The sequence below is a fragment of the Haemaphysalis longicornis genome, unplaced genomic scaffold (genome assembly GCF_048455015.1).
Source record: "Haemaphysalis longicornis isolate Haplotype H1 unplaced genomic scaffold, Haemaphysalis longicornis Haplotype H1 scaffold_7, whole genome shotgun sequence".
NCBI lineage: Eukaryota > Metazoa > Arthropoda > Arachnida > Ixodida > Ixodidae > Haemaphysalis > Haemaphysalis longicornis.
The window spans coordinates 195,399,210-195,465,541 of NW_027526422.1; the positions used below are offsets into that span (position 1 = coordinate 195,399,210).

Here is a 66,332-nt window from a genome sequence, read left to right on the forward strand (position 1 = left end):
TTGCGACATCTGCTGATAGTGGCTGGGTTGGAGATAGCTTGCCATTGCACATGCGTAGATCTCGGACAGGCTCGGGTCGGTCGTCTTATAGCATGGGCCTCCCAAACTTAGAGACGCCCCACCCCACAAGGGACGCTTTTATTCTGAAGTGCCAATCGTAGGCGGTGACACGGGGTAAGCGTGTAATTTGACGCCATGCATTATCAGTGCAGCCGTTAATTAATCGCACAAAAGTTTTGACAGAAAGCGCTGCAGTGCGTTCTTGTTGCGTGCTTTTCGTTTGCTAAAAATGAGATCCAGAAGAGTAGCGGAGGTCGCTTTCTAGCATTGCGTAACCACCTGATGAGTTATTGCACCGCGTCGAACGACGCGTCTATCTGGCCTGTCAACGCTCCCGGCTGCCACTGTGAAAGACAATCGCCCCTCGAGGGTGGTGGCATCTGCAAATTCGAGCGGCACTTGCGAAACGAAGACCGGCCTGACCCTGTCCGAGATCGGCGCACGCGCAATGGCAAGCTATCTCTAACCCAGCCGCTATCAGCAGATGTCGCCCGCACGCTCCCAAGCCACGCACTCGCTTGCCCTAGACAAGCCTGACGGGCACTGTACAGTGGTGATCTCGCTAAGGGTGAACACGGGAGCACGTGACCGCCGGTACTATCAGAGCAGTCTAGCGTGCCCAGCGCGAACCATCACGCATGCGCTGTGCGGGCCGAGCGATATTTTGCTTTCAGCGCGCGCATCGCGTCATCGGAGCGTCTGCTCGTCGTCTGCTATGCTGCGTCTCGTCTGCTAATAGTACCTTGCTTTGATCCGCGATTCCTTGATTCTTGCATCAAAACGGCCTAATATAAAAAGGTAAACAATGATAGTTTTCTCCCGTATATTGAATGAAGGTCGTAGCGCCTGCGCCCCCTTTGAGTGAACACCTTCGAAGCATTGAATTGCGTGCTTCTATGTGCATTAAAAACCCTTTTTGTAAGCACTTGCAAAAATAAAGGGCTGTTAAAATCTGCGTGATCTTTTGATTGAGTCTGAAACTCATGGGCGAGTTACGCTGCTGTGCCGAAACCATTGTATTGGAGCTAAAGAACGAATTACCGCTCACACGGAAACATTCTTTATGTGGATTCTAGTTTCCACTCATTCATACAGTGGCTGATAGCTCCACCTTTACACGCGCGATAAACATAACAGACGACGCGCAGACGCTCCGATGACGCAGTGCGCGCGCTGAAAGCATAGCCTGGCCAGGCACGCACAGCGACTGCGTGATTGTTCGCGCTGGGCACGGTAGGCTGCTCTGATAGTACCGCCGGCCACGCGCTCCCGTGTTCACCCTTAGCGAGATCACCACTGTACGCCCTTGAAGATGGCTCACGGCAGAGAGGAGTTCGCACTGGTCGGATATTCGGAAGACCTTGAAAGGAAGCCCCTGAAGTTCGTGGATCCCATTCCTTCGTCCAGAATCTGCAGTGCGTGTTGCAACGTTCCGAGACTGATGCTTATGCTTGTGTGTGGCAACAACTTCTGCGAGTCCTGCTACAACAGCTGCTCGACCATTTCGGAGTGTGTCTGTCCAATGGACGGCGATTCGTGTGCCATCGCGGACATCAGCAGCAAGGAGTACCCGGCTGAGCAGCTACTGAGGCGAACGGTGAGGCTTTGGGGGCGGATTTACGACTGATAGGCATGCCTTGATTATTCACGTGCAAACAGTTTTGGACTAGCGTCTGAGGGTTAATTTGGTGGCATCGATGGGGAACGTACTGACAATCTCGTGGGTTCTAGAACACAATCATTTCCACGATTTTCCAATTATTATACTATTATACTGGTTCGTCCTTGGGACGCGTTGTGGGGGCAGCTGGCCGGCATACGGTAATGCGGACAGTCTTAGAATGGAAGCGTTTACGCAAAGATTGTCATTCTGTCGTAAATAATAAGCAGAAATACTGATTTTTCGCATGTATTTAGGGAAAATAAAAAATTTTCTAACTGAATTTTCAGAAGATTTTAAGCTTGCGTTAAGTCTTAACCAAGTGATAATTTTGCTTTGGGAATCTATTTGCTTCCCAGCGGTTGGCATTCACAGAAAACATGTGCAGCTTTCCCGCTCATGGCAGTCTTTTCAACAGTGATTACTCTGTAGTTATTTAGGGAAATGTAAAGTTTTTTTCTCGCAGCTAATATTGGGGGTGAAAACTTGCTTCGTGCACAGTTTCAAGTCTCGCACTTTGCGCGACTAAGTTCCTGAGCCATGGAAGCTATCCCATAGAAATGCATGGGGAGTAAGGTTCACCTTTCTCGTTGACTTCTTGCTTTATGCCAAATATAACTTTCCTAAAGTGGTTTTGCTAAGTTCCTGAGGGGTCAGAATTTTGAGCGAGAAAGCTGGGTATGAATAGGCCGCTGGAACTAAAGGACTGGAGAAAGCGAATGAATGCGACGCTGGAGGACTTCTGTGCGTTGAAGGGTTGGAGGGGTAGAAATGAATACGTACAGTCGGCAGGAAAAAAATTGCGGGATGTGCAGTGGGGGGTGGAGCGGCGGAAAACCAGAGCCGTAATCTTTGCGCAAAACTGCATTGCTACACCATCATCCGCCACAGACGACCGGATCGAGGCTCACCGAACTTTCTCGGCAAGCGCGCTTTGCGCATGCCTGTCCTTTCTTTTTCATCGGCCGGCTGGGCTCCCTCGCTTCCCCGCGGCGCTACGTGCTTGCAATAGCCGCGGAAGCCGCTGTGGCCATAGAGAAAGAAATACTAGTAAGAGAGGACACTCCGATCGAGCCCTGCAGCCGAATTGACTGTAGTGTAGAGTAGACCGCCGAGCGGGCAGACAAACTACTAACTCTTCACTTTCGGTTAGGGGACACTCATTTTAGCGGGTATTTTGAATTGCTCGAAAACGCTGCTCACGGCGACGGGCATCGGTACGGTATTCGGACGCTTTAATGCATTAATTAGTGTTTATTTGAATATACCATTATCAGGCTTGGTGCCCGCATGCTTTTAAAAGAAAAAAATTTTGAGATGAGAAATTGCACTACCATTTTTTCACAGATGGTTAAGAAATCTATTGTGTGTTCACATCTTGTCAAGCCACACAGGCCTCATTAATGAATTATTTATTGCATGACAGTAAACTGAACAACAAGTTCAAATTGTCATCATTCTTTGCAATACATATATAATAATAAATAGTGCGTAATACACCAAAACAGAGACACTACACAGCAGTGAGTGGAAAACACGTTTCCAGAAATGAAAAAAAAATACACAAGTAAAAGTACCACAACCACACAAAGAATTCTCCATGGTAATTGAAAACGCAGGAAATGCAGAAGAATCAGCCATGCAGTTTTGCTTGTATCTACGACACCCTCAGACTGTGTGCGCTGTTGAAGTCGTACAAAAATATCACCCATAGCAAAATCTAGACACTGGGATACTTGCAAGTGTTTACGACCACAATCTCCGCAGATAATTTTTTTATTCTGGCAATTTCTCCAGTTAGGATGTGAAAGAAGGGAAACAGTTGCGCCCAGTTTGATGGCCTTGATGGCTTTGCAAGAGCTTGATGGTTCACCAAATAAGCAAGGCTTTGATGGCCTTGCTTATTTGATGAACTCCAATGAGGTCTATTGCCTCTGGGCAACTTCAGATCAGTAGCAGTAATTGAACAGAAATCACATTTGTGTGGACATGCACACGCAAAAACGTTAAGAAAAAAAAAACTACTTCCTATTGGTTCTTTGCAAGGCTCCATTTTCCCAAGAAACCGGGTTACCTTCCGAAAGCGTCGCCTTTACTGTAAAGGCAAAGGGCCAGGTGGGGATATTTTAGGTACGTGTACGTAGTCAAACGACAGGTTCCTGGTACGATTAAGGCACACAAATTCACGTCTTCCGCTGTAAATATGAACAGTCTAATATAATGAACACTGAAGTAGTTTATGCTTTTTGTGTATGAGACAATGGCGACACATTACAGAGTCTTATCAGGTAACGCGACAATGTTTGTGGGACCGGGTGCCACATTTTTGCCATTTCGAACACGCAATCGAGCACAATTTCAACAGTGCCGTGCACAAATGCACAACTTAACTTGACATTACTATGCTTTTCATCTTAAAACCAGGCAGTGAGGAATGCTACTACAGTACACTTTACATCGGACATGTTTCGCAATCCACCATGTGCTATGAGAGAGGCAAAAATGTCTGTGCCGCCTACATGCTCGCGGATTACACCATATATGTGCATTCAGCATGGCATTATACATTTTATCTGCCTGTTTTCAACAAGAATTACAGCGCAATGTGATTTACGAGGCAGATCATGGGAGCACTGCGTATATTTGCAAGCTGTGCCTTACCTGAAAACAGAGTCCGGAAAAGGACCACTGCACTACACAGTCGGAGTACACTGCACTTACAACAGGTGCATCTATTCACCACTATGCGAGTACACAATTCGCCAGAAAAAAAAAACACTCGACTAAAGTTTTCCCTGTTGAGGGCTTACACCAAGTTCTTACATACTTCTGAGGAGCTGCAAGAGAGCCATCATTTGGAGCGCAACAAAAAACACGAACAAAGAAACAAAGAACAAAGACAGGCGCTGGAAACTATTCACCAACAAGCCCAGCAAGAAGTTCTTTTCAGCTGAGACAGGCATCCTTACTGATCACGTTATGAGCGGATTGGAAAACGTAGGTCCCAACATGGTTATCTTCTTCTCTTCATCTAGGTCACCCCAACAACACGCGGCACGTACGGTGACAAACGACATTTAGCATGACCTCTTACCCCGGCAGTCTTCATATTGTAAAAAAGGTTTTCGTGGATGTACTCTTTCACAATATTAGTGCTAGAAGCAACAATAATTTGCGAGTGGAGTTTCGAGACTGGATGCTGTTGTGAGTGGTTTTAATGAGATGAGGCACGTCGGAGATAAGAAACAGTTTGTTCCTTGTCTATACAATAAGCTCTTCAGTTGTCACGCCTTTTTGGATAGTCCAGAGTTGCGTTCGATTTCCGGGTGCTAATGGCAAGGTTCAATAGATGGAATACAGTTGCGGTACCCATCAGGAGCATCAATAAGGCAGCAAGAAACAATGCATGCAGTCAACAATAGAACTGAATAACTCTAGGAGAACAGTTGGCACGGCCAACTGTTGAGTCGTGTGAGGGCAGGACCCATGAAGTGCTCACACCATGTCTGGTATGACGAATGCAGCTGGCTGGTTGGCTCTGTATTGATGGCACCTGTAGAGCTGCACAGGTGATAGAAGATATAGTACATAAACTGTTTGCAATGACAGATGACCTGCCAACAGTCTGCAAATTTCAGTGCAACTAGTACTCAAGTATTGCCTCTAGTGCATGTTGCCTATTTAAAACATAAGTTATTTTATACTGTTCAGCAATCATGCGGTCAAACTTTTAGCAACACTAAAGATATGGGTCTTTGTAAAGTTGGCAACACTGGTTAGGCACCTTCTTAATGCAATTCAGCTATTGTTTGGTTTAACAAAAAATGATAATGGTGGTCACATCGCCTGAATCCCTACGGCTTTTTTTGTAAAATCAGGATGAACAGCGACAGTGAAATGAACGTAATATAAAGCCCAAACACACCTCAAGCCCCACGGGCCGCGAAAGAAACGTATCCCGAGAACGGGCACCTGGCGAAGGTACAGTTGAAAGCTTTATGACAGTAAACACGGGTGCGCGTCTCGCTCAGTGCATGCAGAGCTGTTTAACAATGGGATGGCGAACTGTCGTAGTTCGTACATTTGGCGGAACCACTCCCTGGCAATGGTTGATTGCGCTTTTGCCTGCTGCGATAGCTACGTTATATATCTGGAAACAATTCCAGAGAATACATGTGTGGATGATGGGCTTTTCATCAAGCGCGAAACGGAGCAAACTCATTAAAACTTTTGCTGTTTTCTGCCTGATTGGGTGATAACAAATGTGTTAACCTCCATGACGCAACTAATGCAGCAGGCAACCGCGCGATAAAGCGCTTTCAGGGAGTGCGCCCGCCATGCGCACAAACTGCGAGAGCCCGCCAACCTCTCACCAGAGAGCTCTGCGTGCATTGAGCGACACGTGTTCCCGTGTTTACTGTCATAAAGCTTTCGACTGTACATTTGGCCACTCTGTGGACACCATGGCAAGCAGCAGTGAGCATCGTACTGATGACGCTGAGAGGCCATGGACTGAGAAACATCACAAGAACGCACACATCTCCGACTGAATAGGTGCAATCTGCGCAATACGTGTTTTATGAAACTATCGAAAATATGTGTGGAGAAAAGAGCAAACGCTTGAAGAAACGGCAAGTGGGGAACAGTTCTATGGAATGCCTGCGATACCGGACGTGATATACGGTGTAGAACGAAGACCAAATTTGAAGTTTTCAATTCACTGCGCACTCACCCCGCCTCGAGCAAAGCTGTTATCTGCCGATTAAACACGTGTTTTCACCGCACCTGACGCGCCAAAGCGAAGTGATGCGTGCGCGTCTTTGGCGTCGGCAAGTGGGTTCACTTGGTACGCAGGCAGCTCGGTATGCAAGCACGTGTACAACTTTACGATGAGTGTACGGCTGCTGGTTACGCCCAGATAAGCTAAATAATGCAGATACGGCTACTTCGTCGCGTACGTTCGCCGGGACGGCTCTGCAGTGCATCACGGCCATAATAAATAATAACATTAACAGTTGCCCAAGCTAGCAATGGCTAGCTAGTGTATAATACAACGCAGCGTGTGGCTCACGTAATTCAGTGCAGCGACAGTGCACAACGCCTGCTTCGCCTACGGACCCCCGGCCGGCCGATCACTTCCGCAACTAACCGCCGTCGTTTGCGGCACTTAAACGCTACGTGCGACGACGGGCGCGTACCGCTGACATACCTCAGCGCTTGAGAAAACGGCCCAACCTACCTCAAATATCGTTACGTCCGGCTACGAAATTGGTGTCTTACGCGTTTCCGGGCCTTTCCAAAGTCCTATCCTAAAGACGCAGAACCAGCTATGCCTGATTTCACTGAGGCAATGCAGTGCTCTCAGTGTTTGCAGTACAAGGAAACGTAACTATGATACGCCACACCAGTACTTCACAAAAAACAGTCTCACCTTTCGTTCAGGTTGCAAAACCGATTCGCGAAGAAAGCGCTAGGCGTTTTCTTCTCCTTAACCGAGATTAGCTCGAGGTTGCACAAACGCACGTGCAAATGCGGTCATAAGAGCCAAATGGCGGCTTGACCAGGCTTGTCTTCATATCGTGCACAAAGCAACGGAAATTTACATTCACAGCAATTCAACTTGCTACATAAATGAGTGTGTAGTCTGATGTGTAACATAATTTTAAAAGTATAATATAGTGTGTTAGCTTAATTTTAAATAGGTATTTTTTACCACTTGGGCCAACTTCCGGACGAACCAAGAGTCAGGCCATTGGGCTGCGTTAAGCCCGAGAGTCCTCTCACCACATTTTTTTATTTATCTATGCATTGGCACCTCGTGACCATCGCCGCGGGTCTGCCTTCTCTGGTGCAACACGCCGCGTAGCTTGCAGACGTCTTTTACCCGGGGATCAACATTGCCAAAATTGATGCGATCTACCAAGCGGTGCGCTGGTCGAACATTGAAGTTATAGAGCTGTCGTAAGCTAGGTTTTGGCGAAAATTACGTGCGTTGACAGAGTGTGCTGAAAAGCTGCGTGTCGCGAAATTCATTGTTGCGGCACACCAACTTTCTGGTGAATACTCTGTGGCTCCAAATTTAATGTAGATATCTTGGAAAAAGTCATACTATAATTGGCCGCTAGAATGACTGTGTTGTCACGCCAAGTGTCAAGTGTCAACTACTTGTCTTAATCCATTAGTTCACAGTGAAGATGTAGACGTTACAGAATCCCCGTCTGCTATGAATGCATAGACATCTACACACAGTGTATGGTTACAGAAAACATCCGTAACCCATGTTTTATTGTAACTCTCCAAAAACAACCTATACCACATTTAAGCGCAAAAACGACTGGAACATTACGCGAAGTTCACACTTATTTTTAAATGCAGAGCATTTCTTAAACTCACAATGTCACCCGTCCGTTGGCGATCGGCGTCCGCAGCCTGCAGCCAGCACGTGTGCCCCTCCCCCACTCCTCCTCGCTCTCAACAACAGGTGCGGGCGCGCATGCGCGTGCTCCGGCGCTGAAAGAGGCGTTGCAGCAGCAGGTGCTACCTCCTCTCCCTCTACTGCGCGCGCTACGAATATAAAGCGGGTATCAGCGCGGCTCACTCCATTCTACTCCTGCGCTCTGTTCTGCTTACTCTCGAGTTTGGTCGTCGTCGAAGTTCATAAGGGATGGAAGCATCACCTTCAACCAGTACCGCGACGCGAGCCAACGTCAGCGTTGCAGTACCAGTTCAAAACATCGTGCCATCCTCTTCATCGACGGCGGCAGAAGACAAGGCGGTGAGACGGCGCGCTGCCGACGCTGAACTTCGTGCACGATAATACGTTCCGTACTTACGTCTCCCGTCTCTCTCTCTCTCTCTCTCTCTCTCGTCTCGCAACCCAACTACCCAACCCCTACGACAACAACTACAACTACCACCGCCAACTACCACAACCTACGCCACGTAACCACCCCCAATGCTCTGCATTTACTCGTGTCCCTCGCGCGGGGGCATGCAACGGAGGTGTTTTATCATTACGTAGTTCACACTGAAAACTCCTCGCTAAGGCGACTGTATAACATTAAGCCGGGCTTCCTTGACTTTTCACATAATCGCGCATTTCACAGTGTACTGGCAAATATTACGCAATTGCCATGTGCTGTCAATACATGAGATTCTCTAGACATCCTTCGCTATGTATGTCCGCTAGAATGAAATTCTATTCCGTGATGGCTTTACTCAGCTGCTCGTCCAGAAGTACGCTCAATCGAAATTTAAAAACAACGTGTATGTTTCATGCAGTTCTTGGACTGCGCTCAGCTCCGGTGCATGGTCATCGCTTTCCGCAGTAAGGAAGGGCACTGATTTTATTTATTTCTTTTCAACTAAGTTTAAGAAGTGTGTGTTCCTCTATTTACAACGCGATCACATTCTCGTTATCACAGGAAAAACCTTACATGCGAACAGGGATATTTGCTGTACATGTAAGAGTTTCCAGATTCCCTTCGATTAAGCGGAGGCTGGTTGAAGCGGTTCGTAGTGATTATTCAGTAACTTATACCCTTTTGTCATTCTAGCGGCCAGTTTGAGCTTGACTTTTTTCCAAGATATCTACATTAAATTTTGAGCCGCAGAGCTTTCGCCAGTGTTGCATACGGGCAGGCGTCCCCGAGCCGAGCTCCGTCTCCTCCGACATGCTTGTGGTAGCGTAGTGAAGTGAACGGCCAGTAAGTAGGGTGCCTCGATGACAGTGCCGTCGTACGGCGGACGCGGGAATCCAGGCACCCTAAACGGCCAGCAAATGTTGCTGCCTTGAGGATGACAAGAAGCCGAAGCAAACCTAACTGGTCAACTGCATGGCGAGAGATGGGCCGAAGCAAGATGAGAACAAGAACCCTGTCCCGACGGGCGAGGTTGCAGTTCAGGACTCGAGCAGAAGGACAGAATTAATTCACTGCTCCAATAGGAATTCGCTTCTGTACTCTGGGGGCTCTTATTTATACCGAAAGCGCTAACGGTCAAACAAGCGTTAACTTTTGTTTTTGTACAAAGCGCGAAATGTACACACACGCAACGCTCCTTCCAGAGTTCGTGACGGGCGGGTAGTATTGGCGCACGCTTACTCCGAGAGAGGGGAGAGAGGATATCTCCGCAAGGGAGTCCGCGTCCTTCGGGCATGTATTCACACGTTGTGCTTGCCGACGCCGAAGTTTGAAAACCACGCAGACAGCAAGGCGCCAGCAATCCGGACTTGCGGAGGCATGTCGTGGCTTGTTGGGGCCCGTTGGTTGTCGCCGCTAGCCTGAGTCACCGACACAGGCGCCCACTCGAAAGGTTCACGAAAGGCTCCCCAACAAAGCAGCATAGCGCTGCAGGAAACTTGAAGCACCTCGGCGAGCTGATTTGTAGCACCAGAAAGATTGGTTTGCCCGAAAAAATAATTTCGCGACGCGACTACTAACGTGATAGGGTTATTAGGCTCATTTTTCGATTCCCGCGTTCTCCAAGCCGTCCGCTATCAGGCGTGCTCATCAGGCATCCATGGAAGTAAGTAACCGCTGCCACCCGGAAGCTACTAGTAAGGAAGCAAGTGTTGAGGGATCCGCTGAATCGCAATGTGGCGCAACGGCAACTGAAGATTGGAAAGGAGGACAGTGGTATAATGGCAGATGCGAAAGAAAGGACACGCGTTTTCAGCAGATCTTTTCAGCAGGACACGCGTTTTTCGTGCCCTTCAGACAAGATCATCGAAAAGAGAAGAAACGCTGTGACTGATGCAGCTACAGAACTTTAGAAGAATATTGCAAAGCCTAGCGCACCACAAATTCACCTACTCCAAATAAATGGAAAGAAACACCATCATCAGGACAGCATACGAGGCAGTATCATCCTTGCAATTTTGTTCGTCCCACAAACTAACAACGCCTGGACCACCAGGGTTATAGACTGGACATGCATGGATGGGCCTGGAAGAAGGGAAGGGCCATTAACTCGATGCAGGGACAAAATAAAAATATTCGTAGCACACATTGGACTCAGGAATCGCAGGACACGACCAGGTGGAGGTCAATAAAAAGGAATTTACCCTGAAAACGTCCTCAATGTGGTGTTGGTGATAATGGCGAGGAATACGTTATCTACTTTTGCCTTCCTAACGCATTTGAAGAAATCAGAGAAACCCTTTTCTGGCACCGAGAGAGCGGATGGAAAAACGAAATCAGGAGGGGCCATGTTATAGGGACCGGAACCTGGAGTTTGCCGCGCGACACTAGCGCCATTTTTTTGCCGTAGTGGCGGAAAACGAAAGTTGTGGACGACGATGATGATGATGAATAAACTTTATAGGAGACCAGGTGCTGATGTTAGGGCACCCGCCCGGTGGGAGGCTTCCTTAGTCCGGGATGCCTTGGGCTATGCTGGCCATCCGTGCCCTCTCCACCAATCGTCGTTGGTGTGGAAGGTCGGAGCTGGTCAGCAGCTCCACCCACTGCTCATAGGTAGGGTTAGGATTAGGGGTGAGGGAAGGGGATTGCTGGCACTCCCATACAATGTGGTACAGGGTGCCTGGGTGGGGGCAGGATTTGCATGTGGCAGGGTATTGGGTGGGATACATGGCATGCAGCAGGGTGTTATGTGGGTAGGAGTTTGTCTGTAGGCGCCGGAAGGTAGTAGCTTCATCGCGAGAGAGGTTCGGGTGGGGGAATGGGTATTTGCGACGCTCGTTCCTGTAGTGGGCGAGTATTTCGGAGTATGTTTGCAGCGGGGTGGGCTTAACTGTTGCTTCCGATGGGGGTTCGTGGCCCTCGTGGGAAACAGCCCGGTGTGAGTGAGCGAGGGGCAGCGGCGTGCACTCTAAAAAAAGGGTAGAAAAAGGGAGCATCTTTTGGCGTTACTCCCCATCTCCGCTCAGTTGCGCCCTTCCCCCGGACGGTTCGTCCCTTTCCGCCAGTTTCTGTGCTACGCCCCCTGTCGGGACGTAGGAAGGGAGTAACGTTTCTCCCCCGCTGCTCCGTGGCTTCGCGGCATCGTTCAAACGCGGCCCCGGCGGGTAGCGCCTGGCTACGCCTCGCGTGCGTTGCGTGATTTTCGAGCGGAACCTTAGATCTAAGTATCCACGGACAATTAAAGTGCTGGAAAAGCTGGGATGGCGCTTACCGCGTCACGGAACGAATGTCTGTGACGTCTGTAAGGGCTTTAAAAGTGGGAAACGCATTTTTACCTAACCAGAGGCGGATATAAATTGACCTCTTCAAGAAGGGACGGGGGTGAGGGTGCCTAGGCGCATGGCCAGAATGTGGGAATGAAGCAAGCTTTGGTGGCGAGCGATTGCCCTCCTCCTGGATCTGCCACAGGGGCGCATGCGCGGCGCCTGTATCTCTGTAGGCCTGTTCATATAATATTGAGAATAATCTTAATTGCAACCAATTATTGCATTCAGGTATTAGTAAGTTGCCTATGTAGATTTAGCTCATTGAGGGTACATTTCCTGAACTGCTGTACTTGATGTCCTTCCCTAATCGTAAAAAAATAAGTAAAACTAACATCGCGATGTTAGTTTTACTTATTTTATTGTTATTATTATTATTATTATTATATTATTAGTTTTACTTATTTTATTATTACTTACTTACTTACAAATCTGGAAAAAAAGTGCGTGATCGCGATCACGCACTTTTTTTTTAGATTTGTTTTGTTAACATCGCCTCACTAATTCCTCTCACGGGTCTGGTATAAATCTGTAATATCCACATAAATAAACTCATTCTTTGTGAAAAAAATGGCACCTGAGCACATGCAGTGCATTTCAAAATAATTTAGCAACAAATTTACATGAAGCATATAGTTTGACTGACTTCTTACAAATATCAAATGACACATTAATCAATATCATCATTACACCACTGGGAGTCATCATAACATGACTATACATGCAGCAAAGGCTGCATTCAGTGATGCAACTTCTTAGCAATAGATGTATAAAGTCAAGAAAAATAAATGCCTTGAACTCTAGTCATGATGCCATTTGCAACTGAGAAACATGCAATTGCAACTGGAGCACCAGGTTGAAATTGCTCAAGTAGGGCAAGGACGTGAAGAAAAAGCAAGACGGCTGATCAGTGCAGGTTGTTTGTCAAGCCGGCATGGTGGCTCAGTGGCTAGGGTGTTGCGCTGCTGAGCCTAATTGAGTACACAGGTTTGATTCCCTGACGCAGTGGTCACTTTTCTGATAGGGTCGGAAAGCGAAAGCACCCGTCCGTTCAAGATTTTGCCGCACGTTACAGATCCCCAGGTGCTGAAATACTGAGCCCTCCACTGCGGCTTGCCTCATAGCCCCATATCCCATTTGTAGCTTCGGCGCATTAAACCCAATAATCAATCAATAAAGGCTGTTTCTTTGGAGTCAACATGCCCACTTTCTTTTCACTGCTCCAGAGCTTGGCAAATTACTCCTTTCCCCTTTTAGCACTCAGCCATTATGATCATCCTTTAATCAAGCCCAGCAAACCTGCCCTTGTGTGATGGCCTTGTATATGTGAACTATCACACAAAAATCACGTGAAATGAAGTTCTGTTCAGACTCAAAACAACTGCAGTTTACAAATAACCACCAGTACATGTGAACAGTTGTCTAGCTAACCCTTCACAAGGATCGCTTTGAAAGATTCTTGCACAACTCTTGAAAGTTTCTTCTTTTTTGTCCCCACTACCTTTAAACTGCATTTCACATATCAAGCTTCACTACAGGAAGTTCTCGCTTACACCTTTACTTAAAACAGGTTATTTTATCAGTGGTTTTTAAATTTATCAAATGTCTACAGCTAAAGAATTAGTGATAAATTATTTAGCACAAACAAAAATTGGCTCCAATCCACGCTGTGAAGGTGGTTGGAAAGCAAAGCTGTAAATGACACCCATAACTATTGGCCATGCGACATCACTTGAATTCACACACGTGGCTCCAGAAAGAGTGAAACCAGAGATTCTGCCAGCTGTTACCTAGAATTCACAGCGGCGGTGTCCTGAACGCAAAAGCGTCGGCCACGGCTGGGCTATAGAGCGGCAGACGCCGCCGCTGTAACCCGGACGTGTGTCGGCAGAAAGAGAACGGCGAGGAGCGTCATTCAAAGGGTGAGACAGCGGAACCTAACCATCCTGATGTGCTAGCTCGGGGCTACATCACCATGCGACACAAGCGTGGACACCAAAACAATTGGGCATGTGAGCTGAGTGATTCCCATTGATACCAATTTAAACTAGCAAGTTTAGTAAGTTTGAGAAATGCGAGAAAGCTGAGGGAACTCATACAATCGCTATTTATTAGAACCAGTTGCTCCTTTTGCCTTTTGTAATAATACCTGTTAAAACACAACCGAATTGGTATTCACCAATTTAGAAAACGGAGTCCCATTCGTGGCAAGAAGTGCGCAAAAGGTACTGTTTGTTTAGCGGCCAGATGTCTGTATGTGGTCTCTACAATGTGTTTTCTCTCTCGGCAAACCAATCTTTAACGCATCTACCACTTTATTCTGTCATGTCCGGGTTACCCATGAGGTGCTGTCAAACAAATTAATCACTCCGTGCAAAGGAAGCGTGTAATGGACGCGAAGCTGTGCCTAAACAGGCCAAAAACATCCGTTGCTAAAGCACACGACAAAGCCGAGTCACACCGGTGCGTCCGCTGGCGTGAGTGCACGGGGAACGCTGGGTAAATTCGCCGTTTAATCTACACTGTGCTGAGTGAAAAACACCCTTCCCTCCGCAGCCGCATTGGGAGTTTCTTGTCCCACACGCCACGAAAGGACCGTTGGCTGGTAGAGGTAGAAAGCTTTGCTTTAAAAGAAAAAGTGTGGAAACAGTTGACTCTGCTTAGTGAGTTCATAGCAAAATCTGTCTGGAAAAGCCCATTAGGTACCAAATTGTGAAAAGCACAATACGCACACTGTTGTTCGTAGTTAAGCAGGTGATACAGCTTATTTCAAGGTACACTGCCAGCCTTTGGACTGGGACCCAATGGCCCTGTTTAATTCTTGAGGCTTTGGTATTTTGAAAGTTATTGATGGACAATTGTCACAAATCTAACACTGCTAAATCATGTTACCCTAACAAAGCCAAATTATAAATCAGCATTTCTGCCTCTCTGTGGTCACTTCAAAATGATACTCCAACATATATCATTCATAACAGAAAAAATAGCTATCGTAGAAGTGCACGGAAACAAACAGCACGCAGTTGCCTACGGCACCTAGCATTGTCAACATTGTAAAATTCTTTCTTGAGCTCACAGGTGTAGGGGTTTGGAAGCTCTTTATGAACCAGTTTTTTAACATTGCTTCACTCTAATATTTCTAGCAATGTCTGGCCAGGTGACTTCAGAGAGGTCCTTAAGAAAATCTGTGCACTCCTTTTAACAGCTGTGTCACACCAGCCAAACAAAATGTGCAACTCAAATGAAAGGCGACCAGCAAGCATTTCAAATTATCAGTAGTATCTAAACAATTTTTCTTGTTGGACCTCCTTCATTCGCATCTATTTAAAACCTTGCTCACTGCTTGCACATCGTTAGTGTTGCTCAATCCGTCTTTTCATTTAATGCACACCTGACTCAATGTAAGAGTGCAAACTAGGTGTGCCAGTTGCACTAAATAAAGTGGGCTGTCCTACTTTTTTCACGTTTCCACCATTTCATAGCATGTAACAAACTCCAAAATGGCGAAGAGGGGCTGTTTCAATTTACATGTTTGAAATTTAAAGCAGCAATGCAATAAAAGTTGAAATAAGTATGAGAGTGGACTACAGACAACATTTAGCAAAGGCTTTGTTTGCTGGAACAAACTATTTTTATTTCTGTCACTCTAACACACAGGTCTGCAGAAGGGGCTATGACTTGACTCACAATGTAGCATAGAACACATATTTACAGGAACACTCACACCAACCCAACCACATTCACACACAAACAATAAAGTGAAGCCATGTGAAAAATACAACATAAGCAGAACATAAGCAGGAAGTGGCAGAACGTCTAGTCTAAGAAGCAATGAGAAACAAAAATTAAAACGCAACTACAACATTTGGAGACTCACTCTATGGTTGTATGTAAAAACTGCTAAAAACCCTCCTATAAAGTTCACATCACAGCTCACGCGCTTCTATTACACAAAAAATCCCCCAGAATCTTAGTAGTGGGCAAAAAGGTATAAAGTAAGCGGATACTCTCATAACATGCCTTCACTGAGTGGTTGCTACAGGCACTGTGGAAAGCTGCACTTAGAACATTATTAGTGGGCTGCAGGCTGTACACAATAACGCACACACGAAGAAAGAAAAAAAAACATGGGATAGATATCATTACGTAAAACGGCAAAAAAAGAAGCGCGCAGAATAGGAAGTGAAACAGTGCAGAGTCGCTGACAAAATGACTACAAAATGTACGATAACTGCAGCATTAAACATTTTTAGGCATAGTTAAAAAATTGCATAATGGGGAACCACTTCATACTCATCCCCATAATGGTAAAGGTCAAGGGGATAAAAGTCAGCCACACTGTCCAGCATTACAACAACTTTCTCATCACAAGCCTGTACTATGCACGAACATCTGTGCTCATCACAACGCAGTGTGGAAAGCCGCTGGCTGAGCAGCATTAGTGAGTTGCAGACCACAAATATTCTTATGATCTTCAAGAACTGTGGGACATCATGTTGCACACCATGCACAAACACGTCACCAACACGATAGTGACAACTGTCGAGACTTGCTGTTTTTACTGAGGAAAACATTGCCTCTTGTGTTGCTTTGGCAATGGCTGCCTGCTCCTCTTCGGGAAGTTCGGTTTTGTGCACCGTCTTTTCTTCGGTCACTTCAAGAGGACAATGAAACACATTTCCTGACGATTCGTATGCTTGCAGCAGTTGATGACGTGTAGCCAGCGAGAAGCAAATGTTGCAGAAATTTCTCACCTTCAGTGCGATGTTCTTGAAGTACGAATGTTTCGCTTCAAAACGCATTCCCTAGAAGCGACGAGCCGGTCCATACTTTAGCAGGTATTTTGGATAATGAATTAGGTAGTGGAGCTTGGGTGTCACGACTGCATTGGGATATTGCGTGGTGTACAACTCAAAGAACTCCTCAACCTTCACTTGCAGATAAGGAATGCAGTCTTTTGGAATTTTCACAGCCAGGATTATGTCCACAACATGACGGTACGCCAAGTATACTTCCCAGTGCCTATTTCTTTCAGGAACGACATCACCAAAAATCTGCGGGAGTAGCCTGAAGAGGCACCACTTCTGGCTGGCTGTTCCTCTCGAACAAGCTTTACCAGTCACGAAAGTGTCCTTTACTGTAACTGGGGTTGCTTTCTTGTCATGGTGGCCATACCTGAAACTTGTTACTCATTCAAGGTCCTCCTTTGTCAGTACCTTGTCCTCAGTTAAGCCGCACAAAACACGCCGAAGTACGACAGCAGCACCACCTTCGAGGATGTCATGCATGGCATCAGGTGGTAGCTGCTCCATGACTTCGAAGTTGCTCACGCCATTTAAAGGTGAAACACTGGTTATACAATAGAGGGGTCCATTTCTTGCAGGGTCAATGGCAAGTGCCTCAAGGTGGCTTCTGTGTGCCCGAGTCGTCCTCTCCACACAGTCATCCACTGAATGCAGCAGCTTGAGATGTTTGTGCCGGGCCAAGCATAAACGGCAGACCTGGCCCCCACTGAAGCCGCACTGTAGGCCTGCTAGACGATGCATGGAAAGGTTGTCTCCAGTAAAGGCTACTGTCACCACACTGAAGTGCAAACTTTTTAAGTCCAGGCCGCTTTCGTGTACCCGGTTCAGATCCTGCACCAAAGGTTCCAGCACTTTTTTCATGCCATGTCATTGCACCGCAGAGTAAACAACCAGGAGCAAGAGGTAAATGTCGCTGAGCTTTGATCGGCGTTTTGGGTGGATGTTCAAAATTGAGAAGTACACCGCCAGAATTTTGTGCTGTCCAGCAGCACTGCCAAGTGGATTTGTCACTAGCTCGTCTGTATACAAAAGCAGGAATATAGTGCTGCGAGCTCCATCTTGCACGACGTCATGGCGCTGTGAAAGGAACTCTCCATCACCAAAGTCTGAAAGTACATCTGTTGACGTTGGTGCAGGCTGCATTAAACACTCCAATATATCTTGAGAGTGCAAGAAGTTGGTCAGACCTTTGTGGACTGGCACGTAACTCATGGTGTCCACAAAGTTTGCGGTCCGCAGTTGCACCCGAGTAACATCTGTATGCAAAAAATTTTCTGCAACAAATTTCTTTCTCAGGTGTGTGCTTTCCAGTCCAGCAAACATGTCTTGCACAATGTCTTCATTCAGATGGGACGACAGCTTGCCTCTCGCAAACGAAGCTACACCTATTTGTTCGAGGAACTTGAGTGTTCTATGCGTGTGCCCCTCCAAAACTTGCTGGATGAGAGACCTCATCACACTGAAGATTTCATCGGCTGTTGAGAATGGCAACCGCAGTTTTTCCGTTATTTTAAGGTAAAACAGAATAAGCTGCTTCTGCATTTCTCTTGTGCTGTACCCACCACTCGGCGACGTCTCATTTACATCGTCACCATCGTCGCTGCAGTTTAGATCGCTTCCGGACGAATGCATTTCGACGACGTCATCCTCACCGTTCCTTGCAGCGTCATCACCCGATGCTGCGGCAACTACACCTGCAGCCTTCCTAGGCGAACGGTACGCATGCTGCTTATACACAAAGTAATGGCGATACGACGCCGTACAGCGGTGTATACCACAAATCACATGAAAGTCTGGCTCGCAGCGGTGTATTGCCATGTGGTGCACCACTCGCTTGACGGATGACGCGATAAAGACTCACCTCGGGCAGTGTAAAACAGGCATCACGGTGGGGTTGAGGCGCCGTACGACGCGTAGCGCACGCTTCATACTTCAAAGGGCGTCGTACGCAAACGCCACACTTGCACAACGTTAATGAAAGACAAAAAGTAGCTGCACAAAAGAAAGGCGCGAAAGACATCCATGGAGGAAAGAACGGAAAGAATGCGAAGAATGCATCACTGCCCGTCATTAGTTTCTCTGTCGCCAGCTTCGTAACCGCACGAGGAGAAGCATATATCCTCAAAATGACACCAAAAAACCCTATAAAAACATAGCGTTTTTATAATAGTGTTTACACCGTTAGAAATCGCAAACAGGGCGTTTACGATGATGAGGATCTCAGAGGAGAACACTGAAACTCTCCCAAGCTATATAAGGAGCTGAGAGAGGAGTTCTTGCTTGGCGGGAAAGCTAGCTTTCGGGTCCAGGTGTCTGTGCTCCAGGAGGTCTTCCCAAGTTTTCTTTGTCCCGCCACGATTTTGCCGCGTCTTGTTTTTTTCTGTGTAGTTGGTAGTTTTTCTTTCATTGCTTAATCACCGCAATTGTATTTGTAGGGTGTTTCGGGTAACATGTTGAACGCTCTTGTCAGTTACTTGTCAGACAGAACGTTCCGAGTAAGAGTCGGTGGTGCACTCTCAAAGGTTCACGTGCAAGAAAATGGCGTGCCACAAGGTGGCGTGTTGAGCTGCACTCTCTTCATAGTAAAACTGAACTCTCTTGGTAAGGCACTGCCACCTACAATCTCTTATTCCATGTATGTAGATGACGTCCAGATATCCTATAAATCATGCAATATGTCAGTCTGCGAACGTCAAGTCCAGCTTGGTGTAAAGAAACTTGCCGGCTGGGCAGACAAGAATGGTTTTAAATTGAATCCTGTAAAAAGCTCCTGCGTTGTCTCCTCCAGGAAGCGCGGGGTCCATCCAGACCCAGACATTCATCTTATTGGCGTGTCGCTTCCTGTGAACAAGGAGCACAAGTTCTTAGGTGTTGTGTTTGATCACAAACTCACATTCATTCCCCACATCAAGGAACTTAAAAATAAATGTCTGAAAACAATGAATATACTTAAGGTTCTCTCCCACCAATCCTACGGTTCCGACAAAGAACTCCTGCTTCGCTTGTATACTGCGTTGGTTGGGTCTCGTTTAGACTATGGCAGTGTGGTGTATGGGTCGGCGACTAAGACAGCCTTGCGAATTCTGGACCCAGTGCTACACTTGGGCCTTCGTCTGGCTTCGGGTGCTTTTCGCACTAGCCCTGCCGAGTCTCTTTATGTCGAGTGTGATAAGTGGAGCCTTGAGAACCAACGAACGTACATGGACTTGCTTTATGCTTTTAAAATTTCGTCGCTGAATAATCATCCTTTTTATCCTGTCTTTAACGATACATCAACATCTCTGCTCTTTGTAAATCGCCCATCCGTTCCTCTGCCCTTTTCACTTAGAGTGAGAGAGAGAGCCTCGGATCTCAGTGCTTTGTTTTTAGATGTGTACAGGTCAACCTTTTCTAACAGTTTACCGCCTTGGCAAGTTCGCCCTGTGTCGTGCGACCTTTCTTTTATGAGACCTGACAAAAATCGTGTACCACGAGCTGCAACACTGCAGCACTTTCTGTCTTTGCAGTTTAAATACACATGTGCAGAATTTTATAGTGACGCTTCTAAAACCTCCACTATGGTGTAGTGCGCTGCTCATGGTCCAAATTTCAATGCAGCCAGAACCATGAGCGTGCACACATTTTTTTCAGCAGAAGCGTATGGAATTTTACTGATTGTACGACACATTCTTGAAAATCAAATTCCCAATTTCGTCATCTATACAGATTCTTTGAGTGTTGTTCGCGCACTGTCATCGCACAAGCCCCCCCAAAACCACATAGTTAATCTTGTATTCAACACTATCATGTCCGTGTATGCACAAAAGCATGACCTCGTCCTCTGCTGTGTCCCAGGACACGCAGGCATCGCTGGGAACGAGTTGGCAGACGAGAGGGCCGCTGCTGCTGCACTCAGGAACACTGTGGACATTACAACGGTACCCTACACAGACCTCAAGCCACACATAAGACAACACCTGCGGAGAACATGGCAAACACACTGGGACGAACAGACAGACAACAAACTACATGTAATAAAGCCACACTTGGGACGGTACACATCTGACTCACACAACAGACACACGGAAGTCGCCTAGGGTAGGCTACGGATAGGGCACACGCATGCAACTCACTCGTATCTGCTGACGGGATCTCCTACACCCCAGTGCAGCAGGTGCGGAGAGGCCCTATCTGTAGTGCACATACTAATAACATGCAAGGCACTTCACACAACACGACACAAACACTTCAGAGAACTCTAAAGACAACATATTCCCCTACATCCATCGTTTTTTCTAGGTGACGATGCCATTGTTTCCGTGAAACGTGTGTTTGAGTATTTGTCAGAAGTCAAGTTTTTAAACCTCATTTCCTATCACGCATAATGAAACTGGCCCTATACACCAGCCATCACCATTATCTTTAATTGATTTTACTATGTTCGGTTGACACGTTTTTTTAACCTACCTTTTTGTGCTAACCACTTCACTTCATTAAATAACCTTGTCTCTGGCGCTCTTTGCCCTCGTTGGCCTTGCGCCATTAAACACTTACCATCATCATCATCAATTGTATTTGTAAGTATGGGAACGTTTAAATGCGTAGCGTCCTTTGAGCAGTTTATTAGGCCCTTGTTCATCTCGGCGGATTCTAATTTGGTGGATATCCAAGAAGCATTTTTTTCGAAGTTCCCCGAAATCAAGAGAACAGAGAGGATTCTCATCCAGGTGAGTAGATAACTCTCATTACATAGGTATCATCTATCTCTTCTGGTACTATCGGATGATGGCCAAGCTTCGCATCGCAATGCATGCATGCCAGTGCGCACCGTCAGTTCTCAGCAGTACCTCGCGAGCTCGGATGGGCAGGCATATACGTATGATGACACCACGGAGAGGTAGAATTGATGAGACTGAGCGTGTGCGCAGAAAGCAGAGGCCAGCAACGCGCGCGCGCTTTCCGCGATCATGCGCATTTGCTCATCCTCGCCTCCATTGCCGCCTCTCGCCTCTCCATTGTCGCTCGCGCAGTGCGCGCTGTGTACGAATATGGGGGGGGGTGGGGGTGGGGTTTGAGATGCATCTCTTTACGATGCAGCTCGCCGAGTGGGGGGATGGGGGCTGCGCGAACACCGTTTATTTTGCGGGCAGCTAGCATATATCAGTGTGTGTTTCGGTTATCATGTTAGTCGAGTTAATTTTAAACCAGCACTGAGCTCAGAAACAATGAACACGTGTGAATCGGGAGAAAGAAAAGGAACTCTGGTGTACCGCCTTGCAGCTACGCAAGCAGCGGAATAACTGTTCCGTCCAGACGGAACTGACAGTGTGTAGTTCCTTTGAGACTAAAAGAAAACAGGCCATTAAAAGCAATTTCGGAGTCCTCGGGGAATGGAGTAGGGGTTACGCTTCTGCTTGCAGGCGATGAGGTCGTGGGTTCAATTCACCCCCCGCCGGTTTTTTTTCTTTTTTCCCCCGCTTTGTAATAGCTGTACTGTACGTCCAGTTTATAATTCACGTGGCACCTTGCTTTGCATCAATTTTGTTATTGCAGTTTAAATTATTTTTTTATGATTGCTATGAGTATTTATTGTGGGTGAAAATTTTGTTGATTGGCGTGTTTACAGGTGCACGATGCAGAACTCAATGAGTTTATGGATTTCGATGAAGGTTGCTGCGGGGTCCAGGCTCCGAGCGGTTTGCTTGCCAGCCGAGGTGGACACGGATGCAACACAGATGCTTTATTCACCGGACATGGAAGTGTATGTTTTGATATTGCCACGGCATTATTATCATCATTGCCAGACAGACCCAGCGACCCACACCCAGTATTCGAAGTGAGGACGTTGAAGCCAGCAGCTGAGGAAAAAGGCGAAGAGAAAGACGAAGGAACAGTTTTCGGTGGACGCTGTAGCTAGCGGTGACAGGAGACTTACGGGCACAAGTTCGCCCTCTAAATAAAGTGCTTTTCTTTATTGCTGCAAACCCCAGTGCTCCCTTTCACCGTTACAAGTGGTGGAGTTGCGGGGTACATGATACCCGGTCCTACCAGGACGCCGACTACAAGGCCGCCAGGTAGCGAAATTACGCCAGTTCACGAGCGGATCAGCCGACGCCTACGCGGATTGCCTGCAGAGTGCGGGCCCTTGGCTGATCGGAATCGGAAGATGATGGGGCGAAACACCGGCGTCGTGGATGCACCTCCTCCACCTACCCCTTCCATTCAGTACGTGGTTCATCAGCCACGGACGCCGAAGATCTTCTATGGGGAGAGCTTTGAAGATGTGGAGGACTGGCTGTACCAGTTCGAGCGCGTCGCCGCGTTCAACGAATGGAACGAGGAGCGCAAGCTACATAATGTGTACTACGCTCTGGAGGAAGGCGCACGAACGTGGTTCGAGAACTACGAGGCCAAGATGACGTCCTGGGAGGAGTTTCGCCGGCGGATACTTCCGGCTTACGTGACCGGTGACCGCAAAGAAACGGCGGAGGCTGCGCTTCAAGCCAGGAGTCAGCGTCCTAATGAGAGCGTCACGACATACGCCGAAGACATGTCTCGTCTGTTCAGGCGGGCAGACCCCGACATGGCTGAGGACAAGAAGGTGCGGCACCTCATGCGAGGGGTCAAGGAAGAAATCTTTGCCGGTCTAGTACGGAATCCGCCATTAACCGTTTCCGAATTTATTAAGGAGGCTACGGCGATCGAGAGGGCGCTTCGGCAACGGGCCCGGCAATACCACCGCGAAGGAGCCACCGTGTCAAACGTAGCTCAGCTCGGAATGCCTGGGCTCCGCGAGATCGTGAGGCAAATAGTCAGAGAGGAGCTCCACCGCCTTCAACTGGGAAACGTGTCACCTGCTTCGGTGTCCATCGCCGAAATTGTCAGAGAAGAAATCAGCCAAGCTGTGAGGACATCGGAGCAAGCAGACATGGCGCTACAGGAGCCACGCATTTCGTACGCGGCTACCTTGAGGAACCCTGCCTACTGCTCTCCGCCCGCGATCGTCCCCGTCTCGCCGCAGCCTCAGGTACATTTGGCACCCCGCGACGTGTCTTACCAAATGGATGTAACACCCCGGAAGAGCGACGTATGGCGTGCCCCCGACAGCAGGCCTCTCTGCTTCCACTGTGGGGAAGCAGGGCACGTCTACCGCATCTGTGCATACCGTCGGGTTGGATTGCGGGGATTTTCGCCGAACGCACCGTGCCCAAAATACGGAGAACGACCCCGGGAGATCGAGGAGTACATCGCAGGACGTCAGAACAGGTTTCCTCCCATACGCCGTGAGCCCCGGTCACCATCTCCTCCCACCCGACGCAGATCCCTGAGTCCACGTGTCGCGCCAGGTTCTACCAGCCGTCGCCCTGGTAGCCCCGAGAACCGGGGAAACTAAGGGCAGCGACTTCCGGAGGTGAGGCCGCTGACGTCGCTAATCGCCAACATCCTCCACTGCGAAGACCACAACGACGACGACAAGAAAATGGTCATCTTAGTCCCAGTCGCTGTTACGCCGAACCGGTATCGTGTGACGTACGTGTGGACATCGACGGCCGCGAGACAACTGCCTTGGCTGACACTGGCGCAGACCATTCTGTTATAAGTCAAACCCGCGCCGCTACTTTAAAGAAAGTTCTGACCCCCTGGTCTGGCCTTCAAATTCGTACAGCTGGAGGCCACTTGATTACTCCCGTCGGTAGGTGCACTGCCCGAATCAAGATTCACGGCATCACCTATGTTAATTGTATTCATTGTGCTTCCGGAGTGTTCGAGAGACCTAATTCTAGGCATGGACTTCCTGTTGACCAACGGAGCAATTATCGACTTGGAGAAATCTAAAATTAGCTTTACTACCAAAGGAGCTATTGCCAGTCATGTGGAAGACGAGCGTGACAAGGCGTTGCGCATCGTTGACGACGATGTCACGCTACCAGCTCGCACTAGCGTGCTCGTGAATGTTAAGAGCGATGCATTCCACGATTGTGCTGCTATTGCCGAAGGAAACATCCGGTTGCTCATAGAGAAAGGCATCTGCATAGCAAGAGGATTAGTGAGGCTACAACGCGGATGTACGCCTGTCTTGCTCACTAATTTTGCCAACGAGCGTCGGCACCTCGCAAAAGGCACCGCCATCGGGTTCATTGAAGAGATCGCTGACGTAACGCACGTGAGCGCTCTGGAAACGACGCGATCTGATCCACAGGCAGCGACCCTGTGCATACCCGTTGAGATCAACCCCGAACTCTCGACCGCTCAAAAGGAGGCCTTGAAGTCCCTCGTCCAGGAATTCTCCGACTGCTTTGCCACGTCATCTAAAGTGCGCCGGACATCCATCGCGAAGCATCGCATCTTCACGGATGAATCTGTCAGGCCAGTGCGCCAGCAACCTTACAGGGTGGCGCCAAGGGAAAGGGAAATCATCAAGACTCAGGTGAAGCAGATGCTCGATGATGATGTTATTCAACCGTCTAAGAGCGCGTGGGCCTCTCCCGTAGTTCTAGTAAAGAAAAAAGACAATACGCTTCGGTTTTGCGTTGACTACCGCAAATTGAACAGCGTGACAAAACGAGACGTCTACCCGCTTCCTCGAATTGACGACACCTTAGACCGCCTCCGTGATGCTAAATTCTTCTCGTCCTTAGATTTGAAATCTGGTTATTGGCAAATAGAGGTAGATGAGCGAGATCGCGAAAAGACGGCGTTCGTAACACCTGACGGCCTCTACGAGTTTAAAGTCCTCCCGTTTGGCTTGTGTTCCGCCCCGGCAACCTTCCAACGGATGATGGACACTGTACTCGTGGGGCTTAAGTGGCAGACGTGTCTGGTTTACTTAGACGACGTGGTCGTTTTTTCCAGTTCATTTGAGGAGCACCTTCTTCGACTGAGATGCGTTCTGGACGCTCTCCGCTCTGCAGATCTAACTATCAAGCCTGAAAAATGCCATCTCGGATTCAAAGAACTAAAATTTCTTGGACACGTTGTCAGCGCTAAAGGCGTCGGACCCGATCCCGACAAAACAGCTGCTGTGCGCTGCTTTCCACTGCCCACCGACAAGAAGGCGATACGGCGCTTCTTAGGCCTTTGCGCGTATTATATACGTTTCGTGGAAGGCTTCTCCAAGATTGCCGAACCATTAACGCGCCTTACCAAAAACGATGTGCCATTCATTTGGACAGGGGAGCAGCAAGCGGCATTCGATGAGCTACGTACCCGCCTTCAGAACGCACCCATCTTGGCCCACTTTGACGACTCTAGCGAGACAGAAATCCGAACTGACGCCAGCAATGTTGGAATTGGCGCTATCCTAGTGCAATGGCAGCAGGGGACAGAAAAAGTTATCGCTTACGCCAGTCGCACGCTTTCAAAAGCCGAGACGAATTACTCTGCAACGGAAAAGGAATGCCTAGCGGTGATCTGGGCCATAACCAAATTCCGCCCCTACCTGTACGGTGGCCCTTTCAGGGCGGTAAGCGATCACCACTCCTTATGTTGGCTGGCGAACCTAAAGGACCCATCTGGACGACTCGCTCGTTGGAGCCTACGCCTCCAAGAGTATGACATTACTGTCGTATACAAGTCGGGAAGGAAACATACCGATGCAGACTGTTTATCGCGGGCGCCGATTTCTTCCGACACACGCGAATCAGACGAGGACATCCCGTTTCTCGGAGTGCTCCGCACCACTGACATGGCTGACTACCAGATGCAGGACGCCGAGCTACGGCCACTCATCGAACATTTGCGCGGCAGGAACTCCACCGTGCCGCGTCCCTTCCTTAGGAATGTGGCCGCGTACTGCCTGCGGAACAATGTGCTGTACAAACGGAGCTATGATAGCCAGGAGAAATTTCTTCTTGTCGTGCCAACTGTGCTACGGGCGGAAATCCTGCAAGCCTGTCACGATGAGCCTTCAGCCGGCCATCTCGGCGTGAGTCGCACATTTGCGCGGATCCACCAGAGGTACTTTTGGCCTAACCTTCTTCAATCAGTAAGACATTACGTAAGGACGTGCCGCGATTGCCAGCGCAGGAGGACACCTCTCGTAAAACCACCCGGAATGCTTCACCCAGTTGATCCCTCCGACGCGCCATTCAGGAAGGTTGGAATGGATCTACTTGGGCCATTTCCAACATCATCTCTGGGTAACAAATGGATTATTGTAGCCGCTGACTACTTAACTCGATATGCCGAAACAAAGGCTCTCTCTCGGGGAACCGCCGTAGAAGTAGCCAAATTCTTCGTAGAGAACATTGTTCTGCGACACGGCGGACCTACCACTGTAATTATGGATAGGGGCACCCCCTTCACTATTTCCTTAACCTCTTCTAGCCTGAATTTATTGTAATGCAAAAAAAAATCTTTTTTGCTATCGGGTTCTCTAGTCTGCTGGCAAAGAAGTCACAGAATAAATTTGACACATGCCGGACTATTTCGAACAAAGTTACGGCTATGTCGCGAAAACGCGACAACAGGTCACAACAGGTCAGAAAATGTTTATTTACAAACACATTTCACAAGTCATTTGTTCGTGCTCACGGAACGGCGTTCACGCCTTGTGAAAAGCAATAAAACAATTTGAATTTTTGTTAATGCAAAGATGGGTTTTGCACTTTGTGCAAAAAGAAACAGGTTGACCTTTGCAACCGGGCATTTTGCACCGCTGTCGCTGCGGTGCAACGTCAGGCCAGTGTCCAACGTTATCGTGACGCACTTCAACATTAGGAGTAGGAGCTGCCGGTCCTCTTCTTTTTTTTTTGCAAGCTCTGCTTCAACAGAAAGAGAAGGCCGGCCCCTTTTCTTCATCACGTCCTTGTTTTGAGCAGAGAGGCAGTTGGCAACAGAAATCTTGAATGATAAGAGATCCAGTTGCTCTTTCTTCGGGATCGCGAGAGCATCGCAATCCCTGCGGTAGAGTAGCCAGCTGCTCACAACAGCCATGTCGACAAAGTGGAAAAAAAATCTCAGGTAGAATTTCTTTGATTTGAGGAAAATTCTGTAATATGACATCAGTCCATCAAGTAGGTCGACTCCACCCATAAATGTGTTGTATGTTTTCACAATGGCGGGCTGCTCAACTTGACATCTTTCTTTTTTCTTGCGGTCGTACCTCTGGCAGCTTCCCAGGGGCTCAGCGCTCGCGAATGTGCTGGCTATATTTACTCCTCGGCTGTCGTACCACTTCACTACTCTCAATTCACGTCGATTTAGAACACAGGAATTGGGACGAAATTCTACCTTACGCTACCTTCGCTTATAATACGGCTACGCACGAAACAACTCGACTCACCCCGTTTCAACTTGTTTACGGACGCGCGGTGACCACTACACTGGACGCTATGCTTCCCGTAGATCACACCGACGTCGCCGACAATGCCGTTGAAGATATCACGCAGCGCGCTGAAGAAGCTCGTCAGCTTGCCCGACTCCGCATTCTAAGGCAAGAAACAGTCGATGCCAAAAGATACAACCAGGGTCGACGCAATCCTGAATATCTAGCTGGAGACCTTGTTTGGGTGTGGACACCCGTCCGTCGCCGTGGGCTTTCGAAAAAGCTTCTCCGCCGATACTTCGGCCCTTATCAAGTCCTTCGTCGCGTCTCGGATGTCAACTACGAGGTAGAACCCAGGGCAACAGCAGCGTGCTCATCGAGACGGAGGCCTACCCCAGAGATCGTACATGTGGCACGCATGAAGCCCTATTACTTTCGCTCAGACCAAGTCCAGCCTGCCTGAACGTATCTGGTTGCCTTTACGTATTTGCACACTAAGACGGCGCTTTTCAGCTACTACGTTTCCCAGACTGGTTAGGCTTGAATAGCAAAGAACAACCATCCGGCATCGGGTCGATGCCGTTTCCGGGAGGGGGAGTAACGCCACGGCATTATTATCATCATTGCCAGACAGACCCAGCGACCCACACCCAGTATTCGAAGTGAGGACGTTGAAGCCAGCAGCTGAGGAAAAAGGCGAAGAGAAAGACGAAGGAACAGTTTTCGGTGGACGCTGTAGCTAGCGGTGACAGGAGACTTACGGGCACAAGTTCGCCCTCTAAATAAAGTGCTTTTCTTTATTGCTACAAACCCCAGTGCTCACTTTCACCGTTACAATATGATCTCTCTCCTCGGGGTATTAATTCACCACAATAGAAAGAAAGTCGTGCGGTGTCTTTTAAAAGGGGACAGTGTCATGTAATCTGTTCATTAGTTGAGGAATTTGCTTGTGTTGTGTGTACGAATACACCTGTCAGCTCTTGTCATATCGTATGGCCCTGTTAATTCGTTGTTGCACAGAAGAAATTAACCATGAGTTGTTTTTGCTTATGTTTCTAGTGTTGAACAAGTGCAGTGCATTCAGGAAGGTGCGTGCTCCAGCCTGGACCCTAAAAACTACGTGTTGCCACCAACACCGCTGGACATCACACACAACCTGGCGAAGGCAAACAAGCGCTCGGATGTGCGCTTAGTGCTGCGCCGGCGCGTCGCCGAGTGGCTGTGCCACGACTTGCTTCGCTACACGTTGTGAGTACAATTTCTGGATTCATAGGTTAATTTAGCCCAATATAAGTTCAGACTTTTAAAAGGCAAAACAAGCATGCATGCTATGATTCTGAGAACATGCAATTCCAGACAAACTTCTCAGTAGTGGGCATGCTTAGTGTGGGCCAGGTAACACGTAGCAGCCACTCATATCACAGCAGCCCACCAAAGCCCCAATGACAGTTCATGCATGCATGCAAGGCAAGCTGTGTTTCCAGCTTGCCTGTTGCAGTATTAGAACTGTGACTTGTCTGCCACATTGTGACGAAATAAACTCTGCATTAAAAGGTAAAGTCAACAAAAGATGGTTTGGGTCGCTGTTGATGCTGTTTTCTGTTCCGGCAACTCTGTTCTGTTAGTCTATTTTATGGCACTTTACCTCTCTTTGCTTTCCTCCTAGGTATCCCATCAAGCTGTACAGGCAAGTGGTGCGGCATCTTGTCCAGCGCCACCCCGTCCTCCGAGACACAGTCGGCTCCGGTCACGTATGTATAAGTTCAGCATCAAGCTAACTTCACTCATGTTAAACAAAACTGTTCTACATGAATGCCAAACTGTAACTCAATGAACAATTAACACTAAGGAAAGTTCCCTTTTGCATAGTGCAGCTATTCTGCTTCCTTCTATATTTGCACAATTGTATCTCCTCAGCTAGCATGGAAGCAAATCTTTCAACCTCTCACTGATGTTGTCTGTAGTCCACCCAAAAAGCACTGCAGGAAAGCCTCTTTTCTCTGACGATGATTATGATCACGTGAGGCGAATAAAAATTACGATATTATTCGTGGTCAGAACCGAACCTGGGTCCCTCACGTTGTGCAGCCAACGTATAACTTATTGTGCCATTCCAGCACGATTGAAGCGATTTGAAGAGGGGTGCATGGATGTGCGAAAGTAGACAGAAAATTATGCACCCCTGTGTCTAACAACAGCAATGACTGAACGTGAAGCTTTCTGTGTGCGAAACGAAATGGCCAGGGGGAAAAGTCAGAGACACTGTGATCTAAAGTCCAAACCGACTGCAAGTCAAAGTTCAAACTGATACGACAACCAAGGAGTCCCCCACGAGAAAGCTTCGTGTTCAACTGTTGTCGCCGTTAGACAAAGAAGTGCATGATTTTTTTTTAATTTTATGAATACGTCCACTTTGTATTCATTCTGTCATGATAAAAGTAGAAGCATGGTCTAATTTGCTGCAAATAATTTTTTGTTCCTGCGCTAGAGATGCAGTCATGTATATGCAATAAGTTGATATGAGGAAACACTTTGAGGAAATATGAGGAAACATCTGCTCATGAGGAAACAATTTTGTGACCTTGCTGTGTGCAGTGGGGAAAAGAAACACGGTAGTAACTATTTTTTCAAAGCAAAGCTATTCGTAGTAAGCAGTGATTGAGGCCCGTCCCTGTTTCCAAGTATCACTAAGAACAGAGTGCACAACAGGCGACACTGTGGATGTGCTTTAGTTCACGCCGCCCCTCCCCCAATATTTTTCCAGTACCCATATATGAAAATGCCTGCATAGTCTACACCCAGGCAATCGCAGCTTGCATGAACCTCTCATTTTGTGTAAATATTGCTACGTATCACGTGTTCAAGTAGAGAATAATTTGCCTTTCTGTAGTTCCTTATGTTTGGCCTAAACTCGTAACTCTTATAGGCCCAATTGTGGCATTGTTAGTATGGAAACAAAAGTAAAAGATACCTCTGGCAGTAATGTGCGTAGCTTAAACTAGAAAAATAGTGTGTGCGGTTTTCCCTCAGCCGGAGCCCTAAACCTTTTCTTTTAGTTTGGTAACATAGTGTGGGTTTATAAAGGACATGGTTAAAGTATTTTTGTGTGTGTATGTGTATGTGTATGTGTGTGTCTGTGTGTCTTAATTACGCAGGACTCCTGGTACCACAGACTGCGCTACAAGTGCAAGTTTGAGCGCATCAAATTATTAAACAAAGAAGAAGTTGCCGACAAAAGAAAGAAGTTTGGGGGCAGAAACGGCAGCAAACCGTTCCTCCCTCTGGTGACTTGGAGGCAGCACCGGCAAAGAGGGTTTGCCGAAAGGTTTGAAAACTCAAGCTTTTTTTTCTTTTTTTTATATGCAGGAGTTGTGAAAGTTTATTGCAGCTATCTGACTGACAGAACAATGTGTTTCAGGCTCAAAATACGAATAGCTTTTGCAATTGAGCTCAAATTGATATAATAGTTCAGCATTAAGACACTAGCCTTGAACAAAGATGATGCCAGTCAATATGTGTTCATATTAATGCAATTTGTAATAAGTTTTGGAATTTGGACCTGTGCTTTGCGTCACCAACAGGATTATAAATGTGAAGGTATGGGCTATCATGCTCTGTACTATCATGCTCTGCTTAGGTTGTATAATATGCATAGGTGTTATGTGTGTAGAAAAAAAGCTTTTGCCTGCTGTTTCATGTTGTTTTACTGCAGTCACAATGCAGCAGTACATATTTTATCTCTGAGGCACGTTGTTAGCATCTCATTACAGCTAGGCTAAAGACTGTGTCTCGTAATTTAGCAAATTATCATTATTAGGATATTACCAGTTAATCAGGTTGCTGCAATGATCCATGACTGCTGTTTCAAGAGCATTACTTTGCTCATCACTCGACAAAAATCAGGGTATTGGACAGGTGCATAGCCAACGGGGGGGGGGGGGTGTTTCAGTGTCAGAACATCCCCCGAAATTTTGTGAGCGGTGCATTCTCCCCTCTCACCCCCCCACATTTTGGCCTTTTCCCTCCACATGTGCAATTCACACTCCGCATCGGTATAATATTATGTACAAAACGAAAATAAAAGAAAGATAGATGAGAAAATGAGAATGAAGTGACGTTTTCAGACAAGCAATCGCTCATTCTAAGGGTTTTTTCTTTTTCTTTTCTATTTTTTTGCCGGTGATGTATAACACATTCTGAAATATATTTCTATGCATGTGCTATATCCTCACCTTTATGTCTCGAGGTAAGCTGGCAGTAAATTAAAACTATTGGATTGGACAGCTTAGCTGTACAGGCACATGTAATGTGTGTGCACTTGATTTCTCCTTCCAGGGTTAGGCTAAACTATTGGACCACTTCACTTGGCAAACTGTACAATTCCTGTATTGTTGTTTGCGGGGGTCTGAGCACGAATGCACAATTCTATCAATTACTGCTCAAGTTTTGTGGCAGCCATAAGACTTGTTTCCAACTGGTAGGGGAAAATTGGAATTCCCAGGCTTAACGATGCTGCAGGCAAGCAAATACTAAAATTATCTAGAAGGCTGATTAGCCCAAAGGAGAATGCAGGCTTATGCAGTCACTGGGCAAATGTGCCTTGTCATTCTCACGGTAGTTTGAAGCTAAAATGCCTTGATGCACAACTTTTTTATTTCGTTTTGTCTTTTTGTTTTGTCTTTTCTCATTCTCATTTCTTAATCTTCTGTAGAAAAGTAAAATATTTTTTCCCTCCTTGTCACTGTGCAGATGGCTTGCCACAGTTTATTGTAATCAGACTGTAGACACCTTTTTGTGCAAAGTAACGGTGCAGTACCAACCCAAAGTTTAACTGAGTGCTTTGAGATTGTTAAACGTGCATGATAGTTATATCAGTTGCAACATTTTGCTTATTTCGCCTTCCATTACAGCAAGTTGGTGACACCACTGCTGAGGACGCCCACAGCGTTGAAGGCCATATCAAGGCCATGAAGCAAGAGATGAAGAAGGCGGTCCCCAATGAAGAAAGATCGCGAGACTCGATGGCACGCACCTTCGAGTCCCGGCGGCAGTACATCGCTGAAGAGCGGCCGTTGCTACGTGACCTCTTCGAGAGGTACCCTGCTCTTACGAGCAAAGAAGAGGTAAAAAGGTTATGGGTTGACTGTGCATTTTATTATCACATATTTTGGTGTGCATTTCAGATCTTTCGGAAGTTTGAGCGTCTGGGAGGGCATTCCCCTTTGGAAGCCCTTACTCACGTCGCCAACACCCACATGAATGCCCTTCTTGTAGCTGGCAACCGGGTGGAAGCCAGAACCCATGAGATATTGGACAAAGCTCGGGAATCCAGCACGGAGGACCAAGAAGGTGAGAATGCTGCTTTCCCATTATGCTGTAGAATGCTGCTGCCTGTCCCTGTCCCACACCAGGGGATGAGGCAGCATCTTTTGCTTCTAGCAGGCGAGGCACTAAAAGATCATGCTGAGTGCATGCAGCCACTAAGGTAGTCAATAAAAATGCAGGATAAAAAACTGCCGCGCTAAACTCTCTTTTGTTGCAGCTTCTAACCACACTCAAGATTTTATTGACTTGAAAGTAGCAATAAGTGCTCACAGAAAACAGTCATTATAAAAGTGTACTACAGTAAAAGCTCGTTAATTTGAACTCGGTTAATTCAAACTTCCGGTTAATTCGAACTCATGCCCTGGTCCCGGCACGGCCCTGTATATTTCAATGGGAGAAAACTCCCGATAATTCGAACTTGTTGGTATCTAGAATGGTTAATTCGAACTGTGATCCTGTCATTTCCATTGCTCTTGCAGAAGAAGTGGGCCCAGAGGGATTACAATGTGTTGCCAAATCGAAACCAAACCAAATTAACTAGAGATTCAAAACAACGAAAGTTACGAAACAGAAAAACAGTGTGGCACGCGCGCTACATTTCTGCAATAGCTTATTTCGCTTCAACAGAGGGCACTACACCACTGGGGCCAGTGCTTCGGCACATGCCATTATTATTTACGAAATCACCTGCCACAGACGTGTAGTAGTGCCTAACTAGCGATTACGAGCCCAGAGGTGGCTTCTTTGTCTTCTGCTGTTGCAGTGTGGCGCGATTTCTAATCATTCTAACGCCTGCCCGCTAATTCGAACTCCGCTTTATCTGAACAATTTTATGGTCTCCTTCGAGTTTAAATTAATGAGCTTTTAGTGTGCTATACATTTTAATGTCATTGCTAACATAAAATACTACTTTTTAAAGATAGATGGTTCTGTGCTTCGGAGTACACATACATGCCTCAGGGTGCATGCACAGATTTCTTGTGGTCAAAACCGTTGTATTGATAGTGCACTATGAATGTTAAAGCTGAATAGTGCACAATAATACAGGACAAAACTCGCATGTACCTTTATCAATTCGAGCTAATACGTGCATAACAAGGGTTGGAAGAGTAGGAAGGCCCGCAGCGGTGGCTCGGTGGCTAAGGCGTTGCGCTGCTGAGCACGAGGTCGCGGGTTCGATTCCCGGCCACGGCAGCCGCTTCTCTGATGGAGGCAAAAAGCAAAAACGCCCGTGTGTGCAAGATTTCGGCGCACGTTAAAGATCCCAAGGTGGTCAAAATTAATCCGGAGCCCTCCACTACGGCGCACCTCATCGCCTGCGTTGCGTCGGGAAGACCACCATGTCCCTCGCGTTCCGCCTACAGGTAGTGAATGCGTTGTATCAGCAGCTTCTTGACGTAGTTTGAATGAGACAAGGATATAAGGCGCGTTCGTAGCCCTCCATTCTGTGTCGGCTTTGTGGCGTAGTGGGTAGAGCACCATGTACCTTGCGTTCCGCCCGCAGGGTCGTGGGATCGAAACCAGGCGCCGGTAAGTATTATTTTTTATATAGTGTAGGGGGAGTGGTGCGGACTACTACGAACAACTAGAACGGGTGACACCGTGAGTTAAAGAAATGCTCTGCATTTAAAATTGCTTCCTAGTTATAGTCATGAAAGAGTCACGTGAGTCATGAGTTCGGTTGAAAGTGAAAGTTATGCCACTAGGGCTTGTGAGGTATCAAATTAAAGGTCTTCCCGATGGGAATCACACGGGACAAATTAGAAATTGCATCCTGGTTGTAGTCACGAGCTAGTCACGTGAGTCATGGATTCGGTTAAAATCAAAGTGATGCCGCTAGGGCATGTGTGGTATCAGGTAAATGACTCGATGAGGGCAATTACGTGGGACAAATTAAATATTGATTCCAGCTTATAGTCATGAGCTAGTGACGCGTGTCAAATATTGGGTTCGCCTCCGGAATGTAAAAAGAAAGTTGAACAAGCGAGAAAGAGGCTGATGGGGTGTTGAAAATTGTGCTAGGAATGTGTACTCGCGCTGCTAGTGAAAGCGCCAATCGCATATCTGCACAGGATCCCTGCATCCCAAAATCCAGAGTCGGCCATGAGTCGTTTTGGGAAACTCCTTTTTTTAAGCTCGCCGCGAGCAGACTGTTCAGTTTGGGCTTCCTTCAAGCTCCCCTATTTTAAGGAGATTTTGTGCATCTTCAATATTCCTAGGGACTTTCTGACCCGTTTCTGAATTGGAACAGAATGAGCTCTGCAGCATGAGTGGTCGACGCAGCTCCGGGGCTTCCGAATAGGACGTTATCTACCCGGGACCGGTCGCGAAAGGCAGCCAGTGCTCTGGTCGCACAATGGGCAGGGGTTGTTTGCTTTCGAGAAAAAAAGGCTGTTTGTGTGTATTTTCACAAGAAATAAACACCTTTTCCTTATTCAGCGTCAAGAAAACTAAAAAGGAATGGCAGCAACAAATGTTTTGAAAAGCTCTTCAGCAGTCCTTTAAAAGCATGTCGAGCTTTTGATATGTTATGATTCGTGTTTTTGATATTTTCGATATTAAAAAAAACATGAAAAGAATTTTTTTCACGCCCTTCACCTACAACTCTACTAAGGGGGAATTTCCTTGCAATTCGAATAACGTTTTTGTCTTATATACAAAAATAAATATATACATTTGTTTTGCTTCTTCATTGCTACTTTGTTACTTGTGATTAATATGCCATGTGGAGCAACGCACGTAGCACGATCACAATAATGTACCAGGATGGTAAACATATCTGTAGTGCTTTACGTTTTTATGATAGTAAACAAATATACACATGACGAACCAGCGTGCTTCGGAAGCCGTTTTACATCCCCTGCCAGTCTTACAGTAGTAACTTAAATTCCACCGGCTGCAGAGGCTAAGTTATGCTGCTGAGCCCAAGGACGCGGGTTTTATCCCGTTCGTGATCTCTGCTTTTCATATGGAGTAGAAAAAAAGACGATCGTATGTCGAGATTTCGTCGAGCGTTAAAGGTGCCCAGGTGCTCAAAAGTAATCCAGAGCCCTCGTGGCCCAGCTGCGCAGCCGCGACGTGGTAAATTCCCATAATTTGAATTTTGAACTGAAGTAATAAAAAGGCCCTATATCTCCGTCCTTTGATGCAAATGTCATCGAAAGAGAGTAGTCTTCCGCCATCCGTGTCTGTAAAACCCCCTTGCCTCCCCCCACCCTGGTCTCTTCCGCTTCCCCTCCAACATTATAGATGCAGTCAAAGTTCTCCTACGTTCGCTCCATCTGTTCAGAGCTCTTTTTTCTATAGCTCTTTGCCGCGAATTAACAGCCCGTAAAAAAGCAACACAGAGCGCTTCAAGAAAGCAAACAGTGCTTGCTCCAAAGTAGTGGATAGGGAACGTCGTGCTGCTAGGGGAAAAGGAAACTCGAGCCGCCGTCGGGAAAGGAGTTGTCAGTCACGAAGCACAGTAATTTGAAAGGCAGGTGAAGTAAAAATGTAACCATTCAGTCCCATGACGGCACCTGATTGCAGTGCCGGACTTTCCTGTAGTGAAATTTGTTATAAACAACTTCATGCTCCATAGAGTATGTTGCAAGCCACCGACGGAACGACTAACGCCACAGTCACATGATGCGCCGTCCAGGATGACTGTCACCGAGAATACTCGTGGCGACGACTTCATTTTTCTTAGTGAATGCGCGCCGCAACTTCGCCATGATGCGCCCTGCAAGACGTTTCGCAGGGTTACTCTTTTAACGTGACAGCACTTAACATGTTTCTGCTCCTTAAGAGTTCAATGAATAAATCGACATGCAGGTATCCCAGTATAGAGATATCTGTTAGTGTCGTCTCGGTACAACTATCCACAACTATCTGAATACTGGCGCCACCATTTGCAAAGTATTCCACCATGAAAATAAGGAAAGTTTAGGAGAGGCTGTGACCACCTCTTTCGTGCAACCGGTAACGCCATCTTAGGAGTGTTCACTTGTTCTTGTATTTTGAGCCCATTCTCCCGTTGGTTCTCCTTAAAGCGCTTCTCACTTCGTCTTCCCCAACTGTGCCTCTGAACCTGTGGAAGCAATTTTCTAGCTTCGGCAGCAGCGAAAATCGATCGCTGGATCGTAGTAGATTGTGTAGCAAAACGACGTATGGCCGCACTTGCGACGCCACAGCTGTGAATTCGCTTGCTAATTCGCACCATATAGAGTGGGCTTATGGTACCCTACTTGCATTTACGCTTAAGGCAATAGATCCATTTTCGCCACATGTGTGGTTCCAGAACATGAATACTCATCCGCTCACTTTCATTTCAATACTGCATGAATTCAAGGCGTAGACAAAGAAGTGACTATGTTTATCATTGTAACGATCGTTCTTCTGCAGCTCCGCTAGACATCTTGTACCTCATCAGATAGCTTAGCTTTGAGGCCAACTTCATTCGACTGTTACAGTATATATGTCCAAATACGAGTAACGTTTTTTGCAGTGGCTCAGAAAATGAGCCCGTGTTTGGAAAGAACCCTATACGAATTTTTTCCGGGGTGGACTGCGAGCAACACATGTGAACTTCTAACTGCCTCACTGTGTTCCCTCCTCTCTCTTGTGTTACTTTGCCATAGCGCCCCGCTTGGGCCAACTACAATATGCAAGCGGCCAGCGCGAACGTTATGCAAGCCATGTATTGGCACGAAGTGTTCTGCGAAAGCCGCATTACCTTGGGTACACAAGCGGCTGCCATAGAAATGCTTCACCTGATCAATATTTCATTTTATGAGCAATAATATGGATTATGATCGAAACTGCGTAGCATATGTTATACAACTCTCAGACGGCAGATAAAATTCTTTCGCGCGAATTACATTTGCTTTAAATGTCAATATTTCAGCGCTACACGACAACACCGAGGGACATTTGAGGTGAATGATATTGTGGCGAACCGGGGTTCGGGAGCTCATTCAGCGACGAATTGAGTGGCCTCGACAGCAGTGGCGCATAAACAGTGAAGAAAGTTCACTAATATACCAAAAAATACGGTTTCTAAAAACTGGCAGCAAACATATTTCCCTTTCATGTTGTTTTCAAAGTAAAGAAAGGCAAACAAGTACTAAGTAAAGAGAAAATCGCGTCCGCAATGTGCGCTCTACCCTAATGCCGATTTTTCACGGACTTGTGTCGGCTTGTGATGTCTACTGAAGTCACCTAAACTGGGGATTTTTCTAATTTTATTTATTAATATTCTTTTATCTTTTCAAAAAATAGTTTCTATGAAAACATTCTACATCGAGACCTTCAGTTTGATCTCTCCCAAGCCCCAGTGCGTCACACTCACATTTAACTCAACCTATGACTCACGTGACTATCTCATGAGTATAACTAGGAAGCAATGTTTACTTTGTCCCGCGTGATTCCCCTCAATAAGACCTTTAATTTGACACCCCACAAGCACTAATGGCACCACTTTCACTTTTAACCGAGTCCATGACTCACGTGACTATCTCGTGACTATAACCAGGAAGCGATTTTTAATTCATCCCACGTGATTGCCCTTATCGAGACCTTTAATTTGATACCTCACAAGCCCTAGTGGCACCACTTTGACTTTTAGCCCCATTTGTGACTCACGTGACTCGTGACTGATTGACTCGGGACTCGTGACTAACTATAATCAGTAAGCAATTTTTAATTTGTCCGACGTGATTCCCCTCATCGAGACCTTTAATTTGATACCTCACAAGTCCTAGTGGCACCATTTTGACCTTTAGCCCAATTTGTGACTCACGTGACTATCTCGTGACTAACTGTAACCAGTAAGCAATTTTTAATTTGTCCGACGTTATTCCCCCCATCGAAACCTTTAATTTGATACCTCACAAGCCCTAGTGGCACCACTTTGACTTTTAGCCCAATTTGGGACTCACGTGACTATCTCGTGACTGACTGTAACCAGTAAGCAACTTTCATTGGTCCCACGTGATTTCCCTCATCGAGACCTCTAATTTGATACCTCACAAGCCCTAGTGGCCTTATTGTGACTTTTAGCCCAATGAAGGCATAATGAATAATGAATTATTAACATAAATTAGGAAATTCATAAAATGAACCATCGCCCGCCGCAACTAATTTCTGGCAAAAAAATATGTGTCATATGACTAACATTATCACGGTAACCAGCGGTTGCACTTTTAAACAACACGTAAACACGCGCGCTCCACATTCACACTCTAGGGCATGTCCACGCCATTTTTGCGATTTTCTTCCGCGGGTGGCGCTGTTGAACGGCGCCAGCAGCGCCATCTGTCTTTAGTTCGGGCCCCTATAAAAGACAGCCACCCCCCCCCCCCCCCCTTTGAAAAGGCGCTACTGCAGGCAATGGTAGGCATTGCACCGACAAAGAGACTCCGCGTTAAAAATCTCCTCCCGCAAAAAAAGAGTCGTACCTTTGAGATGGAAATCTTTCACCTGACACTCCTGAATAAAACTGCATAAAACTGAATAAAATTGACCTGAATAAAACTAAATAGAAACAAAACAGAAACACCAACTGCATGCAGCATTTTTTGTAGCAAGAAATGCCAACTTTGTCACCTACTGTTTTCCGCAGCATCAGTAATCCCTGTTCAAACAAAGAAATGCGATGAACGCAGCAGTAGCCCCTTCGGTCATTCTATACGGCGATAACTTGTCATACTCTGCCAACGAAACGAAGGAACGTTCCACGCCCCACACGTTTAACTTGACCATACTACCGCAACATAACCGCAATTTCGGCAGCGAAATTTATGCAGGAAAAAGTTTTGTGACTGTTGGCGCCGGACTAAGTAATCTTCGCATTCCATCGTCAAGGACAGCCATTAGCGCGCATGATTAAACGCAAGGCGACAAAAGTGAAAGATTCGAATTAAGTTATACGCTGTTGTTTTCTTTTTTTCTCACTGCTGCGTTCTTTTCTCCTTTACGCAGGTTCGCTGCTGGAACGAAGCGAACGGCTGCGCTGTTCTTCCAGCTTCGCAGGTCGCTGAGCACATTCGCCACGATTGCCGGTACCACGTGACCCGCTGCCCCAACTTCACGGCTGATGTGCTGTGCAGCGACGTGTGTGCACACCTAAAATCCCAATGTACAACACTTGTATTGCACGCTGCGCCTGAAGCGCTACAGGGGACCAACAACCACGAAAATGCATATTTTGTAGCATTCGAAAGAAAGGTAGAGCAGCGAGTACGTGAACTAGATTCTAGGCTTGCGCAACTGTCCTTTGAGACTGGCACACACAACGACAAACTTGTTGAAGTTTGCCACAACATTAATAATTTGAAGGAAGCACAGACAGAACAGTTTGAACGAGCCTCAGTCGACATGAAAGCCCTGGCAGTGCAAGAAAAAACGATAGAAAATCGAGTAGGCCAACTGGAAGCTAAGCTCACTCAACTGTCCTTAAAAAGCGGCTCTCAGAGCGGCAAACTAGTTGATGTTTGCCGCAACATTAGCAATCTGAAGGAAGCCGTGACACAACAGTTTGGCAATCTGAAGGAAGCCCTAACACAACAGTTTGGGCCTTCCTCAGATCGAAACGCAGCTGAGATGAGAGCACTTTACAAAGAAAAAAAACCGAACCCTTGATGACCGCCATACAGTCAGTGTTGACGTCGTCTCCAAGTGATCCAAAAACGCATCAGTGGGTTCTGAATGGATATGCAGCGCTCAAAGAAAAGGCCCTGAAAGATGGTTCCTCTCTGAGCGTGAGCGACAAAGTATATCTACAGCGCTACCAAATATTTTGGGGAATTAAATTTACAAAAGAAGGTGAAAGCGTACATCTTGAGTTGCGCATTAAACTGCACGGGGGCAGAGGGGACGACTTTCTTGAGTGGCCATTTACAAAAAATTTGAAGCTCAGCATCATCCACCCCGAGAAGCGACAAGAACGGCATCTCGTCGGACGGCCAGTGTTTTGTGAATATTTAATGAGCTGTTTATGTAGACCGATCGGAAGCAGCAACACGTCGATCCGATTTGTTGAAACCAAGATTGAGCCGGGCGACATAGAAAGGAATGGTCATGTTAAGGGAGACCAGCTGCTTCTAAGGTTGGAAATGCTCTTGTGAGTATATTAATAGAAGTATCACTGGGAATCGAATCCTGCGGAGACGGGACCCTCTGCCTATAACGAACTGTTACCCCAACCACTATACATTTCGCATCGCATTGATCACCGTCACAAGGTTGGCATCAACTATTGTCATACAAAATCTGCCACTCAGTCATTCTTGCCCCGTTCATCCCGGGAATGGAACCACCTTCCTGCTGAAATTGCGTGTATCACTGATGAATTGTTCCGAGCTGCCCTAGCCAATATTGTATATGCAGAAATATCTGATGTTTAATCTCTGTTTATGTGACCATACTGTTGCGATAATACTAATTTGTTTTGTCTTTTCTTTTTTATGCACACCACGTTTTTGTAACCATGGCACCTCATTTTATGCCTTTTTTTGTACCACTCCCATCTGTAATGCCTCCGGCCCTGAGGGTATAATAAATAAATACATAAACAGTAAGTTTTTACCACATGTCGCAGGTGTAATACGGCAGCTTGTTAAGCGTTAGTGTGTATCAGTGCTGCGATACGAACCTCGAACTGCGTGAATATTGCACATTTAGAAGATAATGCGTACTGCCATTCAGAGTAGACCTATTTCGGATCGACTTGCTGGAAATAAAGTTCGTACTAATATTTTCTTTTCTGCGGTGTGAGTTTTTTTCGCAAGCAAGGGTAAAAACGTCGGGTTGAGAACAGAGAATAAATACGCAAATTAAGCGGATCCTGGGGTAGAGCATCTGGACAATGAAGTGAAGTTTCAAGGCCTTGCATCGACCTTGACGGCAGGGATGATGATGACCGCAAAAAAATGAATATATAGCGGTGGCCAGGCATGAGAGTCCATAGGGCTCCATGGGTTTTAGGTAAGCGATGGACTTGTGACTGGTCTGAGCTGCTATTTCTCACCGCTATGCTCCCAAACAGAAATAATTTTGAATAACTGTGTACACCTGGGAGCTTTGTATGGCTAATAAGCCTTATTGCGAGTAGCGCTTACGCATGTGCGTGTATTTGAGGCTACGTGCAAGTTTGTGTGTAGTTGTTGTGTAAAGAAACACTTGGATGACATGTGAGGGTGTACTATGGTGCATTGGACCAATGGGAGCTCGGCCAGAAAGCCAGGTAAGCAGGGTCTTTGAACGCTATTGGCAGCTAAAAAGGCTCCGTCAAAAATGGGCTATATTCCCAACGCCAGCACAGATATGAACGCACGGAGTGTCCGGTCAATTACTTCGGCGTATAGTTGTTGTCACTAACATTAGTTAACAAACCTTCCGCTCCGTGGCGTAGTAAGTCACAGTAGTTACAGCTAAGACATGTAAGGTGTAAGGTTGTGAAAATACGAAATAAAAAGGGTATCAGTCCTGATCTTCGAACTCGCCTTGTGCGTATACTTTGCGCAAAATAAAGAATAACAAAATTTTTTTACACAGCTTATGGAATGGCAACATTCGCGAGTTTCTCAATGAACAAACGAGTAAACAAATTAAATACGCACGGAACACTGCCCCACTCGCGAATATATACAGTAATCCATTGTTAACTCGAAGCCGTCTAACCGGAAAAGATTTCGAGATAAGCGGTATTTTTAGTTAAGCAAAACGTCGGAAATGTTTGCCGAGGTCACTGCAAAATAAAAGCCAGTGCTGCCAGGAAAAGCTCCACTGCGCGAGAGAGCTACCGCAGCAAAGGCACAAGAATTCGCAGGAAAAAAAAATTATTTCCGAGCATAAAAAAACTGGGTGATGCTCGCCTGCTTCGCGTTCGGTCCGAGAAAGGCGTTCTCCAGTTGCTGAACATATCGCATGAGCCGTTGGTCGCCACCGCTGCATTCGACCTTAATTGTTGCGGAGCAAGCGCAGCCCGTTGCGTGTTTCTGTCGTCGTAGGCACTTCTCGAGGCTCTTCCTCGTCTGCAGTGTCGTCGTTCACGGCCATCTCAACGATATCGGCGTCCGACAGCATTCCGGGAACGGGCACATCCGCCTCGTAGAGCGCATATTCCTCAAAAGCGATCTCGCCGTTTTCAGTATCGCTCACGCAGCCAGTTTCCCTGCGCATTTCATTGCGCAGCTCATCACAGCCGTTGCATTCTGCGCCAATGTCTTCTTCCATCGATTTTGGGGCGCGAGAAGTGAACTTTGCCTTCTGCCCTCCCGGTCAAGATTTCGAGATATCCGCTGTACCCTCTGAAAAACGTTTCGAGATAAGAGGGGCAAATACATAGCACCTATGGGAGGTTAATGCATGGCGAAAAAAAGTTTCGACTTAACCGAGATTTCGAGATATGCGAGTTCGAGTTAACGAGGGTTTACTGTATTAACAATTTTGCTCCAACAATCTACTCTGTGCTCCGGCCGCTAAGCTTCACGTGCATGCAATGAGTTACTCTAACATGAAATTTTTACATATCTTTTGGAGAACCGTTGGTCAAAATTTGTGTTTTGCTGAAATTAGAATAATAAGGACCGGACTTGATGATTTTTAATTTGCCTGCCGTAGTTTGTTGTTGTATAAGGCATTGGCCGATGACGCCTATACCCAAGTTATGTTCTGGGGCAGTAACCGGGTCGTAAGTATTGCGTAAATTATCCTTAATGTAATGAAGTAATTTGCAGTAGTATTTTTGATTCCCGGTAAGAACTGAATTATTTACAAACGGTTGATGTGCAGGTAGCTATTGAGGCCGGCCATAGTAGTTTTTGAATAATGTTGATACCTTTTTATGCAACAAGATCATTTTTGTAGTTCTTTTCAGTAGTTGTGCCCCACACTAATGCTCAATAACAAAGGTTAGAGAAAAATAAAGTGTAATAGAGCGTCTTTTTGAACCATAATGGCATTATATTTCCCATTTTCTATAGGAAGCCTGCATTTTTGCTCAGTTAAGCCGTGAATTTACACATATGTGCATTCCATGATAGATTATTTTCGAACGAAACACCAAAAATGTCTGCTTTTGATTGCTTGAGCATGTTGGTTTCATAGATCAAATATATAGCATAATTCAATGGTCTATTATCTGTTTGAACTTCACATATTTGTTTCATTTATGTATTAACAATTATCTGGCAGTGCCCCAATTCACTTAGTTAGGAACGCTCCTTGGGTTGGTTTTTAGGATAGTAAGCGAAAAAGTGACAGTGAAACGCCTGCACGTGCGGGAAGAAAAGAGAGCACGAAAAATCCCGCCATCTCCACGAAGTGAATGACGATGAGAGGGGCGAAGCTAAAATGCTTATCGGTAAAACCGTGAAACATTCGCCCACACATCATATAAAGACTCGACACATCAAGCTTTGCACCGCTCCGTTGACAAGCCCGTCGACGACGTCGATGTTTGTGGTGATTATGTAGGGCTTGTTTGGGACGATGAAAATCTCCATGGGTAAGTTGGCGAATTCGCTGTGTGACATTCTAGCCACCTTGGCCGTCGCCTTCTGCTGAGCGTCTTGTGTCGCGTACCCCGGTACGTGTCTTCAGCTCGCAGGCGACGAATAGCAACCTCTTCTTCTTCCTCTCCTCCTTGTTGGGTAACAACGAACGCGGTGAACGTTTTGACCTCTTCGGCCAATCTTTGGTTGGCCAATCCCTAGGGGGGTCCTGCCACAATCAGCATTAATGTGCCGTGTACGGCCGGGACAGGGCCCGAGCAAGAGGAGCTTCGCCTCTAAAAGAACAGAACTCCCCCTGGCGCAGTTTCCGGCAAGGGACGCGTGAGCACTGCCAAAGGAGGAAATTTGAATTGCATTGGGTGGTAGCAGCGGATAAGGGCGCTACAGCCCATTGTGGCGAATCACTGCTCTGCACTTCCGACAGCTTTCACTATGAGTGGAACGGCTTCAATAGTTTTGAACCCACTCGCCACTTTTAGTATGTCATTAGAGCAAGCTGACTTTTTTCGTGCTTTTCTCATGCCCCTTGCCGGTAGAACAGTAGGGGATGCGGAACGCAGAGAGGATGTGCTTTCCGCCATACTTTGTGCAATCCATAGGGCATACTAGGGGAGTATTCTTCTTCCTCTGGTCAACGTGCTGCGGCAATGGCCGGCGTGCGTGTAGAAAGGAGAGGAACGGGCTCGTTTCATATTCGGGAAGCGCTCGATCGCCAGCAATTACGGGCGGGCTTTTATGCACGAGTATATGGGAGAACGAAGGACAGCAAAAGCGCTTTCCTCTTAAAATCAGGCGCTGATAACCTTCGTCCGTACACGCCGCTTCACGGAAGGCCACCATTCAAGGGTCCTTGATGACTCCAGTACGTAACTAAAGTGAACCTTGCAATGCTCTCATAGTAGGAATCACGCCCAATGTGCGACCCGCGTGCACCGGGAACCACTTTATTCGCACTTTTCTGTCTTGCAGTTTGGCTGCTCCCAATACGCGCTCTGCCTCTCTGAAGATTTGGCCATTAGCGATGTTTCACACCGCCTGTCTCGAGTCGCTCAGTACTGTGTGGCAGTCTACGTCGGCGATGCATGCCAGGGCGGTTGCCACCTCCTCCGCTTGTTCCGCTCTGGCGCTTCTCACGCTCGCTGCCGTCCTCGTGGCACCGGTCGACGCCTCGATGACGACCGCCATGAAGGTGCTCTATCGGCACTCGGCCGCGTCCATGTACCACGCGTCGTTGGCGTCCAGGTCGGTGACAGCCTTGGCCCTCGTTGCTCTTCTTCCCTTGTACTCTGAATTCATGCGTATGGGGTCCATTCTGGTCCGGCGTAGGACCTCTTCGGGTACGGGGAGCTTTGTCTTCGCCTCGTCCGAGCGTCCTATTCACAGGTCATCCAGTACCTTCCTCCCGGCTTTGGTCGTCGACACCCGCTCCAGTTGAGTGACACGTTGCGCTTCGGGGGTCTAGGCCCAGTCGTCACAAGTCCACTCGTCATAGGCCAACTCGTCACAGGTAAACTGGTCAGGAGGGCCAACTCGTTACAGGGCATTTCGTACGAGGAATTCTCGTATCACCGGAATATTCGTCACACGGAAAACTCGCCTTATGAGCTTGTTTTCTAAAGCGACGTTTCCGCCTGCTATATATACGTCGCCCATTTCAAAATGATGTAGGCGGACGAGTGTTCTTTCAAAGTTTAAACGCAGGAAGTTAGGTAAATATGCCCCTGCAAATTTGTATTACATGGCACGCAAAAAAGTAAACAAATTGTTATGAATGACGCAGTGAACAGGATGTACATGAAATAAAAAAGTGTTTATTGCACTCTTTGTACTGTTGTACTATTTGTACTATTGCACTGTTGTCTCGTTGTGTAGGCGTCTTCAACGCCCGGTTGCAACGTTGTTCACTTCATCAGTACCGGAAGCGGATGTTGCGGGCAATATTCCGAAGCGTATTGACTGCGGCTCAGCCGTCGTGGTCAGCCAGGATTCTTGCGATGCGATGGTTGTCATCTTGGTATTTGCGGGCGAGCCGTGGGGGGTGCCGTCCGACGATGACTACTATCACCACCGCGAAAAGCGACAACGGAACAGGTGAACAAAAGGCCCCACAAGATTTTTTGGCTTGGGCTGGCCCGGATATGTATTCAGTGCAGTGAAATATATGTTATCATTATTTAAAAAAACAATTGCCCGCCGCGGGGGCGCAGATGGATATGACGCTGTGCTGTTGAGCCCAAGGAAGCGCATTCGGTTCCCGGCCGCGGCGGACGCGTTTCTGATGGAGGCGAAAAGCGAAAGCGTCCGTGTGTTCGAGATTTCGACGCACGCATATTAAACATTCCCAGGTGGTCAAAATGATTTTGGAGCCCTCCACTACGTCGCGCCAGGTCACTTGTGTAGGGTCGGCGCGTTCAAACCCCTCAATCAATCAAATCAACCAATAAACAATTTCAAACCTAATGCAATGCCTGGTGGCGTGTCCTTCAGTGTTTACATATAAAGAAATCTTCCAGCTTAGCTATGGTTGAAGCCTTGCGCGAGTTGGTGCAAGCTTCGCCAATTTTTTTTATTCGCAGACTAAAAGTGGGGGTGGGGGTTGTATGCAAGGGCAGGTTATACGTGCGAAAATACTGACGTACACCACCTCAACACCGCTGACGATCAGCACTTGAAGAAGTGCAAATCGCGCTGTCCTCTCCCCCCTCCCCCCTCCCCAGCAAAAGAAAAAAAAACTGCTCTTTATGCACACTTGCTGCTCACACAGACCTCCTCACGCCCTCCTAAACAGCCGTAACGAATTTACCATTGTAGAAGCCAGCCTCCGGCCGGCTTTAAATGCCAATTTCCGATCAGGGCTTCTAGGGTTTTGTTCACACGGCCGCGGTGTAACGAAATCCATGTGACGAGAAGGCACCTCGCATGAGAGTTCCTATCTCGAGATGGCACTGTACGAAAAGGCCGGTGTGACGAGTTGGCCTACGACGAGTTTTCCTGTGACGAGTGGGCTTGTGACGAGTGGGCTCGTTCCCCCTCTGGGTTGCTCTTGCCCGGCGGCGACCGTTCCACGACAGCGTTAGGCCCCTCTCCGTGAACAGCGCTGTCATGTCCGCCCGCTGCCTCATGCTCGGCGGCCCTGGTCTCCCCTTGTCTTCCCGCCTCGGAGCCAGGCACCCTCGGTGCGCTTGCCCCGTGGCGTACGCCATTGCTTTCCGGAATGGCATCCCTCAGCACACACACGCTTTCTTCCTGGGCTAGCTTCCATTCCAGCACCTCCCGCTGTTGCCTTTCGGCTTTCAGCTCCTCCACTAACCCGTCAACCTGTACCTTCAGTTGCTCCTTCTCCTGCTGTAGCCGGTCGAGGCGCGACTCCATTACACACATTCTACACATGAAGTCCTGCCCTTCCGCATCCTCAGCTGTCTCGAACCTTGTATCCTCGAGTGGATACTCCCGCTTGCACCTCATGCACGCAACGCCCGGCTTCTTCTTCGTCGGCATGTTTCGGAGCTACCTGACTGCCGTCCACAAAGTTATTACTGGCGCTTTCTCCTGCACGTGCTACGCTAGAAAAGAAAGGACAAACACCGTGCGATGCTTACCTACAGCATCTTCCTTTGTTGGTGCACTGTCAAAAAGGTGCTTAAACACACTACTAACACTAAAACGTTACTTCTATTTACTCTACAGCATTACCTCCCTAAGAGAGAAACAAAACAAAGGCTTATTCGTCGCCCCGATGATGATGATGATGTGGCTGTGCCCTTTGTATCGGGTGGGCACAAATTTGGCACCCTTGCCGTCGCTTGCCCGATGTGTGGTGGACAGCGCCATCTGGAGACGTTATAAGAAATCCAGTGGCATGGCGACGTCGGACGCGATGGGCAGAGCTGAGCGCCAGCTATAGTTGTAAGAAACCGACGGAGCGGTACGAGCAAGGCCACAGCAACGCCGAAAAAGTAGCCAGAGAGCCAATAAAGCTAAACACCACTAGAAAGTATAATCTCACAGGGTAATGAAACTACGAGTAGTGTTATTGTTATTTATTGTTTTTATTGTGTTCGGTTTAATGTTTAAAGCGCTAACCACATGCAGCGATTTTTCCAGCGACGCGACGAGCGACGCGACTAGGATCCGCAGTCGCCGAACCGAAGTCGCTCGCCGAGGCAACCACATGACAGCGACCGCTCGAGCGACTGAGCATGCGACTGAGGATGGCGATTTCAATGTTTCCGCACTGCGCATAGTAACGCGCTTGGTACGCTTGATGTTTGCAAACATTTTTTTTGTTCATTTGTCATAACAAGCATGACTAAAAAGTATTACGCCTTTCTACCTTGCTTTTTGCACTTCATTGCATCTCTAGCGATAGCGCACGCTTTTCCTTCTGCGCCTCGTTTCTCGGCTCCAACATGAACGCCGTGAAGAATTCGCTTTCTTGACGTCGTTTTTCCCACACGGGTCTCACCCAGTGTGAGCGGGAGCCTTCCTGCTTCTGCTTCAGCGTGTACTCAAGCTTTGCCACGCAAAGCGTTCTTTGCCGCTGCACCGCAAAAGTTGTCTGCGTGGATCTTTCCCCCGTTCTCTTTAAACCGGAGGTTGCGTGCTTACGTAGGGGCTCTCCTATTGGCTAGTCGCTGAGGCAACTTCCGGGAGGCGAGCGACTGTTTCTGGCGACCCAGAACCGAGCGATTCGATGAGCGACTTGGTGCGCGGCGAAAAGTAGTTCGTCGCTAGTCGCGTCGCGCCCCAAGTCGCTCGCAAAATCGCTCCATGTGGTTGGGGCTTAACACCTTCATGGGATTAGGCAATGTCGACTGTAGCAAAACCGCAGGAGTGTTTATACTTTCGGGAAACCTGTTCGCGCTTCTCGAAGTCGACCTACCTGAACTGACGAAATGGAGCATGCCGGGCAAATTAAGACATATTTCGCGTGGAATAGGGGTTATTTACATTGACAAATGCTAGAACAGTATTGAATGACTCTGATAGAACATTGATAGAACAGTATTGAATGACTCTGACCGAAGTAAGCGGCGACGCTACATTTTAACACCCATGTTCGACTAGATTCCCATTCGCCGTAACTGGTTCAATGCATTCTGCACCAACACAAAAGGCGCCGTCGTAGCAATGTAAACATCCACATAATTCGTCCATCTGTGTAAATCCATGGCGTTTATAGAGGAATCTGAATGATATTCTGGGGCCCATTAGGCGATTACTCGTAGACGAAATTGGGGTAGCTTCGCACAAGTGCCGCGAAGACTGGGAAAATAGCGAAGCTGGGTGCCCGACCTAGCTTACTCTTACTTCAGGTAGGTTTATGCGTGGTTATACTGGGTTACTCGGCCAAGTTTTCTGCCTGGTAATAATTCGAGGCTTGGTCAACCTTTGGACAGACAGACAGACATTGAACTTTATTAGGTCCGGAAGGTCTAACCTAGCGGCCCAGAGGACCGTCCAGAGTAGACGCGGGCCGCACCTGCGCGGGTGGCGGGAGGTTTAGGACCTCCGTACTAGCGCAGGCCTTCTGGACAGCCCGGAGTTGAGTGTAGTAGTCTTCGCTGTGGAGCGCCACGGTCCATTCTTCCTCTGTCCTGAGTTCGGCGTCCTCTTGTAACGCCGGGCACTGCCATAGCATATAGTCTAAGTTACAGTAAGCTGCGTCGCAGAGGGGACAGTGAGGGTCAATGTCCGGGCGAAATTAGCTAAACTGGCTCCTGGTTGGGAAGGAACCGGTCTGAAGCATTCTAAAGGCTGCTGACTGTGGGTGTGTGAGAGCAGGGTGAGCCAGCGGGAGTGTTCTTCGCGTAAGTTGGTAGTGTGTAACTACCTCGTTGAACGTGAGTAATGCGTCTCGGAACTCTCTGGGGGCCTCGGTAGCTCGGCCTGTTCGATCGCCGCGGCTGACGGTTTCTCGCGCGCGATCGTGAGCGAACTCGTTGGCGTTGGGGAGGGTGTCGTGGACTCCGTGGCCAATGTGGGCCGGGAACCATGTGATGTTATGGAACGCCTCTTGTTTTCTTCCCTGTAGAATTCTGGCTGCCTCTTTGGCAATAGTTCCTTTGAGGAAGGCTCTTGCCGCCGAGCGGGAGTCCGTGTAGATTTGCTTGAACCGGGTTCCCGTCATGGCGATCGATAAGGCGATTTGTTCGGTCGTAGTGGCCTTTGGTGCATAGAAGGACGCCGAGGTGACGAGGTTTACTTTGACATTCACCTCTGCCATGCCAAACCTGCCCGAGCGGCCGTACTGGGCGACATCCACGAACAGAGCTTTGGCCGATCTTGTATTTGCGAGCTGTAAGATGGTTCAGGCCCTGGCTCGCCTTCTCCCTCGTTATATTGGGGATGTACCTTCCTCGGTAACGGGTCTACCGGGAACGTTTCCCTCACCGTTCCGGGGACCTGTGCAGTGTGATCCACAAAATTGTCTTTCATGTAGCCGATGCCTCGAAGAATCTTCCTGCCGGCCTTGGTGGAAAGCGGCCTCTGTTCTTGCGCGGTTCTTTGCGCTTTTGTGATTTCGACCAGTGAATTGTGGATGCCCAGTTGTTCCAACTTTTCCGTGCTTGCGGATAAGGGGATACCGAGCACCCTCTTTATGCTCTTCCTCATGAGCGTATTGACTTTACTCTCTTCAGTGCGGGACCAGTCGAGGGCACCCGCCACGCAGTTAAAGTGGCTCATTAGGAAGGCGTTGTACAGTCGCAGGCGTTTGCGCTCGGAGAGCCCACCCCTGCGGTTAGGGACGCGCATCATGAGTCAGAATGTCGCTTCCGTTTTACCAGTCAGGTTTTCGATGGTCTTGGTGTTGTTCCCTCGACTTTGAATGGACATACCGATATCCTGATGACATCAACCTTCGGTATGACGGAGCCGTCTCTCGTGCGCAGCTCGATGGCCGCTTGATTGGGGGGCGGTTGCCCCGCTGCGCACTTACGGTTGGACCGGAATAGCAGGAGTTCTGACTTGCCCGGCGACTGTTTTAGTCCCCTGTCCTGAAGGTACTCTTCTGTGATGTCTAGCGCCGTTTGCAGGGCTTCTTCCGTCTGAGCTTCCGAACCACTACGGCTCCAGACCGTGATGTCGTCCGCATACATAGCGTGATTGATTCCGGGGATACGTCCCAACTAGAGGGACAGGTCCCGCATAACGAGATTGAAGAGCAGCGGAGACGGTACTGCTCCCTGCGGGGTGCCCCTCGGACCGAGTCCGTACTCCTTCGACCGCACCTGGCCGAGTTTGAAGAAGGCCGTCCGGTCCCTGAGGAAGGATCTTATGTACAAGTGAAAGTTTCTGCCGAGGTTGAGTTTCGATATCATCTTCAGCACGTATTGGTGACGAATCGTGTCGAAGGCTTTTGTGAGGTCGAGGGCTAGGATGTTCCTGACATCTCTCGAATACACTTCCAGGACTTGGTTCTTGAGAAGCAACATGACGACTTGCGTGGACAGTCCGGGTCTAAAGCCGACCATGTTGTGCGGGAAGATCTCTTCTTGCTCGATGTGGCGTGAGATCCTTGCGTTGACCAGGTGTTCAACGACTTTGCCGACATCAGCGAGATCGGTCTCATGTTCTCGGGTGCTAGGTGCTTACCCGGTTTGGGAATCATGACGACCGTTGCTGCTTTCCAGCTTTTGGGAACTTGGCCAGTTGTCCACACCTTGTTCATTTCTTCCGTGAGGGTCTTGACCAATTTGGCGTCGAGGTTACGCAGCATGCGGCTCGTTACACCGTCAGGCCCCGGGGCAGAACGGCTGTTCAGCTCCTGCAGAGCCGCCCAGACGTCCCGCTCCGTGATTGGGCCGTCAAGAACCTCGTTCTCTTCTCCTTGGTATTCGGGGTAGTCTTAGTCTGAGCTCTGTCCCACAGAGAGGTAGATGCTAGCTAATTTATCGAAAATATTTTCGTCTGTCATGCCCGATGTTCGACGGTTGTGCATGAGTTGGTCGAGTGTGAGTTCTTGATTGCCTTTCGACTATTTGTCGTCGATGAGCTTCTTGATTAGATTCCACTTTCCACCCATACGCATGCGACCGTCTGTGAGGGCGCAGATCTTGTCCTATTTCTGAGTGTTGAATGTGAGTGCGTGTTCCTCTATCTTGCGGTTGAGTTCCGTAGTCTTCTTCCTCAGTCGTCTGTTGATTCGTTGCTTGCGCCATCTTGCTTGAATTAAATTTCTTGCCTCAAGCAGATTCGCAAGTTTGGCGTCCATCTGCGTGATATTTGGTGGGGCTTCGATGGTTTTGCTGGCGACCGGGACATCCGTCTTAAGCCTGTCGAGAAGATCCTGCAGAGTCTCGTATTCGGTTTGGTCTTCCTTACCGATACTGCGAAACGCGTCCCAATCAACGATTTTATGCTGCCTGGGCTTGTGCGCTCCCAACGTCCGTGACAAGAGATACAACACCGGACCTAACCTTCATAAAGAACATTCAGGAAGCGACCTGCGCAATACCCTAGACCGTGACCATTCCATCTTGGCCACCACCCTTTGGAGCGCGCTAGCACGCACCAGAATTGCAATAACTGGCTTCGCAAACTTGATGTGTCTGTAGCACGAGCTTTTCTGTGCTTCCCACTTGAGGCGCGAACGTACGTGAACTGGCGAGAAGTCACGCCACCAACGCAGGCCAGGGTTTTTTGAATGTCGAACGGTGCCGCCGCTCGCGATGTCGTCATTGCTCGGCGAGGTTTTCTGCGCACGGTCGCCGGCGCAACGCCAGCTTACACAGCATCGCTGTTAAGAGCTTTACTATCACGGTAATTGAAATTCCGTCCGGAACTGGTGGACGCTAGCAAACACCTCGCGTTAGTTGGTTTGTTGGGAGCAACCGCAAAACCGCATCTATTACCTTTTCGACCACAACAGCTCAGAAGGCTGAGCTTGTACCTCCCTTAATTAGAATGTGCGAAGGATTGGCGTGAACCTGTTGTGCAAGAATTCACGTTTACGTTATCCAACGTTCGTTTCGATTTTACTGGAAACAAAGCATATCTTCGCTTGTTCTGAACGGTACCTTCAAGTCTTACTGGGAACAATTTCCGCTCTCTTACACCCGGCGCTCCTCTACTCGTGTGTCCACATCAATCAATCAATCAATCAATCAATCAATCAATCAATCAATCAATCAATCAATCAATCAATCAATCAATCAATCAATCAATCAATCAATCAATCAATCAATCAATCAATCAATCAATCAATCAATCAATCAATCAATCAATCAATCAATCAATCAATCAATCAATCAATCAATCAATCAATCAATCAATCAATTAATTAATTAATTAATCAATCAATCATCCAATCAATCAATCAATCAATCAATCTTAATAAATCTTTTTTTATTTGTTCTTCGAAAGGAAGAAAGGGAGTACTGCGGAAATAAGCTGCGCACTAGCAGCTTGACAAAGCCCGCGCTCCCATAGACTCTGTTCAGCAGCGGTACAGTAATAGTGGTGCACACATATTGGGCATAGAAAAGAGAAACAAGTGACAGTACATGACAACTTCCGATATCAGCTGAAGTAGTGCAACAAAAGACCACAGAAAGAGATAACAGCAAACAAAATACTGCATACAGAAACATAGCTGGCCACTACAGCAGAGCGCATGCGCTATTCAATAAGTTGGCCATAGCCAAATATCACTGCTATAAAGACAATAAAAGAATACTACAGATAATACGATAAAATACGATGAAATACGATAAAAAGCCTATAATACGACAGAACATTACTGATAATAATATACAATATTACAAATTTGACAGCCGACGTAACAGGGGGACAATAGTTCGGAGTTGTCTCAAAATTCGATAAATGCTCAAAAAATGAGGGAAAAATGTCCCAAACTCAAAATTGGGTAGGCAATGTAGTAGGCAAGAGCGCAGGACACGGAACAGAATGCAAGCTACGGTGCTCGAAACATTGCGAGCCGTTAAAGCAGAGCGCACGTTCTCTGTAATGAACTGAACATGTTCCCTTATGAATGCAATGCATAGATAGGAGTACAAGATCGGACAGCCGTCGTACCAGACTGACATCAGTTCCAAGTTGCCCCGGATAAGAAATACGTGAAAAGGCTTCGAGTCGAGCCAGTTATAACATCGATATCAAGTGTAGAGAGCTTATTTAAAATGAATGCAATGTTAAACGACGCAGACTGTGATCCATATGTCGTGCGGCCAAAGCGGGTATTTGAGCTTGGCTCCTACATAACTAAACTTCAATGATTTTGCGCTGTGACTCGACTCTGACTCAAACTTTCTCTCCCTCTGCCTGCTATTCTTCTTGGTCGTCGAGTTTATTTCTGTGTATCACTGATGGCGTTCTAGGTTGCTCCAAAACGCACCACAGAAAAGCCAAATTTACAGAATGGGTTTCACAAACCATGATGACGATAAACAAACGCCCACCAAGTCCGTCACGAAAAAGCGCTTCCCGTGGTCGGAATCGAACCTCGGTCCCTCGCGTCACGAAGCTGACGTTTACCCGATTGCGTCATTCCGACATTGTCGGACCAGTTTTGGCTTTAGACTTTGTTGATAACTCAAGTAGCATTCGAGAAAGCTTCGTGTTTGAACCACCTTTCTCTTTAAAAATGGGCTTTGATTTTTTGTCCCGCGGCTGAGCAACCGGCGGCTCAGCAAGAAAGTTTATGACAGCTGCATCTTACCGGTACTCACCTACGGGGCAGAAACTTGGAGGCTCACTAAGAGGGCTCAACTTAAATTGAGAACGACTCAGCGGGCAATGGAGCGGAAAATGATAGGTGTAACATTAAGGGACAGGAAGAGAGCAGAGCGGGTCATGGAGCAAACGCGTGTTAAGGACATGTTAGTAGAAATTAAGAAGAAGAAATGGACGTGGGCAGGGCATGCAATGCGAAGGCAAGATAACCGTTGGTCATTGAGGGTAACAGAGTGGATCCTTAGAGAAGGCAAGCGTTGTAGGGGGCGGCGGAAAGTTAGATGGGCAGATGAGATCAAGAAGTTTGCGGGGATACATTGATCACAGTTGGCACAGGACCGGGGTAATTGGAGGTCTATGCCCTGCAGTGGGCGTAGATAGGCCTTTGCCCTGCAGTGGGCGTAGATAGGCTGGAGTTTATGAAGATGGTGATGATGCGTGTCAACCACCGCAGGGATCCTAATTGTGCCTCCAGATATTGGCGTGCTACGTAAATTCTGTACGTTTCTCGCTACAACCCTTTATTGATCGCGTTTCCTTGTAGCCCAAAGATGAGGGGCCGCTTCTCCTCACGGAGAAATTAGTGTGAGCGAGAATCGGTGTGCTCCCCATCGGAGGTTCTCACTACACCACCTGTGCGTTTGTCATCATGCAGTAGGCGATGTTGATGATGATGTTGACGATGATGACAGCGCCGAATTGCTTGTACGTCATCTGTACGTAATACTGATTATAGAGTGATTTTCCATTCGGTGGCCTGATTGTTTCAGCCACGCAATGTCGTACGATGACATTAGAATTCGTACGACTGGGCTGAAACAGGCCAGAGTGTCTGCCGTTGTGATGTAGGGGTTCCATCCTAGGCTCCTGTTACTAAAGGAGGTAGTTCAAGTTGACGCTTCCTTTTCCCATTTTTTACAACTCTAGCTTTAAAGGGACGGACAACCGATTTTTGTCACGTATATGTTCTCTAGCTCACATGAAAGCCAGTGTATTATATAGCCCGGTAACCACAAGCAATTCATGAACAAATTGGCAGAAATAATTTGAATTTGGCCGCAAACGTCCTGAAATCGGAAGGGTGGCGGTTCGTAGTGTCGAAACTTGACACTACAATATGTGTCCCTGTCACGTGACCTGCAAACCTAGCAGCTACTGTAACTGCTGAAACGTTTATTTACGTATTAAAAACGTTTCAACACAAGTATTTGGGTAAGTTTAAATTGTATACGTAGTTTTAAACATTATTTTGAAAAATTTTAAGACACGCCGCCCGCCGTCGCTGGGTTGCTCCCAATGTGGCTAACTGAGCCTCCATGCCCAGAATCAAGGGCAGCGTTCAGTAAACAGACCCAGTGTAGGAGCTTTGACGATTCTGCCTGAGTCAGGGGCGTCGGTTCTGCAAAATATTTGATTTCCGTTCGTAAATATGCCAACGGCAGCTTAAAAAAAGAAACGTCGCGCCCGGGGAGAATCGAACTTCCTACCTCCACAACGTGAAGCAAGAATCTACCTATCGTCTATCCCAACAGATGGCGCATTCCTGCAAACTAGACTGTTGAATTAAAAAAAAAACACGTAAAGGAATAAGAAAGCCTGCGATTCACACTTTTTCTAACTTGGGAAAGTTTTTAAATATCGTTTTTCATTTAGATTACATACAAAAGTATGTTGCCGAGCTAGTGTATGTCATGGTTGCAAGCATTATTTTTGAGAGGACACATACGGCTCGTAGATCTAAAAATTTTTATTTAAAAAGTTCTAGGGGGTTACCAGGAAAACCGTTTCTCGTTAAGGTGCTTTAAGTGATGCCCTTAATTTGGGATAGAGAATATATACTCGACAGAAATCGGTTGTGTGTCCCTTTAACTCTAATTTTCGTGGCTGAGCTTAGTTCTCGGTGTTTTAAATTATTTTTACTGTTCATTAGATCATGCAGGGTTAGTTTGCGTTACTTCACGTTAAGGGATGGCGAATTAGTACCAGACGTAGCATTTATTAATCGAAACGCTCATAGAGGTCGCTTGTGAGGAATTCTTGGAGTACCATAGGACGGCACTGTAGAAACCACATCCTTGTTTTAAAGGTTGCCTCATACCCTCTATACAGCGCATGCAGAGAACGCGGCGTGGCCGAGCATGCCCTCTTCAAGGAAAACTGTGTCTTCTGAATAGGTCTCACCGGATGTTTTCGTCCTAACTTTCTCGGCGCGCTCTTCCCTGTAAGGGGCGCAGACTTGACATGTTCGAGACAGGCTTCTACACTGGAAGACCCGCCTGAGACGAATGAATATCAAATGTCGTGGTGAGGCTACGAGGAACTCTTCATTCTAATTAAGCTTGATGAAGGCCACTAAAGAATGGGAGGTGCAGAAAGTTGGTTGGTTGGTTGGATCCGGAACGAGAATGGCGCGTACCCACTCTGGGGGATTGGCGAAGTCTTATTGTGATTTCACTGCTAAAGAAGCTTAGTAATTAGTTTCAAACGAAGGGAAAATAGGGTACAGTGATGCTAACAATTTTGGAACCAAAAGAAATTCAATACTACTGTACCAACAGGTATTTCAATAAACGAATAAAAATGGGTTGAAGCTATTGATTAACAAGGCAAGCGACCTGTTTCGGCAATAAATGAGTGAAGAGCGCGAAAAACATCCCCGTTGCACCGACCAAGCCCGACTGCCCCAAATGACAATAAATTAGGCACCGACAAGGCGAGACCCAGGCGCCGGAGGGGAGCCTCCAGGTAACGATTTCGGAGGGAAGAGAACCGCCGGCAAGACAACAGGAAGTGGTCAAGTGTTTCCTCCTCTTGACAGAAGCTGCAGGTGGCCGATGGCGCTATGCGTGCACGGTGCAGATAAAAATTCAAATTAGGTGCTCGACATCGCAAGCAAGTCAGTGTGACCTCGCACAGCCGAGACTGCGCAAAGTCACACTTCCAAGAGTACCGGAGATGCTCAATGTCTGGGCAGCCAGCGATGCTGTCTGGTGGGAAGCTGTCCAGTGAACTGTACCTTCGAAACCTAGTTCCAACAACATAGGCTACCGGGGCACAGTATCAACGAGAGGACCATTCAGTGCTACTCCTGCCAGGTAATCAGCAGTTTCGTTAAGTTCAACTCCTCTGTGCCCTGGGACCCAGACCAGCCGGATTTCCCTGACATGTACTGGTATAAGCATCGACAGCGATCGGCGAAGTGGAGAAACGGTTGGGGAAGATAAAGCGGAGCAAACCGAAAAAGAATCCGTCACAATGATCACCTGGGAATGCTCTTCGCTGAGCTTTCGAAGAGCGAGCGCGATTCCCAAAAATTCTGCCAAATATATTGACGTGAAATTCGGAAGACGAAGAGGAAATGCCCAGTCAAGCGCAGGTGAAAAGATACCTACACCAGCTTTTTTGTCTCGGACAGAAGCATCTGTGGCTATAACCACATGTGTCGGGAACTCTTCTAGGTAGTTTTCTAAAAGGCCAGATATCGTTCTCTCCGGCAAGCATTTGGCATTGGAGGGAAAAATGTTGACGAAGTTAATGTCCACCATCGCAGTGCGAAATTCAAACGTAGGTACAGATAATATGTTGATATTTAAAGGGGCGAGCAAGGACTGGACGAACACTACCTGTGGACGCTTGTACATTGGCCATGATTGGGCAAAAAAGGACGCTGGGGAGTGTACAAAAACCATTTGCGATCGTGATATAGGCAATTCCATTGCACGAAGGTATGCTTCTACTGTCAACACCTTGAAACGAGATATCAGAGGAAGGATTCGAGTCTCCCAGTACAATACCCGAATGGGGACGTACCTTGGCAATCCCAAACACAATCGCAAAGCTTGCCTTTCTAATGTAATCAATGGTCGGAGCTTGTAGAACGGATAACTAGAAAAAAGAATACAGCCGAATTCCAGAATAGGGCGCACATACATGCGATAGAGCATAAGGAGGACGTCTCTGCGCATACCCGATTTCTTATTACAATATCTCTTCAACACGGAAACCGCTCTCCCCCCTTTCACCGCAATGAAGTCAATGTGAGGACGCCAATTCAGAGTGCTCTCATACAACACTCCTAGATATTTCAGAGAGGTAACCTGCGGTATTGATTTCTGTCTGTATGTCAGATCAATCGAAATTGGGTCTTTCACTGGGAATGCCAAGAGTGCACACTTGTCGACATTTAGGGATAGGTAGAGGCCATCCAGCCATGACTCTAAGGTCGACATATAAAGCTGCAGTGACTGAAACAAGACATGTACATTGTTTGAAGAGCTAAAAAACGCCAGATCGTCAGCATACAAGTACGACTGTACGCCCGCAATAACGGGAACCTCGCTGAGTAAGACATTAAATAAAACCGGAGAAAGAACGGATCCTTGAGGTAAGCCTCGCGTTTGATTGTAATGTGCCCCGCACGGGGCACCTTGAGCAATCTTGGTGACGGTACTGGCGATACCGCGGACCCCGAGCCCCCAAACATAAGCTGGATCCAACCGTGGTGATGTGTTTTTAAGGTGAAGGGTAGAAACCTCTAACGGTGGCCGTCGGAGCCCAGGTCAAGCTCCGGCGGATGGGCTCCCTGTCTGTTTACCAGGCAGGGAGCTCCGGGACCTCCTCAGCTATCAGGGTAAGGTTGTGGAAGAAAGTACCCCCGTCTCCCTGCTTTTATACTATGCTTTATGGTATTGTCTAAAACCCCCCCCAACCGTGATCGGTCCCTGAAAAGGGGCCGCACCGAAGTATCCTTTCCTCCGTTGCCGTCGTTAACCTTTCCTGAACCGGACCATTTTTCTCGATTTCTTGTGATGGAATCCCTCAATCCAACCCACCCTCTTGCATCTCAGTCAGTCTTCTTGATCGCCAAGTATCTTGAAGCCATAGTAGGAAAATCGTATAAATGCAAAAAACAAAGGTCTGGTGAACTCTTAATTGAAATAAATGACAAGCAGCAGTCTGCAAAGCTTCTAGCTCAGACTAGACTGGCTGATCTTGACATCCGGGTCACACCCCATCGGAGCCTCAACAGCTCGCAGGGTGTGATATCCGAGACAGACCTCCTGAACGAAACCGATGCGGATCTCCTTGCCGGCTTGAAGGATCAGGGCGTCACTGCCGTGAGACGCATCACCATCCGCAGAGACGACAAGGAGATTCCCACCAAACACATTATCTTGACTTTCGACCGCGCAATTCTTCCACAATACATAAATGCAGGTTTTATCCGTTGCTCCATCCGTCCGTACATCCCGAACCCGCGGCGCTGTTTTAAGTGCCAGTGGTTCGGGCATGGTACGAACTCTTGCCGTGGCCGAACGACGTGTGCAAAGTGCGCGGCGCACGATCATCCGAGCGAGAACTGCTCAGCCGAAACTCTCACTTGTGTAAACTGCGGGGGGCCGCATGCGGCATACTCCCGCAAGTGCGAAAAATTTCAACTAGAAAAGAAAATCATCAACATCAAAGTCACTGAAAACATCACCTTCCCAGAGGCGCGAAAGAGGTTCGCCTCTTTCCCCCTGGGGAGGTACGCCGACGCGGCTCGCCGGGGGGCGGAGCGGCGTCTCGTTTCCACAGGGACCCAGTTCAGCGAGTCTGACCTGGTCCCTCGCCCGCCCCCCCCTGGGTTGCCTCTGGCAGCCCAACCCGCCACCACGCCGCTTGCTGAGGCAGCAGCGGTTGTGGTGGCAACCTCTTCCGTCGGGACCGGTGCCGCTCCCGCCTCTGTCTCCCCGCCCTCCAGTGCGTTGGAGGGTACAGAGGTGATGGACACCACGGGCCCCGCACCGGTTCCCACCGCCACCGCACCGCCTGTGCCACCTCTGGCGCCCCGGACGCCCTCGGCGGTGGCGGCTCAAACGAAGGGCTCCAGAGGGGGGGCCAAGTCCAGGGGGCCCGGTCCGTCGGGCACCCCTCGGACATCCGACGACGAGATGGATGTCGGGCCGTTCCTGCCTGCAACGCAGCGCAAGGAACGCGTCCCGACGCCAAAGCCTCCCGACAAGCCAAAAAAGGCGAGAGTCACAGCCCCGAAAGACGACCCATAAACAAACACACACACTCCAGTAGCTCTCACACTAAATAATGGGAAGAGAAAACATAATTCAATGGAACTGTAGAGGCCTTCTTAAAAATCTTGACTATGTATACGAAATACTGCATGCTAATCAGCCAAGTGTGATGTGTCTTCAGGAGACGCATTTGAATTCCAAGCACACAAATTTCTTAAATAGGTACATGGTCTTCAGAAAGGACAGGGATGGCTGCACACACTCTTCGGGCGGTGTAGCCATAATAGCCCGGAAATCCCTAGCATGCCACCCTGTCGCTCTCAACACCGTCCTTGAGGCTGTAGCAATACGCACAATAATTTTTAATAGGTTGATAACGGTATGCTTCATATACATTCCTCCTGATGTCACACTTTTGAGCTCTGACTTCGAGGCGCTGGTCGACCAGCTACCCGAACCGTACATCCTAACAGGCGACCTTAATGCACACAACTCTCTTTGGGGCTCCTCCAGAACGGATGCCCGAGGTCGCCTGTTGGAGAAGTTTCTTACATCCTCCGGAGCATGCCTTTTCAACAAAAAACAGCCTACATATCATAACTTAGGACATAATACATACTCTCATCTTGACTTGGCTATTGGTTCCGCAGTTCTCTTTCCATGTCTTGAGTGGGGTGTGGGCACGGACCCATATGGTAGTGACCATTTCCCCACTTCATTAACGTATATAGGTATAGGCCCGAGCAGTCCATCTTCCCATAACAGGTTTAATGAATCCAAAGCAAACTGGAGTACATTCACAGAAACATCTAAACTACACCACACAACCATAAAACACCTACACGTGGAGGAAGCCGCCCAACTCGTCACGGCGCACATCCTCGACGCCGCCGAAAAGTCCATTCCCCAGGCCTCCAGTGGGTCCAGCAGCCCAAGGAGGCCCTGGTGGAACGAGGACTGCAGGCGGGCGCGAGAGGCCCAGAACAAGGCGTGGGGTGTCCTTCGCCGGTACCCCACGTCAGATAACATCATTTCTTTTAAACGGGCAAAGGCTTTTGGAAAGCGAGTGCGTCGTGAGGCGAAAAGGGAGAGTTGGCGCACCTTCCTCACTTCCATCAACTCGTACACTGACACACATAAAGTCTGGACACGAATACGAAAACTAAAAGGACAACAGACACACAGCCTGCCCCTGGTTAGTACAACAGGGGACACACTGGAAGACCAGGCTAACACTCTTGCACAACACTTCGAACACGTGTCCAGTTCAGCACACTACACAAACACTTTCATGAAACACAAAACATCTGTAGAAAAGAAGTCCCTGCGTGATAACAACAAGTCGCACACTTCTTACAATTCTCCTTTTTCAATTCATGAGCTGAAGGTTGCTCTGAGCACATGTAAGCCTTCAGCTCCAGGTGCAGACAAAATCACATACACCATAATACAACACCTACACCCAGACACTCTTGAAACACTCCTACATCTATACAACAACATATGGCTTTCGGGGCACATTCCTCGCTCTTGGAGGGAGGCCATAGTAGTGGCTTTCCTGAAGGAAGGAAAGGACCCTTCCTCTCCCGCCAGTTATCGCCCCATTGCCCTGACAAGCTGCCTGTGCAAGCTCCTCGAGAAGATGATAAACAGGAGACTCGTGTACTTCTTAGAGTACAACGGTCTTCTCGAGAGCTGCCAGGCGGGCTTTAGGGCGGGGCGATCTACCAACGATCAACTCGTTGCGTTAGAGTCTTATATCAAAGATGCTTTCCTCCACAAGCAGTACTGCATGACGGTCTTCTTTGATCTTGAAAAGGCGTACGATACTGCTTGGCGGTACGGCATCCTTAGCGACTTGAAGTCCTTTGGCATGTCGGGTAACATGTGGAACACGCTTGCCAGTTACCTCTCTGAAAGAACGTTTCGCGTACGAGTTGGAACTGCACTCTCTAGAGTTCATGTGCAGGAAAACGGTGTTCCGCAAGGTGGAGTTTTGAGTTGCACGTTGTTTATTGTAAAAATGAACTCTCTTCGGAAGGCTCTGCCACCAACAATTTCCTGCTCAATCTATGTAGACGACGTGCAATTATCCTTTAAGTCTTGTAACCTGTCTATCTGCGAGCGCCAAGTCCAGCTTGGTGTTAACAAGCTAGCTGGCTGGGCAGATAGCAACGGTTTTAAATTTAATCCAGTGAAGTGCACTTGTGTTTTGTTTTCGAAAAGGCGCGGCATTCGGCCGAATCCAGACATCAAACTCAATGGTGTCTCAATTCCAGTCAGAAATGAACACAAGTTTTTAGGTGTAGTCCTTGACGAAAAGCTCTCGTTCATTCAACACATAAAATAACTTAAACATAAATGCTTAAAGGCCATGAATATACTCAAGGTTCTCTCCCACTCTTCATATGGGGCTGACAAACAACTTCTTTTACGTGTTTTTACCAGCCTGATAGGTTCACGATTAGACTATGGAAGCGTTGTTTATGGGTCAGCAAGTAAGACATCCCTCAAAATGCTGGACCCAGTGCTTCATCTGGGGCTCCGGTTGGCATGTGGCGCCTTCCGGACTAGCCCGGTCGAAAGCCTCTATGTGGAGTGTAATAAGTGGAACCTACAACGTCAGCGAGCATACACAGATCTTCTTTTTGCTTTTAAAATTTCATCTATGCCACACCATCCTTTTAAATCGGCTTTTTATGATACGTCTCAGACTCCACTACTCCTAAACCGACCATCGATCTCTGCGCCCTTCTCTTACAGAGTTAGAGAGGAAGTGTCAGAGCTTTCTGTCTCCTTTTTAGACACCATACAAAGTTCTCAAACAGATTTTATAGCACCATGGCATCTCCGCCCCGTATCATGCGACACATCCTTCACACATGTAGATAAAAACCGAGCTCCCACATGTGCAATTCTGCAGCACTTCTTGTATTTGCAGCAGAAGTATCAATTTTCTGAATTTTATACGGACGCCTCTAAAACTGCCACCTCTGTGTCTTGCGCGGCGCATGGGCCCGGCCTTAATGTCACTAGAACTCTTAACAGTAATACCAGTATCTTTACGGCAGAGGCTAATGGTGTACTTCTTGTTGTTAATCATATCCTTCAAAGTCACATCCCACAATCCATTATATATACAGACTCCCTCAGTGTCGTGCGGGCGTTGTCGTCATCAACGTCTTCAAAAAATCACGTGGTAAATCTAATAGTCAAGGGTATTATGTCGGTGTATGTACGCAAATTTGAACTGGTTCTTTGCTGGGTCCCTGGCCACAGTGGTATAGCCGGGAACGAAGCAGCGGACCGAATGGCTGCTGCTGCTACACTCTCGAATACAGTAGACATACCCACATTACCCTACACCGACGTGAAACCACACATCAGACAACAACTTCGCAAAACATGGCAAACACACTGGAGTGAACAAACAGACAACAAGTTACACGTAATAAAACCACACTTGGGACCACACACCACCGACACACGCAATAGATACACTGAAGCCGCCTTGGCTAGATTACGGATAGGGCACACTCATGCAACGCACTCGCACCTTCTCACGGGGTCTCCAAGACCTCTGTGCAGCAGGTGCGGAGAGGCCCTATCCGTTATCCACATCCTCATACAATGTAAGGCACTCGACATTACACGACGAAAACACTTCCCACAACTACACACACGACATATTCCACCACACCCGTCATACTTCTTAGGAGACGAAGCCATGTTTTCTGTTCAACGCACCTTTCAGTTCCTATCAGAAGTTCACTTTTTACAACTCATCTCATACCACCCATAGTTTTACCCCTGGTCCTATACACCAGCCACCTTATTTATTTTTTAACCACTCTTGTTCTTCACCCTGGCCCTTTATACCAGCCGTGCTCATAGCTTTTAACTGATTTTATTTCTTGTTCTCACCTCATCAAATCACTTTGTGTTTGGCGCTCTTTGCCCATGTCGGCCTTGCGCCAATAAAATCAAACCATCATCATCATGATTGTAATGTGAGGAGGTAACGCCGCTCTGAGCAATAAAGAATTTGCGACCGGTTAAAAACATCCTAACCCACGAAGTAATATATTCGGGAAAACATAATCGATGCATCTTTTCTAAAAGTATGCCATGTTCCACGCAATCATAAGCTTTGGCCACATCCAATGTCACAAGCGCTGCGGCCTCTTTGGAACGACGAGCCAGATGAAGGCGGCTCTCTAGGTCTATGTGCGCCGACCATATCGAGCAGCCTGGCCTGAAGCCCACCTGTCGAGGACTCAAAATGTTAGCACTATTTAAAAACTTTTCGATTCTAGCCAATAAAACCCTCTCAACAATTTTTACAAGACTAGACGTTAAGCTTATCGGCCTAATGTTATCCAATGAAAGACCTAACCCAGGTTTTTTAGGCAAGGGAACAACTTTCGACAGACGCCAATCGAGAGGCACCCAGGAAGCTCGCAGAGAGTGGTTCACAATATGCAGGAGGTCTTCAGGCGACTCCGTAAACACCATCTTTATCATTGGGACAGTAATACCATCTGGGCCTGGTGCTGCATCGTATACACGCTGTAACACATCGTATAACTCTGCCTTCGTAACCTCTTCAAAGTTGAGAGGAGCCGGGCCCAGGACAGGGGAGCCATGGGCCGGTGGGGCCAGTACCGGGCAGCGGGAAGTGAAACGAGCCTGCAGTCCTACAGCCAACTGATCAAGAAGAATTTTTAAGGCTGTTGGCGTGTGCATGAAGGAATCAAGGTTTGGTGAGCTGTGGCCGTTTTTTCTAATCCGCAAGAACGAGAAGAGCGCACGCCTATTACTAGTTTTCGAGAGGAAAGAGAAGCGGC

The 66,332-nt window shown here is 47.6% G+C and overlaps 1 protein-coding gene across 3 annotated transcripts; it reads left to right on the forward strand.

Annotated features, from left to right (window-relative positions):
- The first annotated feature begins 1,360 nt into the window (after positions 1 to 1,360).
- LOC144145679 (uncharacterized) lies at positions 1,361 to 41,650 on the forward strand. 3 transcript variants are annotated; one of them, XM_077677342.1, is made up of 3 exons: positions 1,361 to 1,657; positions 22,317 to 22,451; positions 29,016 to 29,169. In XM_077677342.1, exons 1-3 carry the CDS (start codon positions 1,373 to 1,375, stop codon positions 29,019 to 29,021), a joined length of 426 nt encoding a protein of 141 aa, XP_077533468.1. In that variant the 5' UTR covers positions 1,361 to 1,372; the 3' UTR covers positions 29,022 to 29,169. The 3 variants fall into 3 exon arrangements, with proteins under 3 accessions (XP_077533468.1, XP_077533467.1, XP_077533469.1); XM_077677343.1 differs by lacking the exons at positions 1,361 to 1,657; positions 22,317 to 22,451; positions 29,016 to 29,169 and adding exons at positions 32,935 to 33,079; positions 33,140 to 33,305; positions 40,245 to 41,650; XM_077677341.1 differs by lacking the exons at positions 22,317 to 22,451; positions 29,016 to 29,169 and adding an exon at positions 40,245 to 41,645.
- The last annotated feature ends 24,682 nt before the right edge of the window (positions 41,651 to 66,332 follow it).

Coding starts and splice junctions, on each gene's coding strand:
- LOC144145679 (XM_077677341.1), top strand. CDS start 1,373: ATGGCTCACGGCAGAGAGGAGTTCGCACTGGTCGGATATTCGGAAGAC. Junction 1,658..40,244: donor AGCAGCTACTGAGGCGAACG/GTGAGGCTTTGG, acceptor TCCTTTACGCAG/GTTCGCTGCTGGAACGAAGC.